The 64502-nt window shown below is 41.1% G+C and overlaps 1 protein-coding gene across 1 annotated transcript; it reads right to left on the reverse strand.

The window, feature by feature from the left end:
* Window positions 1–41609: 41609 nt before the first annotated feature.
* Window positions 41610–54235, reverse strand: vps18 (VPS18 core subunit of CORVET and HOPS complexes). Its single transcript, XM_003224782.4, has 5 exons — window positions 53965–54235; window positions 50422–50563; window positions 48678–48769; window positions 45940–47810; window positions 41610–43659 (listed from the first exon to the last, which is right to left on the reverse strand). The coding sequence occupies exons 1-5, from the start codon at window positions 54053–54055 to the stop codon at window positions 42931–42933; spliced, it is 2925 nt and encodes a 974-aa protein (XP_003224830.1). The 5' UTR covers window positions 54056–54235; the 3' UTR covers window positions 41610–42930.
* Between the last annotated feature and the right edge of the window lie 10267 nt (window positions 54236–64502).

The following is a 64502-nucleotide window of genomic DNA, read 5'->3' on the forward strand; positions in this document are numbered from 1 at the left end:
TTTAGATCAGCTTCTGCCTACCTAGCAGTTCAAAAGCAAAATGTGAATAGATAAATAGGTACCGCTTAAAAGTGGGAGATGTTAAGGCATTCATAAGACAATGTCAGAAAAATGCCAGTGATTCGAACAAGGAAGAAGTTTATCAACAAAGCTCTTTGACAGGGAGATGGAACCACAGCACACCCACACACCCCATGGCCGGAACCAAGCACAAGCCTCCAAGATGATGAAGATGGGGGAAAGCCTATATATACCTCTCTCTGTGTACAATTGTCTGTCTTGCTAATGTATAAACGGCATTTAACGTTTGCCATATATGTGTGTTTTGTGATCCACCCTGATTCCCCTTCGGAGTGAGAAGGGCAGAATATAAATACTGTAAATGTAAATAATTTTATCTCACTTGTGCATACATCATGATCAGCATAATTTCAATTATTTCAAATTATTTTAAATGGTCTCATTTCAGGTGATAAATTATTTAATATGCTTTAGACTTTTAATATTATTGCCATTGTTTGAAACTGTTCTGAAGTGATCTTATTGTACATTGCCTTGAGATCTTTAGATATAGGGCATTATAAATACAGGACCCCAATACCTACAGGACTGGGACAGCCATCTCACCTACCTGCATCTGAGAGCACTAAACAGGCCCTAGATCCCAGGATCCAGTTCCAGCTTTAAGATGGATTATATGACTCCGCACTGCCAGATAAGATAAACAGAAAACCTGGGATCAGATTATGGGATATAGGGCTTGTATGGAAAGGCCCTGGCAAAATATGTCCTCTTTACAAATGTTCTAAGTCATCCAGGTAATTCCATGATAGACTTCCACCAAAGTTACCAAAGGGTCACACTGGAGGACCTAGCAAATTCCTGGGAGGGGGGTACCTCCTGGAGCAGAAATCTTTTTTTAATAGGTTGCAGCCCCCCACAGTAATGTTTAACATCAAAATGCATCTTTTTTTCAAAATCAGAAGTACTCCTCCAACAACTTCCAATTATTATTATTATTATTTTCAAAAGTTGGGGGGGGTGTTCCCTGAGTAAGCTTCAGGGGGGAAATGGTACAATTGCTCACCCCTGCTATAAACAATTGCTCACCCGCTTTCCACCTGGCAAGAACCACAAGAACCTCAGGCAGAGGTCAGCTTTATTTCATGGGAGCAAGGCACCGTATGTGTTTGACCATGTGTGCATCTAGTTCAAGAAGACTATGAGGAGAAAGGAAATCAGCAGAATCGCGTGAAATAAACAGTTGTTTTTTCCTGAGAAGGAAGATTGTCTTGGAGCTCTCAGTTCCTTTATTAAACAAAACTCTGGGTTGCTGTGAGTTTTCTGGGCTGTATGGCCATGTTCCAGAAGCCCACATCTATGGCAGGCATCCACAGAGGTTGTGAGGTATATTAGAAACTAGGCAAGGGAGGTTTGTATATCTGTGGAAGGTCCAGAAACAAAGCTCTGCTCAGGCAATAAGGGAAAGATTCTATATGCACTCAGCTTCATACAACTGTGCTCTAGCACCATCTAGCAAACTCCCAAGGAAACTTGTTAATTCTTGGGTGGGAAATTGCCAATTAATAAAAGATACTCTAGGCTATATTTCTGAGGAAGGAAGTGGCAAAACCATCTCTTCAGTGCTCCTTGCCTGAGAAAACCCTAGGAAATGTATTTTTATTGTGTCAGAAGCAATGTGAGAACATACTGCAATTTGCTTCCAGTGTGAGACCATTGGCCATCTACAGAGACATTGCCCAGGAGACGCCTGGATATGTTACCATCCTTCTGGGAGGCTTCTCTCATGTCCCCACAAACTAGAGCTGACAGACGGGAGCTCCTCGTCTGGCAAGCTTCAGGTCAGCAGTTCAGCCTGCACAAGAGTTTAACCCATTGCACTACCGTGGCTCCTATAGGAAATTCGTAAGGTTATCATTAAGACTATGGGTAACTTGAAAGCACATACACATGAGTTTCCCAATTCTACACATTTCTCATAAGACACATGCAGGGCCTTGGGCATTTGCAGTAGAGGGAAGAGTGCTTAGCTCTTTTTTTGCCTGCTGACTCTCCCCTAGGGATGACTTTGGCTGTTTGTAGCCTGTTTTCTTCTTGGAGCCAGATTTTATGATGAGAAGTAGCATGAAAAAAGCATGAAAAAGGGGCTGAAGATGATTTGCTACAGAAATGGAACTCGCGCTTTTCTTTTCTGCCTTCCAATTTCCCGTCCTAAAAGTACATTTTGGAACATGCGTTTTCTAAGGTGACATGTGATAGACAGTCAGACAGACAAACAGGTAGGTGATAGACAGATGCTCATAGATTTGTTAGCTTGAATCTATTATTACGTATCTGTAAACAATATTGTTACTATAAAATAAACAAAGCTGTAATTCATAAAAGAGTCTGCATTTGAGGGGAGATGTCTTTTCTGAGATACTTCATACTTGAATCAGTTCCTGTCCTTGATGCAATGCTCTGCTCCATTTGAACAGCTATGTAGGATCTTGCCCAATGTCCTCCCAATCTACAAACATGATTCACTCTCATAAAAATAAATAGGTTTTGGACAGTGAGGCAACAGAAACAGACATAATGTGACGCATCCCATATGTTAAGGAAATTGTCTAGCTTGTTGATAATTCAAACAGTAAGCCTACCACATCTGTTGTGCATGTGTGTGTGTGTGTGTGTGTGCGTGCTTTTTTAAAAATGAAATCCTTTTTGGTATAAAAGGTCCAAAATTTGAACTGTTACTTTTTTAAAGTAATTAGCAGACAGTATAGTTTCAAGACTTAAAATGTATACGTAGTAGATATTTTAAGAAATATTAAGAAATAAACTTTGTTTTCCTGTTTTTTTTAAAGTAAATTTAATAGTTCGGGCAGCACACCAAAGAGTTGTGTACTAAAGGGAAGGAATGGAGTTTAGCTGATTTGTTAATGTGTAAGATACGTAACACATAAAAATAGACTCTCTCTCTCTCTCTCTCTCTCTCTCTCTCTCTCTCTCTCTCTCTCTCTCTCTCTCTCTATATATATATATATATATATATATATATGTATAATGTTTATATGTATATGTTATTATAACAGACAACATTTCCCATATTCACTATTAATAAATAGAATAATAGAATCATAGAGTTGAAAGAGACCTTGTGGGCCATCCAGTCCACCCCCCCCCCCCTTTTCAAGAAGCAAGAAAATCACATTCAGAGCACCCCCAACAGATGGCCATCCATCCTCTGTTTCAAAGCCTCCAAAGAAACTCTGCCCACACTCTGGGGCAGAGAATTCCACTGCAGAACAGCTCTCACAGTGAGGAAGTTCTTCTTATTATTCAGATGGAATCTCCTTTCCTGAAGTTTGAAGCCATTGTTCTGCATCCGAGTCTCCAGGACAGCAGAAAACAAGCTTGCTTTCTCCTCACATGACTATTTATACATGACTATCAGGTTGTCTCTCCGCCTTCTCTTCTGCAGGCTAAACATGCCCAGCTCTTTAAACTGCTCCTCATAGGGCTTATTCTCCAGACCCTTGATCATTTTAGTCGCCCTCCTCTGGACATTTGTCAACATCAAAGACACTAAGGCACCACCACTTACAGGCACCACATGGAACGGCTCTGCTCAGGGAGAGGGAGGAGGAGGAGAAGCATCAGTCAGGAGGCTTGTTGTGGTGCCTTTCGTAGGTAGTCAGCCTCTCCCCATCTGACATCCCCATTGCCTTGGCACCATAAGAGAGCTTCATGAGACCAGTCACTCTTCTTGCCACGGTGTAGTAACAGTGAGTCCGTGTACCATATTTTAGTTCTTGGAGACCACTGGTGATCCATGGACCACAAGTTGGGAACCACTGATCTAGAAGCTGCTATTGCAATGTCAGTTCAGGAATGTGTCCTCAAAACAATATGGATCCCATATGAACTAGGACCTTAGAGTAAAACATTACTTAAATTCCTCTTCATCTCAGAAGGAAACCTGGAACTTAACTCTATTTGGTCCCAGGAAGCTGCCATGAGACTCTCAAGAGAATGGGGGTTGCTTATTTTGCAAGGTAATTAGGTGAGTGGAATGATGATTTGAGAGAGAAAACACCTGGCAAAAGAGCAGCAAATAAATGAAAGACAAATCTCTTTTTTCCTGTCTAAATGCAACCAGAAGTGCTCACACTACACAAATAAAGTTCTATGGTTCTACTTTAACAACTATGGTTGCATTATAGGGAATGCTGGGGTTTGTTGTTTGATTCAGCACTCAAGCTCTCTGAGGCTAGATCTACACTGCCATATGATTCATCTCAAATCAGGTAATCTGGATTTTATATGGCAGTGTAGATGGGGCCTGACTGAGAATTCCAATTGGCCCTCCCTAAACAGCAGCTCCCAATTTTCCATAGGAAGTCGCCATTGCAGTTAAAGTAGAATTATAGAGGAATTATTGTGTAGTGTGAAATAGCTCAGAATGGTAACATTCTGTTGATGCAATTCAATAGAAGCTAGGATGGCTCAAGAAGGCCTCTGGAGACCCACCTTTCTCCATAGCTAGACAAGGGAAAGATTTGAGTGAGATGTGTAATAGGAAATTAGTGCTGGAACTAGATCTAAAAAGTGGGTAGAGAATTCACAAACTTTATGAAATGGTGGGTGCCAGAAATTTTCTGGAACATTGATAGTGTGAGCCATTTTATGTTTAGCTGTATATGTGTGTAAATATGTAAGCATTACATCACAGAAATCCCATAAGCTACCAGTGGCTTCTTCCCAAATGTACTAAGTCCTAGCTACGCACTGGAACCCCTGAAACTTTTCCGTCCACATGGCACAAATACAGCAGTTTCATTCTGGCTCCATCATGAAATCCTGTTATATATAAACATTAAAATCACATAATCTGAAACAAAACTATACATTCCAAATTAAGAATTGTAACAAACTTATATAAATGCATAAAACATTCATTCACAAAGTTTTTCCTCTTTCTTTTCCTATTTGCACCATCCTAACTCCCACTTAAGCTAGATCTGTACTCCCACATAATCCAGATTATATGTGTCTACACTGTTCAATGCAGATAATCTGAATTTTATGTGGCAGTGCAGAAGGGGCCTCAGAGGCACACAAAAACATTCCCACTAGGCTATTATTTGGTCTTGAACACCGCTCTCTAATTTCTATTTAGCCTCTACTTGCTAGTTTAAACATTTGAATTAACTATCATGCTCTAATCTTGAACTAAAATAAACAAAGTTTCCTTTATCCGTTTGCCTTATGCAAATGGAATTTAATGATTCTGTGGAAATTTGAACCAACTTCTTCCAGGTTGCAGTCCAGCATTCTAAGCAAATTTTAATTTTTCATGAAATAAACAAACCAGACTTTGGGTAAATAACCAACTGGATAATGTAAAATTGCCTGCTCTTAGCACTGCATGCCATTATATGATGTGATTAATAACTTGATTTTGGAGAAATGTTTATGCTGAAACTACAATTTAAGACAAGCACTTCAGTTGAAAAATAACTTTGTTATTGATTTTCATTAGAAAAAAAATCCAACATTTGATTCTTGTTTTTAACTGCTTCATTCCTGAATCCTGGTTTTAGGCTTCCTGTGTGTATTTAGCTGGTCACTGTGTGAACAGATTCCGGGGTTGAGTTGGCCTTTGAGTTATCTCAGTATCTTTTGTTCATACATTTTAGACCTTGGCCTATTATGCATTCGATTTCCCATTTCTTATTACAAAGACATTTGTACGGGTTGAGTATCCCTTATAAGAAATGCTTGAGACCAGAAGTGTTTGGGATTTTATATTTTTGCAGATTTTGGAATACCTTTATTTGCATATACATACATAATGGGATATCTTTGAAATTCATTTATGTTTCATATCCTGCTTCTTGGCAGGGGGTTGGACTGGATGGCCCATGAGGCCTCTTCCAACTCTACTATTCTATGATTCTATGATTCTATATACACCTTATGCACATATATTTATACAATATATTTAATAATTCTGTGCATGAAGCTGAGTTTGTGTAATAGTTTGTGAACCACTAGAAAGCAGAGATATTACTATATCTACCACCTATGTGAACAATTTGAATATTTTTCATTTCAGAATTCCTGATAAGGGATAATAATAATAACACTTCATTTATATTCCGCCCTTCTCCCCTAGGGGACTCAGAGAGGATTACAGCATATAAACAGACACAGGTAAACATTCAATATCTTGTTACAATGACACACAATGAGACACAAACACACAGGCAAAGGCAAAGGCTTCTCCTTTCATTTCTGGCTCTGGAGGGGGTGCTCATCTCTGGCTCTGGGGGAAGTTCTCTTCTCCGTTTCCAAGACGAGGAGCCTGCGTTGTCCGTAGATACCACCTGGTTGTGTGGCCGGCAAGACTGCTTGGAGCATCTTTTGAACTGTTCCTGATGAAGTGGTACCTATTTATCTACTCACATTTGCATGTTTTCAAACTGCTAGGTTGGCAGGAACTAGGGCTAACAGTGGGAGCTCACCTCATCCCGTGGATTCAAACTGCCAACCTTCAGGTCAGCAGTTTAGCAGCACATCACGGCCCAATGGGACTCTACATGTACTGTATTATGAGGTGCATATTTTCCCCTGCCTAATCCTGAGACAGATATTTGCACTGCATCTCCCTGGTGAGCCAACAAAGGTTTGTCAACAACATATTCTGCCAAACTGAAGTCATTTTTTTTAGTAAAATCACTAGTTTAGTAGATTGTGAGGATGCACTTGATATCAATTATCTGGATTTCAGCAAAGCATTTTATAAGATACACCATAATATTTTGATTAGCCTATTGATTAAATGTGAAATAAATGGGGATACTGTCAAATTGATTCATAGCAAATTAGAAAACTATGTTCAAAGAATTGTCATCAATGGCTGTGTTTCAAACTGGAAGAATCCTCAACTGGGATGCCTTGGGATTCTATCCTAGGGCCGTTTTTATCAATGACTGAGATGACAGAGTGGAGGGAATCCTTACTTACCAAGTTTGCAGATGACACAAAACAGAGAGGTGTGGCAAATACATTTGGAGATAAGATCATAATTCAAAAGGCCCTAGATAAACCAGAAAATGGGGAAGCAATTAATAAAACAAAATTCAATAGTGACATACACAAAATTCCATTTAGCTTGGCGGGTTATTCTGAAAAGGTAACCAAACATTAGGAGAAATTTGACAGTGAGAGTTTTGCAGTCCTATGCATGAGAAACTTCCAAGGTATCCTGTCACTAACAGCCTTGCTAAGATCAGGCCATTGCTTCCTTGATTGTATCAATCTGCCTGTAATGCAGTTTTCCTCTTTTCCTAATACATTCCATTTTACCTAGCATTATCCCCTTCTCTAATGAAATGCTGGTTCATGATATGTCCAAAGCACACTAGCCTCAGGCTAGCCTTTTTAAAGTCATTATTTAATTTCCAAAGGTGACTTGCTAATTTTGTGGAGCATGATGAACCCTGGCTTTCTCACAATGACATAGAGCCTTTCCTGCAATGGGTTGCTGTGAGTTTTCTGAGCTGCATCGCCATGTTCCAGAAGCATTCTCTCCTGACATTTCACCCACATCTATGGCAGGCATCCTCAGAGGTTGTGAGGTCTGTTGGAAACTAGGCAAGTGGGGTGGAATGCTGGAATGCTCAGGGTGGGAGAAAGAACTCTTGTCTGTTTGAGGCAAGTGTGAATGTTGCAATTGGCCACCTTGTTTACAACTGCAACATTCACATTTGCCTCAAACAGACATTGCGAAGTTTATTGGAAACTAGGCAAGTAAGGTTTATATATCTGTGGAATGTCCAGGGTGGGAAAAAGAACTCTTGTCTGTTTGAGGCAAGTGTGAATGTTGCAGTTGGCCACCTTGATTAGCATTGAATGGCCTTGTAGCTTCAAAGTTTGGCTGCTTCCTGTCTGGGGAAATCCTTTGTTGGGAGGTGTTAGCTGGTCCTGATTGTTTCTTGTCTGGAATTCCCGTTTTCTGAGTGTTGTTCTTTATTTACTGTTCTGCACTGCATATGAACGTCATTGGACTGCAGTCATACTAATTAATCATTCATTTAGATGGAGGGAAATCTACAAAGGAGTACATTAGGATATTTTGTGTCTCCTGATACTGATGTACTCCTTCATAGGTTTTTCCCCACCTAATACCAGGACAGCAAGGGACAAATTGGAATGAAATGTGCAAACATGCTCTTTCTCGGATGTCTGCTTAGTCAGTATTTCTTCTTAATTCCCCCACTGACAATTATTCAGACTTATACTAAACTTGGGAATCTCTTAGTTCCATTGCATCAGTACTCTGCGTAATTTGTGTATAAATAAACACGGAAAAAGAGAGCTGTGGATAATTTTTCCTTCCTTTGCCCTTCCAAGATATTTGTTTTTCTCATGTGCTTTAAATTAATCACTGACTGTCCTCTGCTTGGAGGCTTTTTAATTCTTTACATGTTACTCATTGGAATTTTGGATCATATGTGACTAGAATCTAGGAATCAATGTAGTATCATCAGCTAACAACGTCAACAAACACAAATATTCCTAATTCTCCTCCACTTCCTGCTCCTCCTAAACTGATTTAATTTGGTTCTTAGGCCTCTTGGAGTGAGGCTTCAAATTAAATGAAAGATATAGAATTGGGGTTGGAAGGGATCCTGTGGACCATCATGTCCAGCAGGATCTCCAGGCATGGTTCTCAACTTGTAGGTCCCCAGGTGTTTTGGCCTACAACTCCCAGAAATCACAGCCAGTTTACCAGCTGTTAAGATTTCTAGGAGTTGAAGCCCAAAACATCTGGGGACCCACAGGCTGAGAAGCACTGAAGAGCATCCCCAGGAGATAGCTGTCCAGCCTCTTTTTGGAGACATCTAGAAGAGGACCCCACCACCTCTCTATGCAATTGGTTCCATCGCTGAACCGCCCTTACTGACAAAATGTTCCTTCTAATGTTACTGTAATGTATGATCAACAATAATTCTAAAATGCTGTTCATTTAGTACCATTGTGCCAAATATTTTCCATTGTATACCTTGAATTTTTGTGATGTAAATGAAAAAAGGCATTTGTCTCTGTTTTCCACTGCAGGCCAGCTGAGATTTTTTAAAGTTTAAAATGCCAGGAACTGAACTGGAGCCCCGCAAGGCAACCCTGTGCATTAACACTCACTCTTCCTACTTATCCTTCATTTCCTGTCTCTTGACATCTAACTGCTTGGCCATCCAGAAAGCTTCCAATTTTTTAAACAAAAAAATCCCCAAATTGCACTATTGAAGTACACCAGCCACGAGCACAGATTCCGCCTTCAGTTTCAGGGATTTCGGGAATGTCACATCATGTTAAGTGACCCTTTTATTCATTTTGATTTGTCTTTGCTAAATTGTTTGTATTTCTTGGAAGCACAGCAAACAGTTTTCTGGTAATATTTATGTTGCCAGGGTTCGTTTGCAATTAGCGGCTGACTTGCATTTCTGCTAAGTCTTCAAAGCATCCTAGACCTTGAACAAATGCTAGAAATCATTATTTTGGTACTAAAGCTTCCATAATCCCTCCGCCAGCACAGCATGTGGCCATGTGGGCTGGGAATTCTGGGAGTTGTAGTCTAAAAAAAGAACTTTCTTAAGCTTACACCCAGGAAAGGCCTTTTATATTATTATTATTATTATTATTATTATTATTATTATTATTATTATTACCCCACTACCATCTCCCAGTAACGACTCGGGGTGGCTTATAAAGTAGCACACAATGGTGCCACATAACATATAAAATACAATACATCAGCATTTATAAAATCAATGAATATGCCAATTACATAAAACCACAACATGCAGAAATTAACAAGAGCTCAACTCAAATAAAGTGATCAAATAAGTACAAATATGAACAAATATGTATTGTCAATGGTTTTAATAGCCAGAAACACTGGAGTGTTGTGTGGTTTATATAGTAGGCATGGGTAAACTACTTACCTTTGTTGTAATAATAATAATAATAATAATAATAATAATAATAATAATAATAATAATAATATCTGCCTAGAAGGTCAGGGGGCAGAGGACTCTTACAAGTAAAACACGCAGTCAAAGAAGAAGAACATGCCCTGGCAGAATATGTAAAGCAAAGTGAAGAACCTGCTTTGATTGAAGTCAAAAATCAGAAACTCCTCAAAGCACAACAGACAAAACACCAGTACAAGAAAACCACACTACAAACTAGAGCTGACAGCTGGCACAACAAAACATTGCATGGAAAGTTCCTTGACAAAATTGAAGGAAAAGCTGATAAGGAGATGACCTGGCTATGGTTCACAAATGGGACCCTGAAGGAGACAGAAGGCCTGATCCTTGCAGCCCAGGAGCAAGCCACCAGAACAAAGGCAATTAAGACCAAGATCGAAAAAGCAGCTGATGACCCAAAATGCAGACTGTGCAAGGAAACCAATGAAACCATTGATCATATCCTCAGCTGCTGTAAGAAAATTGCACAGACAGACTACAAACAGAGGCACAACTATGTGGCCCAAATGATTCATTGGAACTTATGCCTCAAGCACCACCTCCCAGCATTAAGGAACTGGTGGGATCACAAACCCGCAAAAGTATTGGAAAATGAGCACGCAAAGATACTGTGGGACTTCCGAATCCAGACTGACAAAGTTCTGGAACACAACACACCAGACATCACAGTTGTGGAAAAGAAAAAGGTTTGGATCATTGATGTCGCCATCCCAGGTGACAGTCGCATTGACGAAAAACAGCAGGAAAAACTCAGCCGCTATCAGGACCTCAAGATTGAACTTCAAAGACTCTGGCAGAAGTCAGTGAAGGTGATCTGCACATTGGGTGCCGTGCCAAAAGAGCTCAGCTGGCATTTGGAAACAATAGACATTGACAAAATTACGATCTGCCAACTGCAAAAGGCCACCCTACTGGGATCTGCGCCCATCATCCGAAAATACATCACACAGTCCTAGACACTTGGGAAGTGTTCGACTTGTGATTTTGTGATACGAAATGCAGCATATCTATCTTGTTTGCTGTGTCATAAAATAAAATAATAATAGCAATCCCAGGGGCCATCCAGTACAACCCTTTGAGCGATGAGAGGTATAAGGTTCTGGAAGCAAGGAAGGCACGGAGGAAAGGGTCTACAAGGACAGGGGGCATGGATGATGATGATGATGATGATGATGATGATGATGATGATGATGATGATGATGATGATGATGATGATGGTACAGGGCAATGAAGGATGCCAAACTTTAGGTTGCAAAAGAAGAATAAATTAGAAATGTTGAACTTTAGGCTACTTATTATTATTATTTGTAACTGAAAGTTTGGCATCACTCTATTCATCATATTCTATCTATCACATCATATTCTATGGGTGCACCATTGCTTATTTAAACACTGTAGGATTTCAAAGACAAACCACTCTCAGAAACCCAAGAGGCATCGAGGCTTGGGCTCCAAACAGTCTCTGAAGACACACAGCTCCTAGAAACAAACACCTCAAGCAAAAGAGGAGGCAACCACCTTTTCTCCGTGCAAGGAAGCCAAAGGGGCTGCTTCGTAAAGGTGGATTTCAGAAACAAGTGGAGATATCGCTGTCTGGACTTTTCCGAAGTTGAGGAAGAGCAGTCTTCCAATATTGCAAAACTGGTTAAAAATAAAATGCATTCATTTTTCATTCATCTCTATCCATTCATGCTTAATTATGAGGGGGGGTCAATTTCTCGATTTTTTTTTCTCGTGTCAGGATCAACTTGAGTTGCTTCTGGAGTGAGAGAATTGGCCATCTGCAAGGACGTTGCCCAGGGGACACCCTGATGTTTTTTGATGTTTTTACCATCCTTGTGGGAGGCTTCTTTCATGTCCCTGCAGGGAGCTGGAGCTGATAGAGGGAGCTCATCCGCACTCTCCCCGGGTGGGATTCGAACCTGGCATCTTTCAGGTCAGCAACCCAACCTTCAAGTTAATTTCTCGATAATACTGGGAAACTACTTCATTGTGCTAAAGAGTAAAAAGGTGAGAGATCTGGTGGAAATCACAGAATATACAGTGGTATGAGTTAAACGTTTGCTGTCATTCTGTTAGTTGCAATATTATAAGTTAGATTTATGGGCATGCAAATGTTTCCTTTTCACACTAACAATTGTGGTAACAATGCCATCATACCAATGCCATTGTAAATGCCCACAAAATCCACCTTAGTGCTAGTGAGTAGGTTTTTGAAGGATGGCATGACCAGCCTCCTCCTACCTGTGTGATACTATGAGGAGCAGAAGCCATTACTTTTATCACAACTGGTAGGGGGGGGGGGGGGGCTGGTCATGGCATCCTGCACTGCCCCATTAGACAGCACAGCAGAAATCCATTTTTGGGACAGATGATTGCCTTTTAACATGGGTTTTAGGGGGCACATCTGGAAATGGTTCTAGAATCATAGAATTGGAAGAGATCACATGGGCCATCCATTCCAATTCCTTGCCATACCTTAATAGTTGTATTGTTTAATTCATTTTTCACAGTGTTGTTAGTTCCTCTTTTTTTAAGTGGAAAGGAAGGGGAAATGAAAAATAAGGGCAAATAAATAAATAAATGTTTGAACACAACCCAGGAGACCTTCCTTTTGTTCCCATCATAAGAACCCTTCCTGCCACACTACCATTGGATTCAGATGATGGGAAAGATGAATGTTCTAAGCAGGACTGACCTAGGATGCAATAGTGCATGAAAGCCCGAGGCCTTACCAAGTCAGGCCAGTAATTATTCTAACATGTGGGGAATTGACAGGATCCTTTGGCACAGATATTCAATGGATATCTGGGAATCATGACAAAAATACTAAATGAAAACATAGCCAAATATGAAGACCCTTCCACTGGGACATATGTGGTAAGAAAGGATTCCATTTGGAGCATAGTTGCTATTCAACATTTACTCAGTTGCCCTGGAATGGTGTCCTGTACACATATATCTCAGAATGCATACGTGCTTTAGAGTAGTGATCAGGAAAAGATAGCATCTATCGGCGGATATCTGGTTGGGCTGCAATTAGTTCAGCAAGGATTTCTGGGGCCCTGTAGGGAGCTCTCCCTGTCCTGCTGAAATGAGAAAGGAAGGGTAACCAAGAGTGAAATGTTGTGTGGAAAAACCTGTGTTTTCCATGAGTTCCCAGCAAATTCCTGTGTTCAGATTCCAGTAGGGGCCTACATACCTTGAAGCAGAGGTCCCCAAACTACAGCTCGCGGGCCACATGCGGCCCCTGAAACCATTTATCCGGCCCCTGCAGCAGCAACTCCCTCCTCCTCTGCCAAGGAAGGTTCATGCAGCACGAAGGAGAAGGAGGCGAAGGCTTTCCCTCCTCTCTCGCCCCATGTGTGACTCTGCACCTTTCCCACCGCCACTGCTCCCTCGCCTGGTGCGTGCCTTCCAATGTTTTACTTGTGCTTTTTATCATGGTATTTTAATTATTATTTAATTATTTGTTTGATTAATAATTAATTATTAAGGGGTACTTTGCTTGTGCTTTAGATAGTGTTACCAAAAGGCAGAAGGGGGTTGGTCTAAATGGCGCAAGGGGTCTCTTCCAATCATTATTATTATTATTATTATTATTATTATTATTATTATTATTATTTATTGCTCGGTGGCCAACTATAGTCCAGCTCTCCAATGGTCTGAGGGACAGTGAACTGGCCCCCTGTTTAAAAAGTTTGGGAACCCCTGCCCTAAAGGCATGAGATACCATCTGGAAAGTAAGGCAGGTCAGCCTTGGTTAGTACCTGGACGGGAGATTGCCAAAGAATACCACATGCTAAGCTATACTTCAGAAGAAGGAACTGGCAACACTCTTCCTGAGTATTCCTTGCCTAATATATTTATGAGGTTATTATAATTCAACAAGAAACTTAAAGGCACATAAGGACCATAACACCCACATAGATCCTACTGATCCAAAGTCTCATTGTTTCTGCTCCCAAGCGCATGTGTGACTGGAAAAATAGAAAATAGTCCTTTAATGTTGGTATACTTTGAGAACTAGCTAATTGGCAAGAAGATATGAGTATAAACCTCTACTCAGATTCATGGCGGGTCTAGCTGGTTACCCTATCCAACATGAGTTGTGTTGTTAGAGCTCACAGGTGTCTATATGCAGCTAAATGTGTTCAGTTGTGGCCTTTTTAAATCAGTGCATGAATAATGTTTAAAAATGTTCACATCTTACTTTTTCTCCACACTGATCTTTGTCTATGATGGCAATATATTGTTGCAATAATTCTTATTGGCCCCTTCTACACTGCCCTATATCCCAGGATCTGTTCCCAGATTATCTGCTTATCCCAGATTATCTGGCAGCAGAGACTCATATAATCCAGTTCAAATCAGTTAATGTGGATTATCTGATTTGCTAATCTGGATTATATGGCAGTGTAGAAGGGCCCCAGTAACCCCAGCCAGCAAAGCCAATGATGGCCAATGTTAAGAGTTGCAGTACAATTGGATTCCCAGCACTAATTTTGATGATGATAAAAATATGTCATTTGTGCCTTAAAAGACATTCTCAATCTATGGTGACCCTAAGGCAAACCTATCACAGGTTTTCTGAGGCTGAGAGTGTGTGACATGCCCAGGGTCACCCAGTGGGTTTTCAAAGCCTAGTTTCCAGAGATGCAGTCCAACACTTAAAGCACTACATAACATTGGCTCTTTAGATGAATCCCTTATCTTTATTTTTACAAAAACCCCAAAGATTATCTGCTTTGAACTTGATTATATGAGTCTCCAATGCCAGATATTTGGGGTGTGTGTGTGTGTGTGTGTGTGTGTGTGAAGATAACCTGAGATCAGATCCTGGGATATAGGGTAGTGTAGATCCAGCCTATATGGCTGGAGGATGGGAGCAATAAGTACAACTAAGCCTCAGAGTACATACCTTCCAAAAGTTCACAGATGGAATCTGACACATGTGGCCAAGCAACATCACAAATGTTATGAATAAGAAGGCAGGAGGTCACCACTGACTGGATTACCAGGGCTCTGAACTACGCTGTTGAGTTACTCAAGATTCTTCTTAGCCATAATATAGATGACGATAGGAACTGAGGAAAAAAGAGATAAATTTGCCTAAGGCCACATTTGTAGTTTATAGCAGATAGTCATTTTTAATAAGTGACTTCCTGTTTGTAGTTCTGTGTCTTAGTCATTACAACGCACCATCCTTTAGCCAGTCTTGTTTCATATCCTGCAGAAGATTCATCGATGCACACATGCCCACACCACTTCTTAGCACAGAGTGTTTCATATCCTGCAAGAAGACTCAGGCCCCTTCTACACTGCCATATAAAATCCAGATTATCCGATTTGAATTGGATTATATGGCAGTGGAGACTCATATAGTCCAGTTCAAAGTAGATTATGTGGATTATCTGGTTTGATAATCTGGATTATAGGCAGTGTAGAAGGGGCCTCAGTCCTATCCTTTCAGGTTTTATGGGGAAGTATAAAGGGAAGTTTTCTCAACTACATTAATAGACCAAACCATCTGTATAGTGGGTTTGGTTAGCCAAGACTTATTCATATGTTGTTTGGAAATAAATATCAATGTTCCAGATATCCCAAGTGTGTTTTGTAATGTTTTGCTGACTCCTTGTGTGTCATATCAATCATGAGTGCATGGATTAGAAAAATGGCATACATAATGGTTTTCCTATGTGTGTAATTTGGGGTTTTTTTTAATTTAAAAAATTCCAAACATTAAGTGATATATAGATTAGTATATCTGTCTTAATGAAGCAAATAAACAGGGTGAAACATAAATCTAGTTGTTATTCTTATCTTAGGAAGAAACTTGCTCAAAATATCTTCTTATAAGTGTTGACTTACCAAGTCCCCATTGAATCTATAAATCTACTTTAGCTGGGATGAGCAAATTGATTAGTCTTCTGTCCAGAAAAGATGGAAATGTTTTGACTTGGGAAACCTGGACAACAGCAGTTACAAATGAATGGTGTGGACTGGTTTTATCCTATTTGGATTACTGTAATGTACTCTATGTGGGGAGACTCTTAAAGACAGTCAAGAAGATTCAGTCGGTACAAGATGCAACAGTAGCAACAACTCTCATACGGTAGGACCTCAATAGCTGCTAAACAGGCTGCCTGTTTCTTTCCAGTTCCAAATTAAGAACCCAGTATTAAGCCCCAAATTAATTTGGGCAAATATGGCAGATCCAGGGGCCAGGCTTCTGGCACCCTGGGACTCTTAAGGGCAGGAATGGGTAACTGGGGAGTAACTGGGAGACCACATTAACCCCCCAGAACTTGTAAAGCTACACCCCTCCCCCAAGGAAAAATACGTTGTTTTGCCCACAATGTCCAGGAGGCATTGAGGATTATGTTCACCATGGTTTAGGGGCCCCCTGTTCCATTTTATATACCCCCCTTTTTTTCTTTTTCTTTTTAGTAACAGCAAGTGACTAGAAATGACTTCCTGATCATTTCCTATTTGCGAGGCTCTCTGTGGCCTGAAATGGTCCATGTGGAGCAACAATGGGGCACAAATGCCCTCTGTGCTCATTAGAAGTCATATGGTAGCATGAAAGGCAAAATTTCATTCTGTAAACAAAAGTTATTTTAATAATAATAATAATAATAATAATAATAATAATAATAATAATAATAATAATAACAACAACTTTATTTTTGTATGCCACCTCCATTTCCCCCAACGTGGACTCGGAGCAGTTCACATGGGGACCAGGCCCAATCAATACATTTAACACGATAGAGCTAGGAGCTAAAAAACAGAGATACAGCCCATGGGCCACAGTTTGTTCACCCCTCCCAAGAGGCTACATGCACTGCCAAAAATGCCCCAAATTGGGATGTGGAGAATAAAACCAAAGGTACCTGGAAGTCTATTTTCTGTTTTGAGAAAGTGTATTTTTAAAAGGTTACACAGTGGTCAAGGTATAGTCAGATCTGATGGTACCTTTCTCCCCCTCTACTGGCTTAACCATCGCAAGGGCTGGTCCATTTGTTTGATAAAACTCTGAAAGAACCAAACTATTCTTCCTTCTGATTCTAGACTGTATGAGATGGGGAGGGGCTGGTGGAAGGAAGATGGGCTAGATATGGTCATCTGGCCTCCAATGCCAATTTCACAGACAGTTAACCAGGCTGTCAGCTTCACCCCAGTGTCTAATTGGGCTACTCATCCCTCCGTGTTCAATCAAAACAAAACAGAGAGGCAAGGAGAGAAACAGTTTTGAAAGAAACAAGAGCTCTGTTCTTGGAGCCTCTAAAAGTTTGCCCGCTCAAGGTGCCAAACAAATGCCAGTCGTGATCGTTTACTGCCATGAATATTCAAGCCCAGCTGCTAGCAAGAAGGAGCAGCTGTGCTGGCAAAACCTGGCACGTTTCCTTCAGGGTGCCCTTCTATATTGACCCTGGCATCTGGGTCAGCTTAAGAAGAAAAAGCCCCTCTCTGTGTCCCAGGGTTTTGGAGCCGATAAAATGGATGCCTCGGGCCAACACTTCTTTGCAAACAAAAGGTGTTATAAAAGAAACAGCACAGCAAGAAAAAGAAGATAGATAGATAGATAGATAGATAGATAGATAGATAGATAGATAGATAGATAGATAGTACATTGCAACTAAATTTTGAGGAGTGCACATTTTAGCTAGAGTTTAAATTGTCTCAGTTTAAAGGTGGAATATAGGTTTATGGCAAAGACCATGCAAGATCTCTGAAAAAGGTCTTGGGTTGTGGTGGACTGGAATGACTTGGTAGTTACCTGAACAGGTTGGGGCTTTAGGCTGGACCATTACAATGGGAGGCTGTAAGCTGAGCTTTGGTAGATGCAGTTGTCTTGTTGGGTTGGCTAAGTTATTGCGCTCTTAAGAAAAGGAGCAGATGTCTGAGGCTTTGTCCTTTACATGAACAAAAGCATCTGGGCAAACAGCACCACTCACGGCTCCAGATGGCTTTGGGGCCTTCAGACAGCAACAGGCAAGAAACAGTAAATGTGGATAGTAGCAAACAGATACTGAATACTATACTTGACCCAAACTTAGAACTGGTTCAGAAGTAGGTGATGAGTTCAACCAGTTTACACACAGTGACATTTAAGCGTGAAGCAACTGTGACGAATCATCATCCCAAATACCGGAGCATAACTTCAAAAACAATGGCTTACAAAGTAGGATCTCAGGCCACATAGGCTGAAATCCTACTTTGTGCTTGGTTGCTTCAATATTTGCAGAATCACCAAAATGGAAACCATAAGAAAAGTGGAGGAAAATAGATGATAGATAGATAGATGATAGATAGATAGATAGATAGATAGATAGATAGATAGATAGATAGATAGATAGATAGATAGTCATCCTTGGATGCATTTTGAAAGAGCTTTCAAGCAATCTTTGGAAGATTCAAAAATGCTTTTATCTACTTATGGAAATTTTCAAATGAACAAAAGTCAGTTTCATATGAAGACTTTGCTGAAACATTAAACTGATCTTTTCTTGGATCCTAATTGTTTTTCTTTCCATGTTAATTGTGCCTGTGTTACTAAATTTTCTGTTAGAAAAGCAATGCCCAGGAACACATATATTATGTGAACAGAGGTGTATCTATAGTCAAATGGGGGCATTCAAATTATTCCAGATAACAATGAATTTCTAGGAGGGGTGTGCAATTTGGTTAAACCTCAAGCTGTTTTCAGTAGTCCCCTTAATCCATTTTTCAGGAGCATCCTGAATTCAGGTGGGCAAAATTCTGTTTTTCAATCTGGCAGCCGAAAGATCCGTTTTCACTCCGGGAAGATCTGACCCATTGGCAACAATGGGGGAACTTCCAAGGCTTCCCTTTCTGTCATTTTTAGGGCATTCGTCTTAAGAAACCACCTTTTCTGGGGTCCTTTCCTCTAATATCCTTCAACTAGAGTTGTCTCCCCTCAAATCCTTCAACTAAACCTGGAGAGAAATCAAATTCTCCCCATGGGGATTCAAGGGAGTTTGGCTATCACCTCCCTTCAGTAAACCATCCCAACATTTTAAAAACACCCCCAAATACCCTTTCACAGCCCCCCCCCCCCAAATGCACATCCACCCACACTTGATTTATTTATATCCCGCCCCCTCTCCAAAAGGACCTAGGCAGCTTACAACAACTAAACCAAAGAATGAATGAAAGATATTAAACTAAGAAAGGTAAATGAAATTACCAAAGGAAAAGATTGCAATTGAGTCCAAAAGCAAGTGAAGTGATCCTAAGAGCAGCAAAGGCACTGAGATTGAGCACAGAGCGAGCTAGCTACACAGGAGCGGCTTTCTTCTTCTGATTGGCTCAGGCAGGCAGCAGGACTCACAGCCTCACGTGCGCATCTGCCTCTCCACACTCCACATATAGCCAAAAGAAACAGAAAACAGCCAATTTTGGCAGTCACGTGGTCTGTTTTGGCCGCTACAGCTGGCCGAAAGAGACGAAAGAGCTTGAGCCCATTTTGAAAAAAAGATCAGTGTACAGCCCTAATTGTTAGTTACTAGAATTGACTCTGAAGAGTGCTTTCATACTGTTAGTAGGATTGGAAGTGCTTTGCACTCTTGTTACATTTTTTTGATGCTACATGGCAACAACTTCATTGTTTTGGTCCATTGTTGGATATTCTTCCTCCTGGTTCATTTTCACAGAAGGGCAACTGTGTTCCCAGGAGATCCAGCTAAAACAATTTGGGGAACTTTTTGTAGCTCCATCTGGACTTGATTTGTTTTGTTTTTTTCAGAAGGGTGAAAACACAAAACAATCCTGGTGTTTCTGCCAAAAGCCCACTGGGCTTTTAGTGTACTTGCATGGTGACCCACCGATGCCATGGAAGAACGGGACAAGCCTGTAGCAAAGGCAAAGGTCACAAGTGGAGCCCTGGATTCCCATTATATTTAAACACTCAACAGGCTGATTTCCCAAGTTGTTTATAATGGTAGCTGTGTAAGAAGGCCAAACCACAAGTCTTGATGCATTCACAGATTACTTACATTTCTATCTATCATTGTTTCTTCATTTTTTTCTTCATTCCCCTCTGCAGGCGCTTCCAGACAGCACCAAATCGCAGGTTTTAGTGGGGGGCAAAAAAAAAAATCAAAAAAAAAATCCCAGGACTGTGGTCCCAGGATTTCTGCCTCTGTCATCCACGCTTTATACTTTGTTATGGGATTTAGAGACGCCCAAGATGGCCGCCATGGGACGTCAAGATGCAAAGATACGAATCATTGTATAAGTTCCATACCTGAGTTATAGAGGCTGACTGGCCATCTGTGCTAACAAGTTTGGTAGTGTACTTGTGGCATGGAACAACAGGGTGCTTTTCCTGGGTTTAAAATGTCTATTTCTGATTGCTTTTATTGTGAAAAGATGTACAGCATTGACCACAGGGTGACAACTTTGTCCTGGCCAGTGAAACTTTGTGATTCACACATTGATGAAGTTTCTGCCACACAAAGTTAATGGGGAAGGACCACTTCTGTCCAAGTCAGCACTACACAATCAAACAGGAACAGAACTTTGTCATTATTGTCACTTTTTAGAGCCTGCCTACCTGGCCATCTGTGCAGATGGGTTTCATAGTGTACTTTTGACATGGAACAGCAGGGTGATGTTCCTGGTTTGAAAGTGTCTGTTCCGGTTTCATTGTGTACAGATACATCTAGACTTGGTGAAGCACCCTGTTGTCCCATGCCACTTTGTTTTTCTGCCACAAACTTCATTAAACAGGTGAAGGATGAAGTCCCTCTTGGTGGAACAAAGTTTTTGCCTTCTGTATTCAAACGGCATCTAGCCACCCTCCATTTTCCTGTGGAAGCTCCTGGGATAAAGTTACTGTCTGGACAGGCCCTGAATGAGACCAAACATAGGACTTGTCTTTAATACTCTTAGGCCAAGATCACAAAAAATTACTTACCTAGTCAGCTGTGGTAAGGGTTTCCTTCAGGTGAAGAGCTTTTCTTCCATCGTGTCATCTTCTCAGCGCCAGTTAATGCAGCTTTTTTTTTTCCTTTTCATAATTTTGTCCTGGGGGACATTTGGAAGAACCCTGGCTAGAATGCTGCACCAAGACTGTAAAGCACTTCGATGCTAAAGTTTGCCTATCTGATGGGTTAGATTCAGCATTTAATAAAGAGCTCAACCAGAGCACTATCTGGTTGAAGTGTCTCGGAGAAATTCCAGTTACTGGAGCTGGAGGAAGTGGAAAGATGCTTCACCAAGTCCAGATGTATCTGTTCTTCTGCTTGTATCTTGAAAGTAATGGCAGATATACCCATGCCCAGCTGGCAGGCTAAAAAACATAGGATTCTGTAGCATGAAGTGGGCAAAACTGGCTTTGCAACTAGAGAATCACACAATGCTGTGTGCATTCTACTGCTAGTCTGCTTCCTCCCCATGATTCTCCCATTCCTAGCTATTAACAGATAAAATGGCAGATAAAAACCTGTCAATAGCTTCCAGTCTTGCAGCATTCCCATCGTCTGTCTTAATGTGATAGATCCCTTCTGTCCTGGCAGCAAAGTGATGCCAGGGGTGGGATTCTCCTCCACTTCCCTTCCCTCTGCACTATTTCACAGCTGGTTTTTTTCCTTTCCTTTTATATGTATATTTACCTTTTTTTAAAAAAAAATGCTGGAATTGCACTAAAAACAAAAATTAAGGAAAAACAGTAGTGTGGGAAAGCAAAATTAGCAGGGTATCTAGATACACAATAGCTGGATTGCAAATTGGAGGAATTGTGCAAGCAAAAAGAGGTCCAATATGGAAGGTACTCAACCTGGTATGTATCCACTATCAGTGATAATGTGATATAGCCCTTACACTGCAGCACTGGAAAGACAAATACCCTCTCTCTCTCTCTCTCTCTCTCTCTCTCTCTCTCTCTCTCTCTCTCTCTCTCTCTCTCTCTCTCTCTCTTAGTGGAGGAAAGACCTCATAAGCTTTTCAGCATTCAAAGGATATATATATGTCAACTCCATGTGGGTACTCATTTGGCAATTTAGTTGCCTTTTCTTGATTTCTTGTTGTTATTGAAATTGATGACCCATGGTTTAAAACAATGGTCAGAATTGCATTAATTTGGAAAAAAAAAGTATTGAAGAATGTATGAGCCAGCTGTGCTGATGGATGGTAAATGTCATTGGCTAGGATTGATAAGATTTGCGATCCAATAACATCTTGAAAGCCATATGTTGTAGACTCATAATATAGAACTCCTTTTGTTTCTGTTTTTGTTTCTGTTGTTTCTTCCTCCTCCTCCTTTTTTATCCCACTATTATCCAATAATGGATGCAAAGTGGCTGACGACATATTTCTAAACAGTATGAATAAAAATATACAGACTCTGACAAAAGTATAAAATAGAAGGTTTTTTATTTTAAAAAATTGGTTTGAAAACGAGATGTAAAAGGCAATGTCTGTTTGAGGCAAGTGTGAATGTTGCAGTTGTAAACAAGGTGGCCAATTGAAACATTCACACTTGCCTCAAACTGACAAGAGTTCTTTCTCCCACCCTGAGCATTCCAGCATTCCACTCCACTTGCCTAGTTTCCAACAGACCTCACAACCTCTTAGGATGCCTGCCATAGATGTGGGTGAAATGTCAGGAGATAATGCTTCTGGTACATGGCCATACAGCCTTGAAAACTCATAGCAATCCAGAGTTAGGTTTGTTTGTTTATTATATTGATATCCTGATTTTTAGTCAAGAACACTCCCAGGGTGGTCTAGTTGGGCAATTGTTTCCCACCAAATTTCCTATTGGAAGCTCCAGCTGGTCTTCTGAAGAAGTTTTTGTATATCATGGATTCACACTTACATGACGAATTCAAAAACTGAACTTGGCAGCCACATAGCATGGGTGCTTCCACACTACACTTAAACACGTATTGAAGCAGGTTTAAAAAAAACCTACTTCAGCACACATTTAAGTTCCCCCACCGTCCCGCCCAAAACAGACTTTCCTGGTGGAGTGGATACATACCATCCCAGTAACTACTGGGATGGCATCCAGCCACCCTGAAGCCCCTCAAAATAAGCCCTACATTAAGAAAAACTTACCAGGCACATAGAAATGATGTGCCAGGAGACAGGAAGTAAGGAGCAATTTTCCTCCTCCCCCCCCCCCCCCCCCGATCACCTGGTGTGTCATTTCAACATGCCAGGAGGACTGCAGGACCACCTTAATGGCAGCTAGGTAAGTTTTTTAAAGTTTATAGGGCTTGTTTTGGGATTTTGAGGGTGGGTGTGGTTGCCCTCTTGGATTTTCGGGCTCAACTTATATGGCTATGTGAATTGGGCCCGGGGATCATGTGATGCAGTCCCAGGGCCCAATCCACACAGGGCCCACACCTGGTAAGGTTCGGATCTTACCTAAGATCCAGGTCTTACCAGGTATCTAATTAATTCAGAACTAGTTCGTTTTTACCTGAGACATTGTTTGGACGCCTCAGGTAAAAGTGTGACAGGTCCGACATTTTTGAACCTGTCTGGAAGAGCCTCATAATATCACGTTCACACCCATAAAAGAGAGGGGGTTCAAAACTTGTTTTTAAAAGCTTTTCTATATGTTGCTGTTGTTGCTGCCTTCAAGTCAACTCCTTCTCATTGTGACCCTGTCAAAGGGTACCCATTGCAAGATTTATTCAGAGAAGATTTGCCATTGTCCTCCTCTTCAGCTAAGTATGTCTTCTCTAAGGTCTGGTGGCCAAGTTCAAAACACTGCACACACCCCTCTTTCTTCTAAAATAAACTGAGTGCTCGTATTTGTCCTCCACTTTAGAATGCATTTGCAGAACTGGAAATATGGCTCTGGTGTAGATCATGCCTGCTCACTGAAATTGGCTGATAACATGAAAAAGCACTGATTCAGCATTAGCCTAAGAAGAAAGAGACCCCATGTTCGATAGCCATACAGTTGCCACTACACCTTTGAAAGAGAAGCTCTTCCTTCTTTGGCCATTGTGATTGCAGTTTGACTGGAAACAGAGGCTTTGACCTTGAACTGTTGGCCAACTTGCATTTGGGGCAATGCCACAGAATGACTGCATCCATGAAGGAGGCCAAGAGAGCTTTGCTCCTGAGCACCAGGCTGCTTTGCCTGTGAGACCAGAACGGTGCCTGTGTCCTGATCCTCACAAATGAAATTAGGAAAGTGGGCAGCCTCAGTTGCATCTGTTTTTACACTGCACAAAAATGGCATTACAAAGAGGGGTCATCAGATGGGAAAGATGTAAATACAGTTTCCTACCTGAATTAACTGTACCAATCTGGAGCAACAACAATAACCCATAAAACTTTTTTTTACAAAACAGAAACTGAAAACAGCAACTGATCTCCAGAATCAAACAAATTCCCATATTTTAATATAACTTTGGTCTGTGCTTTTTACAATCACATTGTGAAGCTAAACATAAAAATGTAGTGGTCCCTAAGCAAATCACTTTTTATAGATATAATTTTGCTAATCAGGTTGGAATGAGATAAGAGATAAGGAATGAAAACAGGCCAAATCTTTTTCAATGTTTCATTAGCACATCTGAACTACTGTACTTCCCAAAGTGCAGGGCTACTTCATTCATACACAGAGCTTGGAAAGGTTACTTTCTTAGACTACAGGTCCAAGAATCCATACTGGCTGGAAGAATCATAGAAGCAATTTTTTTTTTAAAAAAATTCAAAGTTCTATCAATGCATGTACAGGAAGTCCCCAAGTTACACACACCCAACTTACAAATTATTCATAGTTACAAATGGGAATGAGACAACAGGAAGTGAGAGTAATCCCCCCCCCAAGATGTGAGACAAACAGTATAGAAATGCAATAAATAAATGAATAAATAAATCTACCCCTAGGAAGGGAAAGAGTTATCATGGGGAAAAGGTGTCTCCACTGAAGCTTTATCACCAATCCTTGTTTCTACAACAAGCTGAATTTTATACAGATGTGTAGAAGGGGCCTCACAGAGAGTCCCAGGGAATAAAAGTGGTCTCCGGACTCTTTGCCATTGCCCATACAAAAACAACCAACTTGTTGTAACTTGGAAAAATTAAGTCATAGAATCATAGAGTTGGAAAGTGCCCTGTGGGCATCAGGTCCAACCCCCTTCTCAGTGCAGGATCTCCAACTGAAGCATCATCAGCTGAGATAACTGCCCAACTTCTTTTTGAAGTTGTCCTGAAAAGGAGATCCGTCCATCTCTCTATGCAACTTGTTCCATTGCCAAACCGCTCTTACCATCAAGAAATTCCTTCTCAAGTTCAATTAAAATCTACCTTCTTGTCGTTTCAAACCATTAGACCTAGTTCTCCCTCTGGGGCAGCAGAAACCGGGGTTCATTTAACTATGGATTGCTCTTGCAGCGAGACCAGCGACCCCTTTGCACCATATTGTTAATGGACTATGGGCCCTTCCACACAGCCATATAACCCAGAATTTCAGGGCAGAATAACCCGCAATATCTGCTTTGAATGGAATATCTGAGTCCACACTGCCATATATCCCAGTTCAAAGCAGATAATGTGGGATTTTATATAGCTGTGTGGAAGGGGCCTATGACTCCTCTAATGGCTACTGCTGTATTCTATGAAATCTCGGGAATTTTAGTTTGAGTGCACCCTGGATCTCTCTGGTTGAAAATTCTAGGGGTTTTTTGTTTTGTTTTTCTGCCTTCAAGTCCTTTGCAACTTATATTGACCTTAATGCTAACCTATTAGAGGGTTCTCTTGTTAAGATCTATTCAGTGATTTTGCCTTTGATTTTCTCTGATCTCTCCCTAAATGGCAAATCCCAGGATTACTTAGCATGGTATGTAAAGAGGAATATTGTATAATGGGTGTATAATATGATGGATTAATGCTATCAAAACAATAACATGGCAATCATACCAAAAGAATATAGCAGTATCAGGTAACTAATGGGGACCCAGGCTCCTTCTACACTGCCATATAATCCAGATTATCAAAGCAAATAATCCACATTATCTGCTTTGAACTGGATTATATGAGTTTAAACTGTCATATAATCCAGTTCAAAGCAGATCTGGATTTTATATGGCAGTGTAGAAGAAGCCCGAGTAGCCAGTGGAGTTCAAAGCAAATTGTGCAATATTATGTATTAGTTTTGTTCCGTTCTATAGCGAACACCAACAGGCAACGTGATAGCATAAACCACAGCCCCTGAATGAAAATCAACTCTGTTCATTCAGCATTTTCCCAATGTGTCCATACTACCAGGTGTGGATTCATCTCTGCCTAAGACACTTTGTGCAGACACAATCTGAGTAGAAAATCAAGTTGCCTTGACTGACCCTCTATAAATAAAATAAACAGTTTGTCTTGCTGAGCTTCTCTAGTAAGTATGTAATGAGCCAAAACCACTTGTACGAAGTTCTCCAGGAAGGATTAGCTGAGGCTGTGCTTTTCTTTTGAAGTGGCAATACCCAGTGCCAGAGGATATGTATGAGGAACTGACAGGTGAAGAATTAGTTTTGTTTTATTTACTTCATTATTTATGTGGTATCATCAAATACATGGCACTGGCATTTCTTTACATGAGTATACTGTACATGTACCACATAAATACAGTATTTATCAGAGTTATATTTCATCCTGTAAGGATCAAAGTCATTACCCACTGAGGCACAGATTTTATTACAAGTACAATATTCATATTTGACATCCTGGTGTCTGATCTAGAATACCTATTGCTGTATATTGGCTCTAAAAGTACAGTAGAGTCTCACTTATCCAACATTCGCTTATCCAACATTCTGGATTATCCAACGCATTTTTGTAGTCAATGTTTTCAATATCGGGGCCGGGCTGTGGCGCAGCTGTTGAGCAGCTGCCTTAAATCACTCTGACCATGAGGTCATGAGTTCGAGGCCAGCCCGTGGCGGGGTGAGCACCCGTCAATTAAAAATAAAAAATAGCCCCTGCTCGTTGCTGACCTAGCAACCCGAAAGATAGTTGCATCTATCAAGTAGGAGATAAGGTACCACTAAAGTGGGGAGGCAAGATTAACTAATTTACGACCTGGAATGAGGAAGTGCCGTCAGTGTGGATGATGAAGCAGCTGCTCCCCCCTGTGGCCAGAATCGAACATCCCCTCAGAAGAACGTTAACTTGCCTCTGCGTGTGTCTCTCAGTCTCTGTTTGATGTGTTTATGGGCATTGAATGTTTGCCCTATGTGTGTTATAATGTGATCCGCCCTGAGTCCCCTTCGGGGTGAGAAGGGCGGAATATAAATACTGTAAATAAATAAATAAATAAATATATCGTGATATTTTGGTGCTAAATTCGTAAATACAGTAAATACTACATGGCATTACCGTGTATTGAACTACTTTTTCTGTCAAATTTGTTGTATAACATGATGTTTTGGTGCTTAATTTGTAATATCACAACCTAACGTTCTGCCGGCCCATTTACGTTGGATAAGCGAGACTCTACTGTAGTTCTTTTCAACCACACTAATAATTTATTTTTAAATTGCAATTCTTTGTTTTCTTTATTTTCAGAAGAAATTATTGGATGATTTTAATTCTAGTGTTTTCTATGCCATTCTTCTGTGCTCATTTTTCCTTCTTTTAGGCATTAAACTAAAATTGTAGAAGTAGCCTATTGAAACTTTTCAGGAAAGTTCTGGCTTTAATTAAAAGTTTCCCATGTACAGGTTTGTTGCAGTGTAGCAATAATAAAATGTCTTTGCCTGCAGACAGAAGGACAAGAAGAAAAGACCAATTTTCGCCTCCCTGGGAAGGATGTTCACAATCTAGGGGCAGACACTAAGGCCCCTTCCATACAGCTGTATAAAATCCACATTGAACTGGAATATTTGGCAGTGTGAACTCAGATAACGCAGTTCAAAGCAGATATTGTGGATTATCTGCCTTGATATTCTGGGTTATATGGCTGAGTGGAAGGGCCCTTTGAAGTCTCTATCACCTTTGAAGGTGACCAGGCTACAAAAAGAGATCTGAGGACCTGCATGGGCTCACACATGGATAACCTGGAAGTAAATGATATAAGGCTTTGTAGATGTTAAGTGGTATTCTGAATTGTGTTTGGAAACAGATAGGAGCCAATAGGATCATTTTAGTAAGAGAGTGGTGTGCTACCTGTAGCCACCTCCACTTAACATTATCTTGCTTGGCCTCTAAAACAGAATCAGCTGAAGACCTTTTGGTGCCTAAAGATCAAATGAAGTCGCAAAAGGCACTCTGCTCTCATTCCAGCCAAGTTATTTGGGTGCATGAATGGGTAAAACCTCATAGGCACTTCTCCTCTTCTCTTGAAATAAATAAATCAAAGCAGCAAAATACATTTAAAAAAACTGTTGCACCCCAAACCTCCCTCTGCCTAATGGAGCAGTCCTGCTCCCTGCAAACTTAAACCCCATCTACACTGCTATATAAAATCCAGATTATCTGATGTGAAGTGGACTATATGACAGTGTAGACTCATAGAATCCACTTCAAAGCAGATAATACGGATTATCTGATTTTATAAACTGGATTATATGGCAGTGTAGAAGGGGCCTTCAGCTCCAACTCAAGTATTGTGGTTATTCCCAGGTAAATGGGAGTGAATTCAAGCTGGGTTTTAGCATTCAGACTAAACAGTTCTTAGCTGTTAAACATATTTGTGGGATAGGATTTAGTACTATGGGCATTTTAATTTTCAGGTTAACATCTGGAGTGGGTTCACCATTCCATGGGAATTGAAACCACCAATCACCACCACATTTGTTTTCTCGTTGAAGCTCAAGAGTCTCTGAATGAGTAGAATTTGAACTCTTTGGAATCCTTCAGTGCTGACTTGTGTTTATGGAAGAATCAAGTTTGGACATCACAACAGTTCTTCAATCATTGACCCCAAAAATGTTTTTAAGTTCAAAGAACTAGCTTATCTTTGCTGTGCCTCTGCAATTCAGCCACAACTTTCAAGCTAGCACAGCTACATTTGACTATACTGAAGTATTTTGCAAGAGGAATAACACTGGGCATCTTTGCTAGCTAGCTGCTGCATGGTGATGCCAGTGGTAATGCTGGGAGAAAAAACAACTGCAGGAAGCTATTAATGATGGCTCAACTGCATCTAAATTTAGCTTCGTTCCTAACTGGCAAAGCTTTGGACCAAGCTTAAATAAACATAAAATCCAATCAAGCATAAGATTTTGATTTCCCTCCCAAATGCCACCTGCCCCCTTTGCCTTGTGCCAGGTCTGTTCTCAGGGTTGGTACAGTAAAGCAATATTAAGGAAGTTTCCTGTGGGGATTGCATTCCACAATTAAATGTTCATGCTCCTCTTTGACTGGTTATCATCCATTTCTCATCCCAACTCAGGACATAATAAGGTTACAAGAAAGCCTGGCATGAGACACTATGGGTTCAAGGAGGTCTGACAAGGCTTTCCAAAAATCCAGAAATTTTAGGGCTGGAAAACCTTTGGCCTCACATATCTGGTTGGATGCTTACAATAACCCCTATTCACCAGAGCCAATATAGACAGTAATCAGGAAAGAAGGGAATGGCAATCTCCCAGCTGCATCTAAAGTGCACTGTGGGAATGTTAGCATCGTGCATCTCTACAATGCACACAGGCTCATGTGATTTAACCTGGGGTCATTTAACACAGCTGGAGTCTGGGTTAACAAAAAACACTAGGAAAAGTCTAAATCTCGCAGCAACATTAAGACCTTTCCCTTTGTTGGGGGAGTGGAGGACAACCATCCTGAATCTCAATATGGGACCCATGATTGTGGCCCCACAGCCATCTCAAGCACCATGGGCTCAGGCAGGCTGGGAAGGTGGGGTGGCAATTCCTTCCTTCCTCCCAACATACCCATTCCCTTCCAAAACATCAGAAAATTCCCATTTACCAGTACTGCCTGCTTTTTACTTCCTGATTTTCTATCATTCAAGGAGCATAGCAGCTTCAGAGGTAGGGAGGAAACTGAGTCCTCTCAATCTGCTTTATTCCCTGAATGATGAAGAATCGGGATGTAAAGAGCAGGTAGTGCAGCAAAGAGGAGGTTTTTCTCTTGTTTTGTAGAGGGGGGTGAATGGGGGTACAGAGAGAGTGGGAGACTGAGACGAAGCCCAGCCTTGCTGAACCGGATTTGGCCTGTCTGAGCGGTTGGGCCAGTGTCCTGCCACAGTGACAACTCAGGACAACCTTGTGTGGTCTCATTGTGACTAGGAATCAGCATTTTTCATGCCGGTTCTGAACCACATTATGTACTTGTGCGCTCAGAAGTGCCCTCAAAGGAGTTACAGGTTTCTTGATTTGGAGCAGGAGCATTATTTTTAGATACACCAAATGCCAATCACAGTACTATAAATGTGTGTATACAATATTAACTCCACATCTGTGGGACTGGTGCCTGAGGTTTCATTAATCCACATCCAACAAAACATATCCTCTCTAGATATTTTCTAGTTCCTATAGCATGGCTGTATGGTGTTTCTAGGCCAGAAGTCCTTCATTTCAGTCAGGTTGCTATTATTCATGGTTTTTTGCCTAGGCAGTTGAAGTCCATGAACACATCCCTACAGATGCAGTGGTCATACTGTAATGTACAATGGCTCTCATTCATTCAGAGCTTGCATGAGAGTAGAAGCGCAACTTTTATTTGCAAATTACAAATTACAGCACTCTGAACAACAGAGGTAGACAGGATAAAATAAATCAATCTTAGCCTCTTTTGTTTTGTAAAACCTATATAATATCTTTAGCTACTAACTATTTATGCATAGTTAATGGCTCAATAGAAAAGACACACACAAAGAGAGAAAATAGCCATAGATTAGACAGTGATGGAAGAAGACCATAAATGTGTAATTCTAAACCATGCAATCCAGCAGCATGCAGTCCAGCAATGAACAAGGACAGTGCCAGAACACAAAGGGCGCTAACTTTAATAAAATGTTATTGATAATTTCTTTCAGAAGTAGAAAAGTCCAAGGATGAGTGGTCAATAAGAGTGAGTAAGGAGGCAATAATATCATAGAATCAAAAAAATGCAAGAGTCCAAAAGGGCCATCCAGTTTAACCCTATTCTACTACAATCAAGGCAATCCTGACAGATGGCTATCCAGCCTCTGCTTAAAAACCTCCAGAGAAGGAGACTCCACCACCCTCCAAGGCAACATACTCCACTCCTCAACAGCTCTTACTGTCAGGAAGTTTTTCTTAGTGTTTAGGTGGAATCTTCTCTCATGCAAATTGAATCCATTGCTCTGTGTTCTCATCTCCAGAGCATAAGAAAACAAACCTGACCCCTCCTCAATGTAACATCCTTTCAGATATTTAAACATGGCTTTCATGTCCCCTCTCAGCTTTCTTTTATCCAAGCTTGACATACCTAGTTCCCTCAGCCGCTTCTCATTGAGCTTGGCCTTCAGACTTTTTACCTGATGGTCCAAAAGAACCAGAAGAGAGCAGCAGGTGAGCAATGATCAAATGCTTAGGCATGAAGAAGATGTAACATACACACCCCACACTTTCACAGAGCTTGGAAGTGCAACTGTGTGATGACTCATGGGCCATGTAGTCCCGTTCCTAGTGCTGTTGTGACAGATGAAGAGGAAAACTTGGGTTTTCCACCATTTCAGCCAGAAAGGGAACTTTCCCAGCCAGAATTGGAGCCCTTGCACCTGCAGGAGGTTTGCCTTCCAGAAATCTGCCAAACAAGCCCTGAGTCAAAATCTCCCCCATTTTCTCGCCGTAATTATTATCAACAACAAAAAGGAGTTCAGCAGGCTAATCGCAGAAGCCTGAGAATTGCAGCAAAGCATTCAGATGATTAAGCCTGCTTCCATGAGAAATTTTAGGGAGTCATACATCTGGACACAGAGATTGACTTTCGGTTCTGGTTCCCCAGAGAAGTGTTCTTTGGCGGGAAAACGAGACCTATTTAGGTTCCTTGCCCTTTAGGAATCTTGCGGAGTCAATTCGTCAGCTACTGGAGTAGTGTGTGTGGACAGCTACTCCCGCTTCCAAGCCTTTGCTCCTATTCCAAGCCTTCGTTCCCAGCCTTGTTTTGCTCCACGAATCCTGCTTGCTTCCCAGGACTCAGCCTTGCCTTGTTTCCCGGACCTTGCCCAGTAATTACCACGGATCTTGCTCTTGCTCCTCGTTCCTTGTTGCCTTGAATCAAGCCTTGTTTTTTCCAAGAATCAAGTTACTTCCTAGCCTCGCTCAAGTTTCATGGACTAAAGGACCTTGTCATCTCCCCTCACTTTGTTTGGCAAAGTGAGTGTTTCGGTTATTGGATTACAATTTTGGACCTTAATATTTCATATTGGACATTGTTTCTTGGGACTAATTTTGACCTTTCCTGAAAGGTCTACTTCTGGACTATTTCCTACACTTGTTTTTATTAACTTTATATATTTCCTCAATAAAGATATTAGATAGATTCTGGCCTCTGTGTATGGTTATTGGTGCTCTGCAGCCTGGGTCGTGACAAACTGTTTCTTTCATGCATCAATGACTTTTTTTGGCATAAGTGTATTTCTCTTGTTCATGATTTGCTTTGGTGAAAGTTGTATGAGACGAAAGTGTCCCCGGTTCCCTCACACAGTAGACCCCAGCAATGTAGAAACAACTTGAAACCTGGGCACAAGCTTATTGTTATGCAGATCAGCGAACATTATCCTTTCTTCCCCTCAGATGCTTTCTTCCATCTGTTGTTAACAAACCTGCGTGTCACAGACAGAACGCCAGCGAGTAAAACAAAACTCAGTTTATTGAGGTTACAGAACTAAAAATGCCCGTAGGAAACAAAGAACAGGGCAAACACTTGACTTCAGTGTGATAAGTAACAAAAAACAGCTCAGTTTGAGCTTAAACGGTTCAAAGGGATAAACCGGGTTAAACAGAAGTATAATCCGGATTAAATCAAAAGTGCTTACTTCAGCCTGGCAAACAATGCAAGCAAAAGAGGATCAACAGGAGTCAGAATGTAAACAACAGACTGGTAGCAGATTCCTCTCTGCTACTCAGAAACAGCAGGAGAATAAACCAGGCTTGTTTATTCCTTCCCGCAGCGAACGAAAAGCGTGGTTGTAGTCAGGATTCAGTTTAAGGTTCAGCGGCCAACGATATCCAGGTCCAGGCACAGCAGTCAGGGTAACGGCAGTCAGCGGGGTCCCAATCCGGTCCAGAGGTCAATAGCCAAGCGTAGTCGTCTAGAAATCCAAAGGTCTCACCGATAGCCAGCAGAAGGGATAATCCGGAATCGAAGTCAGTCAGTCCAGCGTCAATCCAGTGCGAGTAGATATTGCCCGTCAAAAAGACGACGGAGGTCCAAGCTATCGAGATTAAACACAAGTTGCACAGAGAAAAACCCCGCACAGTTCCTCCCGCCGTCGATGCCCAGTGTCCTTGGTAAACTTACGTATCCAGTAACGAATCACACCCGTCTTCAGGAAGTTCCCCAACAAAAGCCCAAGCGTCCGTCCAGATTACCTTGCCCAACGCAATTAGACATTGGTCCCAAACCCCAATTTATCCCAGTTCAAGCTCATCATCGCTGTCAGCTGCCATCCCAATTCCAGGTGCCCCAACGTCATCATCCTCATCAGAGCTTAAGCACCTTTGACTACGCCCCACAGCATCCCCAGCTGTGGATCCCGCTCCATCCCTCCAGCCAGTCCATGGGTCTGATCCTGCAACCCGCCAGTCACCTCCCATGCTTTCATTGCCTGTTTCCCCAACACCCAAATCCTCCCTCACACGAGTCCATTCCATGTCGTCCTCCTCCGAGCTGGCCATCTCTTCCTCCAAACCCTCAGAAAAACCCTCAAATGAGTCCTCATCTGTCGGGTCTGTAAACAAATCCCGGAGCTGCTTTCTTTCACGCTCCTCGAAAGAGTCTGACTCTCGAGGAGTCTTACGCCCCCTTCCTCTATTACCGGAGCCCGAAGGCTCAACCATAACACTGCGTCTGGCAGATTACTCAGCGAGTAGAGCTTCTCTGGTAATTCTCTGGTAATTGGGATGGAAAAGGTGTCGGAAAGGTACACAAGGAAAATGGCGGGTGCACATGTGAGGGGCCAGAAAGTCTAGGTCTTATATCCAAATCAGAGTAGAATTTTTTTTGAAATCAGATACTTAAAAATCTAAATCATTTCTAAAATGTAAATCAAGTTATCACAAACTGTTAAAATAAGATTGTAAGGATTGAGCATTATCTGAAGTGCTTAGGAGTAGTTATTTGATTTGGGTTTTGTTGTGTTGTTGTTTATTTGGATTTTGGAATTTTTAAATACATGGACATAATGAGATATCTTGGAGAGGAGACCCAATTCTAAACATAACATTCATTTATATTTCATATGCACCTTATACACAGAGCCAGAGGAGAATTTAATACAATGTTATTAATAATGTGCATAAAACAAAATTTGCCTACACTGAAACATCAGAAAACAACACTATCTCAGCCATTCATGTAGATGATTTTGGAGTATTTAAAGATCCAGAATTATGGATAAGGGATCTTTAAATTGCATCACAAACAGGTTAGTCAAACTTTTCCTTGTGTGTGTGTGTGTGTGTGCGCACACATGCGCATGTTACTTCAAGTCACCTGTCAACATATGGTGGCCCCATGAATTTCAAAAGGTTTTCTTAGACAAGGAATAAAACTCGCAGTGTTTTTTTTTTTTTTTTTTTGCTTGTTTGAAATAGTAAGCAGAATATTAAAAAGGACTAAGTAGTTTAAGCATTGAGGTTTGGGCACCCAATTCAAAACCTACTGTTTGCGTTCCAGTTGGTGTTCTTCCTGCTCCTCTGTTCAATACATAATACGGTATACCCATTAAAGCACCTACATACTCATGGATGAACAAGTGGGTGCTACAGAAATATTTGTTGTTGGGGTTATTGTGTGTTTTCCAGGCTGTATTGCCATGTTCTTCTGGAACATGGCCATACAGCCCTTAAAACATACAACAACCCTGTGAATCGGGCCATGAAAGCCTTCAACAACACAATATTTATTGTTGTTATTTGCCATCAAGTCAATTTATTGACTGATTGATTTTATATACTGCCTTTCTCTTTTATTGATATCCAAGGCAGCTACCAACTTGAACTTGGGTTGATCTTGTGGATGTGAGCCTTTCAAAAGCCTGGTGGTCATGAACTGCCCTGCTCAGATCTTGCAAAATCAGGGCTGTGGCTTCCTTGATTGAATCAATCCATAAGCAATGTGATCTTCCTCTTTTCCTAATTCATTTATGTTGAGTAATAGTTTAACTGTTGTAAACTAGCATTCCAAAAACAACCTGCGATGTGAGAGCAAACCCAGAATGCAGGGAAAGGAATCATGTGGTATTCCAAAATTTGTTAGATTTCAACTTTTAGCAGCCCTAACCTGCTGCTCATCGGTGAAGAATACTGGGAGTTGCAATCCAACATTTGGAGGCTGCATACATCCTAACCTTAGTGCCATATTTTGCTTTTAACTCTTAAAAGTTGCTTTCTGGGGTCATCTTTAAAAGTGTTAAGAGGCTTTTTGAGAGAAATGCTTCAAGTTTTACTCGACTCTCATATATATCCTGTGATAATCCCAACTACTCAAAAAAGAAAAATTAAAAAGCAGACAGTAACATAAAGCAATTAAATAATTTTAAAATGTTTCAATCAGTAATAATGATAGACAGCCATTTAATTACCTTAACAAGTAACTGAAACAAATTACCATAGAGAGAACTATCCCATGCTACAATCTGTTGCTATTGAGAGCACATACTCCATAGGCAGATGTCATCTCTTCTTGAAGGATTTGACTAAGCAGAAGGATCTACTGGATTATTTTCAAGTAACAGTTGTGGTCTTGGGTTCAATTTTGCTTGATCTAGCAATCTGTGAGTATTGTGTCCTCAGAACATAATCAGTGTAGCATTGTATATAGAGCCAGCATGATGTGGTGATTTTAAGCATTGGACTCAAGATACCACAGTTTGATTCCCTGCTTAGTGATAGAAACCTACCGATTGGTTGAATCGTACACTCTCATCCCCCAAAACCTTAGTGATAGGGCTGCCATAAAATGGAATCTTCAAGACACAACAAAGCAGACTAAATGTATGTTGCTTTTGAAGGTGTCTGGAAACAACAGTACCCCCTCCCCTCCTTCCTTTGTCACTGCACTGGTCATCAGTTTCTGGGTCCAGAATGTTGGTTTCGATTTTTAAAGCCTGAATTATCCTAGCCCCTTATTCTTGAAGTACTTGTTCCTTCTGCATTTCCCACTTACTACTATGAGAATTATCTCCAAAAATGCCTTGCTTAGGATGTCTTCCACATCCTATTCTGTGGTAAAAGAGGCATGAGAGCACGACTTGGGTGAAGACATCCTGGGAAAGTATTTATTTCTCCAGGGAAATTTTCCTCTGAGTCCCTTAGCTATCAGATTTGAACCCTTTTAATTGACTGCTGATATGACAGATTTGAATATTTTAACATTCCATGCTAAATGGATTGTTTTTGTATATAACTGTTTTAATTCATTTGTAATCCCTACTTGTCTGCGTTCACTAGACCATCTGTACAATTATTTGCACAAAACAAACATGCATAGGCAGGATCCCCGACCACATGTTCAAAAATCTAGGAAACACAGTGGAGTCTGGCCCAAGGGCTGGAAACTACGGTGCCACAATCCCTTCCCATTGGCCATACTGAGTTGGGCTGACAAGATAAAACATCTAGAGATCATCCCCCAACCTACAAGTTAATTTTAAGCATACTTTCAGAAGAGCAGGGCTAACATCTGTGAACCAAGGTCAGTTCTCACCTTATTCACAAACTATTGCTTTCACCAACTTTCTATTTCAGTCCCCCTTCCACAAAATGGGAATAAAGGAAGGGAAGGGATTGCCTTTCTTACCAGGTTTCCAATCCCTGTTCAGCCATGGAAAAACACTTTGAGTGATTTTAGAAAAATCAAATTCTGTCAGCCTTGGAGGAAGGTATAGCAAACCTACTCTGAATAAATTCTGCCCAGAAAACCGTGATAAAATTAAAGTAAGTCGGAGGGCTTGCCTACATAAAAATGTCATATTCCTCTTGTAGGCACAAAACTTTCTTGATAATTCACTTGTAATGTAGCTGCTCAGACTTTCATTAAATAAACCTTGCATTTTAGCTAAAGGTTTCACAGAATATCTGGACTCTTAGGCGTACGGCTAGCCCTCCAGGTGGCATTGCTTTCCTATGTTACTGGGGAGAGAAGTAAGTGGTGGATGGAACTGGTTGGTGGGATGGAGCATTCCCGCAAGGAAGTGGCTCTTTTCTGGGTTGTATTTTTAAAACAAACAGGATAAAAGGGTGCATATATGCAGATACTTGCATATCAATACATCTACATTAGCCCACCTCCACTTGAAACAAAATGTTTATTCACATGCATGATGATAAAATTAACAAAAAAAAGTGGAGCATCCATGGTCGTATGTCTGAAAATAATGCAAATAATTGGGAATTTTACTTATTTACTTATATTTATTTGTATTCTGCTTTTATCTCTTTGAGTGAGACACAGAACAAAAATGGGGAAAGCCTCCTAACAGTGAGATGAGTTTGGGAAGACGGAAAGCGTGACTAGTTTTGGCAATCCCACCACAATGTGTATCTTGTGCATGGTATTAACAGGGTGACTGGAGGGACAATGCGGACTGAGTAAAGGTGGTGCCAAACAGAATTCTTTTCAGCAGACAAGCCCAGAGTAGTCACACAACAACAACCATGAGTTTAAGGTCAGTTCAAAAGGCCAGTTCGTAATGGGCTTGTCAAGCACCAAGTGTTTTCTGTTTCCTAGAGCCAGTACTCCTGCCCTGCTCAGTGGAAGAGGATAAGAATACTCTATACTAGGGAAACTGTTGGACTTATGTCTTACTTATACAGTTGCTGGGGGTAACTGTTTCGCCGCTGTATGGACTAGATATCCCTCAGTTAGATGCAGTGTAACTCTTCTTACATTCATGGTAAGATGGGAGGAAATAATAATTCCCCCAGAGCAAAGTCCGGTCAGAATAAAATGTTGTGACTGTACATACCTTCCTTATGATCCTGCCACTCACTATCTGACTCCAAACAAATCCTAGGCAGGAAGCCAACAAGCTACCCGCCAACAACCTGTATGAGATACTCAGATGAGATGGTAGGCTATCTGGGAGCAAGCATGGGAGGGGACGAACTGCCTTCCTGCTCAGCTCAAATTTGCACTAGATTCAATAAAGGGCACCTGCAGGCCGGGAGACACTATTCTCATTACGTCAGCGCATAAAGGCCTCAATTCACCTCTATATTATGGAAGAACAATGTAGCCACAAGGAAACCAGCAGCAGGCCTCTCCTATCAGTCGCAGCCCTTTCAGAATTATTTCCTTCTTTTCTTCTCAGCTTCCCAATTTCAGGGGGATTTGTTTTGCTCTCTCTCCCCCACCTGCTCTTCCCATATTAAACATTGATGTTGGAGTGGAATCTGATAGGGGTGGCATTTCTTTACCAGCAAAAGAGTGGAGGGAGGACTAATGCTGGGTTTGGGAAGGGGGGTTAGAGAAGTGGAAATGGTTGGCTGGTTAGCATGCTTCTGACAGAGCAACAGAGAGGAGGCGAGAGGAGAACATCTGGCAGGCAGCGGCATGGCTGGGAGTGAGGTCAAGAACAGGCTTTGGGCTCCAGCAGGTCATTCTATATGTATTTTTCACCTGAACACGGCATGCAATGAAGATGGGTGTAACTTTATACAATTTTTCTCCTAAGCTTCCCAGCATAGTGAGCTCTGCTAAGCACTTGCAACATCTTTGGACACAAATGTTATTAGGACCAGCACTAACCTCTTTACTGGACACAAGTTTTACTATCATCAGGCAGAATTTGCATGATATATTCCTTTTTTAAAAAAACAAACAGCTCCCAGAATCCCCAACCAACTTGGCTCTAGCCATACTGGATGAAAGATGCAGAGAACGATATTCCAATTTCCCAGATCAGCCCCACTGATGTTGCATTTTGAACTATAACTACTGGCCAAACCGGCTAAGGCATTCTGGAACGTTTTGTTCCCTTCTCTAAAAAAAGTGACTCCCCCAACCTCTTTGAGAGGCCCAGAAATCCAGGGCCAGACTTCATTCAATGCCTTTCTAGAAGGTAAATGAAGATGGGCAAGACCCTATATACGCTTATAAACTACATTGGCACCTTTGCTCAGACATCATGGTACCTAATGGGGTTCTGTAACTTGAAGATGAAGTGGCTCAAGCAACAGGAAAAGCAGTATGAAAACATCCAGCTTAGTAATTAACATAATCACAAAAATCAGAAAACTTAACAAAGCCACCAAGTTCCTTTTGCTTTAGTCCATCACTTTCTCCTTCTAAGGCCTGATGCTAGTAGCTAGCCTAATATTCAAATGAATACACATCTAGTTAAGATTTGTATTAAATCAGAATTCTCTACAATCTCAAAGCAGCCACTTTTTAAATATGTAAGGGATGGGATATACTAGACTGAGGAATTATTTAGCCAAAGCTGCCTTTTGGGGTTTAACAGATCTTATCTGCTCACAGCTATGGAACAATCCTGGGATTTTATATATGAATGCCAGTTATAAAATCATTTATCTGCATATAACTGAAGTTTCTGAAATGAACTGGTTTATCCTGAGGGTGTATCCACATTGTATAGTTTGGATCCATCCTATGGTTGTTTGGGATTTATAGACTGGTAAGCAAATTGGAATTCTCTGCTAGAAAACACCAGTGTATTTCTCTGAACCACAGCATGAGAAGCAAACAAATCCCAGGATTCTGTAGAATGAAGCTATGGCACTTAAAGTGTTATCAAACTGCTACAAATAGGCAGTATTTATCCAGAATTTTAGTCTTAGGGAAACAAGTGACATCTAGTGGCTGATCTTGCATGTTTACTCCAATCTCAAGTTTAGCCTTTTCTAAACTATTATTTATGTGTGTCTTCCTGGGAACATTTTGACTTGGTACATTAGTACAGAATTTCCTGAAGTCTTCTTTTATATACTGCCAGTTATTATTTTCTGAAGTTTAACAGGAATTCTATCATTACACATTAAGAGCAATGGCCAATCCCCCTTCATCACAAATCCTCCAAGAATATAGTATTTTTTTAAAAAAGAACACACACATAATTACTAGCCCAATAATCCATAAATATTTCTGAAATGCAGGTTTTTTTTCTAAACATATTTATAACACTAAATCTGTGTGGTGAGGAACTGGCTTAAATTGGAGAACCTGGTCCACAATTTTCAAAATGGTGAAGCATGATGGGAGCTGTAATTCAACATCTGGAAAGGTTGGTTAAACTGCAGTTGGCCTGCTCCCAGTTTCTACTACTAGAACCTAAATCAGGGTTTCCTTCCTGATAGCAATGCTGCTGTCCTCAATATACTGCACAAAAAATCTCAATTCCACCTTGAGGTAACTGTCATACAACATGTTGCAGACTAAAGAGTTTTGTCTCTATTTAAAACACTTAGTTACATTTTGCACAGGCAATGGATGACTGAATAAAAGTACTCTGTCTGATTTCTCACTCAATAATCCCAAATCTACTAAAAACTAGCCACCTATTCTTAATCTCAACCACATAAAACGTGACAGCAGAAGGCTTGTTAGTGGTACAATTGTCCAACATATGCCGTAACACGGGATTGGAACATCTGTCATCCTTCAGGCATTATAGGGATGCTTTTTATGAGCACTGGACATGCTGGCTATGGATAAGAGGAGTTGGTATCCAATATCCAGAGGGCTACACATTCCCCATTCACACTCCAACAACAAACAAGACTGGTCGCTAAGGCAGGGGGAGAGAATAAAAATCAGAAGTTGGTTCCCAGACTTCTATTTTGGCTAGCTCTGGGTGCTTGATTCAAATAGAGTAAAATGTTTTGTGGAAATCAAGACATTTGTTCTTCTGCTGCTATTTCTGCTCTGCATCTGAGAGGTAAAGGTCAGTTACTGAAATAATCAAAATTACAATATTTCCATATGTTGAGTGTTGAGATACCATTTCTGATGATGAATTCTAAAAGCTAGTAGAATCACAGAATTGGAAAAAACCAATATGCAATTAGTTTCATAAAGATCAAGTAGACAGAACATATTGTAAATAACAAAAATAACTTTCTGGCCTTGCATTGCATATTTTAGTACAAATATTAAGACACAAATAGTATTCAATTCAGCAAGTATTGCAGAATGTCATGCCACAGTCCACTTGGAAGAAACCATATGGGCCATCTAGTTCAACCCCCTGCCATGCAGGAAAAGCACAATCAAAACACAGATGGCCATCCAGCCAGTATAGTTGTAACACGAAGTTCAGACAATCTTATAAATATGGGCTGGATTTTGTTGTGTCCAATTCCTGTTTTAAGATGGCATATAAATATTAGTGTCTGAGCAATAAGCTATGCAAACAATATTTTAAATTAAAATGGAAAAGATACTGAGTCACTATACAAAATAAATTTGCATGTATTTGCTTTCAACTAAATTGCAGCAAAACTGGAAACTTTAAAACAAAAGTCAACAGAAACTCTGAAGTCAACCAGCTATTTCAGGGATTTCTGATATGCAATTAAAAAGGGAAATCTGTACAAATCAACACTATAATCAAAGAAGGAGATTTACTATGGAAACTTTCAGGTATAGATATAATTTACAACATTATTAATGGCAGTACAGAACAAAAGCTATTAGATAACACGGGTTCAGTGATTAAGTCCTTTTGAAACATTTGAAACTTCAAGTTCCTTAGTTGGCATTCCATATTACCTGCTCTCTACTAAAGTGTACATACACAACTACATACCCTTTTAAGAAAGAGACAGAAATCAGCTTTAGGCCTTGAGGCCAAACTCAATTGTTGCTCAGATCTTAATTTCCAATGAACATTTCAGGATCACCAAAACTGGATCCCGAGTTTCCCAATTCAACTGTAGAATTGGCTATTAAACCTATTGTTTTAAGGTCACCAGCCAACAGATAGATCCAGAAAAGTGATTTTATTAATGTCACAATTGGTACTCCTCCAACTTGGCCAGTGTTAAAGTTTAAAGTTTGTTAAAGTTTACCTCAGATTTGCACAAATGTTTCCAGTGACCAATGCCATCGCTTATTCCATTTACTTTGAATAACATGAAGAAACCCTAAAGCAAATTTTAACTTCTGCTTCAAATAAGATTTCAAGAGACTGGGGAGCAGGGAAAAGTACAGTATCATTCCAAGAGACAAGGAGACATGGTGTTTACATGAAATCGCTTTGTTTGCATATAGAACACAATACTTAACACAATATTAACAGAAAGATGCATGTTCAGAAATGGGGTTTGTGCACATTTACTCATTTTCAGCTTTTGTGCACACTGAATCGTTTTCAAGAGACTGTGCACTTTTATTTGCTTATAACAAAGAGAAGCTTCACATTTTAATCTCTCTTGTGTGTGTTAATATATGTAATGGGGCATTTCCACCATTGTCTAGTTCTTCACGGAAACAGGGGAATTGCCCAACTGTGACACTAGCCATCATTTTTAGTTCTCATTCAACAAGAAAAAATCCATTCGGCACTTATACGGAGGATGCATCTCCACAAATCCAGCAGCTGAAGTGCTTTGCATAATTAGCATTCCACAGAGCTGACTCACAGAGAATGAGACTTGCGTAATACTGCTGCAAACCTCTGTAGAATCCAAGTTTCAAATACTTGGAAGTCAGCTGCCTACTCTGCGAGACCATTTGACACTCCTGTTCAGTCAGAAACCTGTTGACCCTACAACCAGCTCTGCATCTCTTCCTCATACCTCTGCGGATCAATGAAAGGTTTGTCAATTGACCGGATCATTAGTTCTCCACAGTATACACATTCAGCAGCCACAATATCATCGATATCAGCTTTCATCTGTTCTCGACTCGGCTGGCCCTTTCCTTGACCAATTGCATCTGTATCCTTAGGACGATGGTGGGATTTGGATGGTTGGCTTGTGGCTGAAAGCTTCTTTTGAAGGTCCTCCAGCTTAACCTGCTTATAGGCAGGCAAATTTGGATAAACTACCTGGAGAAGGCAATCATAATGGAACATGTGACCACAAAGAAAGAGATAAAAGGGACGGTTTAGAAGTGGAAAGTCACAAGCTGCACATTTCTCCTGGGGTTCCACAGAGCCGTATTTGTTCCGCATCTCCTGAATGTCCTCCCTGATCCTCTTAGCGCTCTGGGTTGCTTCCTCCATCTCTGTCTTCAACTCCTCTATGTGCTTGTTGTAGGCCTCAAGAGAGTTGCAGATGGCTTCCTTGAAGTGATCAATAGTGACAAAGTCTGGGAAGAAAGGCAGGACATCTTCAATCTTCAGCAGCTCACAGCTAGAAAGGCAGGCCATAGCCTTCTTGACATCCTTCTCTTCCTGGACCACATGTCGTGCAATCTTCAGCCAGAGCTTCTTTCTCAGCTCTTCATCCTCATCAGGGAGGTCTGCGCAGGACTTTGCCATATCAACATCAACCTAGGATAGGGACATCAAGAAGTTAAAAACAAGAAAGGATACTGTTACCATTTGTCCCCATTCTTATCATAAAATACATAATAAGAACACATTAGAAAGGGGAATTTAAAATGTCAAAATGGAAGGATAAGAACCAGATGTCCTTCATCTATTTCATCTGATGTTAGATGGTATTATTAGTAATCAGATTATTTTGAAATTTTGCCAGTTCAGAGGTACAAGACTGAAATAAGTTGCATTTCCATATGGATCTTGTTTTTGACTTTAACCTACTAAGTTGTACTAAGTGGCTTGATTAAGGGTGCATCTGCACTGTAGAATTAATGCAGTTTGACACCAATTTAACTGCCATGACTATGGAATTATGAGCTGTAGCCTGAGAAGGCGTTTAGACTTCTTTGCCAAATAGGGCTGGAGCCTCACCAAGCTACAACTCCCATAATTCCATAACACTGAGCCAGTAGTGTCGAACCATATTCATTCTACAGTGTAGATGCATCTTAAGTAAGCCCATACTTTTGAATTTGTTTCTCACTCCTTCCCCCATCCTGCCATAACTTGTTATGGATTCTGTTCTGTGATTTCCAAGGGAATGGGAAGGGGTTTCCCTAGAAGTTTATTTTGTCACTATTTGTTCTATTTTAGCAAATCTCAAAATTCCTTTCAAACATCATGGTATTTTCCTCTTCATAGAATCATAGAATAGTAGAGTTGGAAGAGACCTCATGGGCCATCCAGTCCAACCCCCTGCCAAGAAGCAGGAAATCGCATTCATAGCACCCCTGACAGATGGCCATCCAGCCTCTGTTTAAAAGCCTCCAAAGAAGGAGCCTCCAGCACAGTCCGGGGGAGAGAGTTCCACTGCCGAACAACCCTCACTGTGAGTAAGTTCTTCCTAATGTTCAGGTGGAATCTCCTTTCCTGTAGTTTGAAGCCATTGTTCCGTGTCCTAGTCTGCAGGGCAGCAGAAAACAAGCTTGCTCCCTCCTCCCTATGACTTCCCCTCACATATTTGTACATGGCTATCATGTCTCCTCTCAGCCTTCTCTTCTGCAGGCTAAACATGCCCAGTTCTTTAAGCCTCTCCTCATAGGGCTTGTTCTCCAGACCTTTGATCATTTTAGTTGCCCTCCTCTGGACGCTTTCCAGCTTGTCAACATCTCCCTTCAACTGTGGTGCCCAGAATTGGACACAGTATTCCAGGTGTGGTCTGACCAAGGCAGAATAGAGGGGGAGCAGGACTTCCCTGGATCTAGACGCTATTCCCCTATTGATGCAGGCCAGAATCCCGTTGGCTTTCTTAGCAGCCGCATCACATTGCTGGCTCATGTTTAACTTGTTGTCCACAAGGACTCCAAGATCTTTTTCACATGGAGTCCTTGTGGACAACAAGTTAAACATGAGCCAGCAATGTTTAACTTGTCTTCTTTCTGTATGGCGCCATTATGACTACATTAAAATTAGCACACATCTCTGAATGTTGTCGCTACAGAAATATTTAGATACATCTCTGGCAGACACATACAGTAGAGTTTCACTTATCCAAGCCTCGCTTATCCAAGCTTCTGGATAATCCAAGCCATTTTTGTAGTCAATGTTTTCAATAGATCATGATATTTTGGTGCTAAATTCGTAAATACAGTAATTACAACATAACATTACAGCATATTGAACTACTTTTTTGTCAAATTTGTTGTATAACATGATGTTTTGGCGCATAATTTGTAAAATCAAAAACTAATTTGATGTTTAATAGGCTTTTCCTTGATCCCTCCTTATTATCCAAGATATTCTCTTATCCAAGCTTCTGCCGGCCCGTTTAGCTTGGATAAGTGAGACTCTACTGTATTAGGAACTGTTCACAAGCCCTCTGTTGCTAGATACTGCGACAACAGTAGAATGGTTATTGCCTTATGGGCTTCCTAGAGGAAAGGCTGGGTAAAACAGACAAAAATGATGATCTCACTTGTTAAAATGAGTGATGACCAGGGCAATTTTAATACTACAGAATTCTGGGCTAAGAGTCACTTGATTTCAGATCTTGGATTACAGCTCCCTGAATTCCACTCATATGCTGGATGGAGGTTTCTAGGGAGCTAAAGCCACCATTTCCAAAATTAACTTTCCAAGCTCTTCTTGCTTTTCAGGCTTTGGTGGTAACAACAGTGTTCTTTTATTCAGTTTCAAACTACCTTCAATGTTTAAGCAGGCCCATCCTTTCTGAGATCTAAATGTCATTGAAAGCTAAAGATCTCATCGTTCATATGGTAACACACATACCTGCAAAGCTAGATCCACAGCTTCTTCATACATCTCCATAACTTTGTACACATGGACACAGGCACGGTGGTGGCCATGTTCTGCACAGAGACGAAGTGCGTATTTCAAGTCGTAGTGGATGTTGTCTGCATACGTTCCAGCTTGTTCCAGGTATGATAACAGTGAGTCAGGGCGACACAAAGCATAGAGTGACAACAGGTAATTGTGAATGGCTTGCTGAGTTTCCTTCAGTTCGCTCACACAGAATTCCATGTAGCGAATGGCTTCATTGACCTGCTGTGTACTCCCACTCTGACTATAGTTGACCAGGGCAGGGATGAGGTTCTTCGCATCCAGTTTCTTGCCCATTTCAATCCAAGCATCTACAACCTTCTTGGGGATGTGGTGGATCAAAACAGGAGAAAACTTGTAGAACAGATTCTCATCCTTGATTTTGGAGAGGACTTCGAGTGCTTCGTTGTAATTCTCATGCTGACAATAATGGGCTATCACCCGCTCATAGTCCTGCATTATGACAGCAAAGTACACCATATGTTCTGTGTCCCCGTGGCTTGCCAACAGCTCGTGAATGGTTGCTCGGTTGTTAAACAGGCATTCTTTGTTTTTGGGGCTGCCCAGGAAGCTGCGGAACTTGTCGCGAGTTTTCTCATAGAGGTCCCTTTTGGAGGCATCTCCTTCTAGTATGCCCAGGCGATTTAGGTACAGCTCCGTTAGCCAAGTTGTCAGCAAGGTAGTCTGAGTTTTTTCTGACTGCTTGAGGTTAGCTAGTTTTTTAATTAGGAATTCCATCAAGGCCTCTTCCTGCTGAGCTTCGATAAACTTAAGGGCAATCTCCTCAAAGTAATTCTGGGTCAACGCATAACATTTTGCACTGTCAAGGTATCTCCTGTTCTGGAAACAGTATTCTGCCTCCTTTGCCAACACAGTATCTAGGCACTCAGGGCGATCCTTGCAATACTCTTTTGCCAGGTCAAACTTATTCACGTTCATATACATCTTCCATACATCGCGAGACTCTCGCTGGACATTGTACCGAAACACCACTTTTTCGGTGTGAATCCAGATCTGCCCAAATGAGGGATCTTTGATCATACGCTTCAGAGAGCCAAACTTTTCCAAGAACATGTCCTGGAAGACAACCTGTCCATTCAAAGTGCAGACAGCCTTCACGTGGTCAGGAAACAGCAGCAGAAAGTGGAACTGAGTGAGAACTATGGAGATAGGCTTATTGGCTACTGCATCCACATCAGAAGGATATTCCCAGACCTGCTCATCACTCAGAATAGAGTCAAGACGTCCATAGTCCAGTGACCCATACAGGACACCATTTCCCATCATCCAAGCAAAAGCACTAGGAGAGGAACGGAGCTTTGGAGTGTAGAAGGCTATTTCACTGTAGCCAAGACTAGCTGGAAACTCTCGGAAGCCAGGCAAGTGATCTGCGGGCATGCTAAATATGGCACCAAAGGCCTGCTGCTCTGATCCTTCTGGGATCTTGCCAACAAACTGGAAAAGCCTTTTGCGAGTGGTGGCAATGATGAAGCATTTCCCATCAATGCCCCGTTCGATCTCAAGGCAGCAGACAGGGGCAGGTCCCGCTTCCTCCTCCAGGTTATAAATGAGGCGGAAATACTGGTCAGGATTAGTGCCAAAGAGACTGCCTTCACTGACGGAAATTTCAGCCTCGTAAATATGACCTTGCGATGTCCCAACCAAAATGGGGCCTGTGTTCATCTCCGTGCCAAAGAACTTGTTCCAGCCGACACTTTCAATCAAATGACCTTTCCAGCGGGACAGGATGCGCACCTTCTGAGCACTTCGGCTCAAATAGAGGCACTCGCTGGTATTCAGGGCAATGATAAGGTGTGAACCTACATGGGAGAATGAATACAGTGAATGAGATGAAGATTATGAATAATTATGAATAATCCTCTTCGCCCCAAACACATCCTCTGATGCTTGAGGAAGGTTCAGAAAAGGCAAGATAATAGGGTTGTTGTATGTTTTCCGGGCTTGATCCCAGCCATGAAAGCCTTCGACAACACAGGCAAGATAATATTTGCGAGAAGGGCTCCCCCTAGTGGATCAGACTTTCTATGCCAGAATTCTGCCTGAGTCATGGTGAATCAGTCGACTATGAGAAGCCCACAAGAAACCTTAAGGGTAATAGTGCTATCTATCCTACTTGTGTTTTCTAACAGCTGGTGTATAAGGGCATGCTGTGTCTAGTATTTGGAGGAATGTAGTTCACCAGCCATAGGCAGCTCCACCATCCATCAGTCTATCTCAGTTGATTATTTTACTACACAATTGTTACTCAGTTCAAATGAACATAAAATGCACCTGCTTTATATTTTTATCGTTAACACTGAGTGCCCTCAGGCACTTCATATAAGAAATTTACACTTTCAGAGGCAAATGGATGTGTTTTTGGAATTTTCACATTGATTTACACATTCTAATAAGCAATACTATTTGGAATATGGTGCCTTTTGGTCTCAGTACATAATATATTAACTGTAAAAGAAAATGTGCAACTTTTAAAACCTTTGCTAGCATACCTATTTTTAAGTTACTTAACAGTTTCTATGCATTAGGAGATATGAATTTACAAATCTGTCTTCCCCAGTCTTAGGGTACAGATACACTGTAAATTAATACAGTCTGACACCACTTTTGCTGCTAGGCCTTTATTAAAGATGTCAAGTAGCACTTTGCACCTACTCTTCTCATCTTACCTGTGTGGTCTAAAAAGAGCTTATGAACTTTGGCTTCATCTTTCCGTCCAAGCTCTACCTGGTTGGGCTCATCTGCCTTGGCCAAGTCAAGTCTACATAAAAGGGGAAAGAAAACAAATTGTTGAAAGGCAGAAGAAACAAAATGGATGAATATATATTTTACCACTGAGGAATAAATCACAATGAAGACCCATATATAATCATAGAATAATAGAGTTGGAAGAGACGACATGGGCCATCTAGTCCAACCCCCTGCCATGCACGAAAAGCACAATCAAAGTGCCCGACAGGTGGCCACCCAGCCTCTGCTTAAAAGCCTCCAAGTAAGGAGCTTCCACCACACTCCGAGACAGAGAATTCCACTATCGAACAGCTCTTACAGTCAAGATGTTCTTCCTAATATCCAGGTGGAATCTCCTTTCCTATAATTCGAACTCACTGTTCTGAGTACTAGTTTCCAAGACAGCAGAAAACAACTCAACTCCCTCCTCCTTATGGCATCCTTCCACATATTTCTACATGGTTATCATTGTCTCCCCTCAACCTTCTCTTCTGCAGGCTAAACATACCCAGCTCTTTAAGACACTCCTCATAGGACATGGTCTCCAGACCTTTGATCATTTTAGTTTCCCCCTCTGGACACATTTCAGTTTGTCAATATCTCTTTTACATTGGGGTGCCAGGATTGGATACAATAAAGGTCTGTAAATAGCTCAGCAAAGAAGATACAGATATCCAACAATCATGAGGCTATGAATTGTCATGTTCTATGTAATTATCTTCCAACCAGAAGATACATTTTAGTTCCTCAGATTCCTATTTGTTGTAGAATATACACACACACAAACTACACCTATAAGGCAAGCACTCTATGACACAGCTACTTGAACAGTTATGAAAATTGTTGCCACAGTTCAGTCAACTGCCATTTATGTTGGGGTTTTTTATTGGACAAGAAAGAGGTGGGACTAAAAAAATAGCCAACAAATTTGATTTTATCTATTAAATAATTGATAGCTAATCAAAACAAAAGTTCCACCTCATATTGATCATGTGTTTCTTTGTTATGCATATTTGCACATTGCCTATTTATATTTGCTGTGTTAACATAATATACTTATGCCTAGTCATCTTATATATAATGCATTTATGTTCCTATTTTTTTCGTATCAGGAGCGACTTAAGAACCTGCAAGTCACTTCTGGTGTGAAAGAATTGGCCATCTGCAAGGATGTTGCCCAGGGGACACCCAGATGTTTTACCATCCTGTGGGAGGCTACTCTCATGTCCCTGCATGGGAAGCTGTAGCTGACAGACAGGAGCATACCATGCTCCTTGGATTGGAACCACCAACCTTTCAGTCAGCAGTCCTGCTGGCACATGACCTTAACCCATTGTGCCACCGGGGGGGGGGGGGGGGCTCTTTGTTCCTAAAGTAACAAAGTGACTTAATCTGTATTATTACATTTTTCAAGATTTTTTTTTTTAAAAAAATCCCAGTGTGTATGTGCATCCCTCCACTCACAGAACAAGGAAAATCCTCTTTTATTCCCATGGCTTTAAAATTATTCTCACAGAGGTTCTGGAGACATCTCTTTGGTTTCTTATCAGGTTGACCATTTCCCTTTTTCAAAACACACTTTATCATCACAAATGGGAAACAAGACTCGAATGCTAAAGCGCAGTCGCTTGATACTTGCTCACATTCAAAAGTCTCAGTAATACAAAACTCTGCATCATTTACCTAAAAAGTATGTCTTTCCCAAGACTCATACACAGTTGGTTAGAGGAGACAACCAGACTGTTAATCTTCTCAGGAGGGGTGAAATCAATCCTCTGTTTGTTAAAAATTGGTGTCTCTTTTTCCAGGCGAGCGTTCACGTAACCTTAAGAAGACAAAAAGTGACCATTAAATTACTTCAAACATAAAACATCCTGGCGATGAGGGTTACAGAGACTAAGCGAAGCACCCGTTGGTATGGCTGAATTGGACTTTTCTCCACCTTCCCTCCCAGCTTCAAGGGCTACTTTGCTAGAAGAGGAGTACCTGTGCTGATAGCCAGGGAAGCAGCTGGGATATCTGCTTTCTTTGGGGTCTTGTGACAGCAACAGGACCCAGAATCCCCTACTTCCCCTCTTCTCTTCCGCCATCAAATTCCTAACAATGGTTCTCCTTAAAGACAAGCTCCCTGAGGAAAATTCAGCAAATGCTGGATGTGTGACTATTCCCTCTTTCCCCCTGTCCCTGAATATATGCGAAAACAGATATTCAAAAAATAATCAGGAGGGAAATTCTGGTATCTGAAGCATTTTAGATCCCAAGAATTTGTGATAAGGGAGGCTTAACCTGATATAAGAATCTTAGTGTGAAATATTAATCTGAAATAAATCTACTAGCAATACTGAACAACTCCTGCCTTAAGTGAGAAGAGAATTATTTTATCTCATTCAGGCAACATTTATCACATATAAAATAACAAAGACTTATAAATGTTGAAATAAATTCAATGGGATTGATGTTTTCCCCAAAGAATAAGTAGATTCTGCTACTTTTTGTCTATGGTTTTTTTAAAAAGCAGCAGGAAGCTATAGCATGTGATAAGAGGGAAAGGGGCCATATGAAAATACAGTTGGCCCCGCTTATCCACAGATTCTGCATCCACGGCTTTAAAACATTAAGTAAAAAAATCCCAAGAGAAAACGTTTGATTTTGGCATTTTAAAAAGGGGCACCATTTTATTACACCATTGTATATATCAATGGAACTTGAGCACCCACAGATTTTGGTATGTTTAATTGTTTTTTAAATATGAATGAATAAATGGAATTTTATTTATTGCCTGCCTTATCTCCCCAAAAGGACTCAGCGCAGCTCACAAGAAAATAAACAATGACAAACATTCAATGCCGACAGCACTATATAAACAAATCAAAAACAACTCAATAAATTATAAAACAACTTAAATAAACAAGTCAATACATAACACAGTCCACATAATTATAAACACATTCAGTTCTTAGCTTTAATATTGTGTATAGTTTTTATCTGTACTATCTACCTTGTGTCCCATTATTGGGAGAAATGCAGGGTAGTAAAATAATAATAATAATAATAATAATAATAATAATAATAATAATAATAATAGCGCTATAAGTCATTCTACACTGAAGCATGGAACAGTGCTATGTCCTTGCTATATTAAGACAAACAATTTTAAAAAATAAATCAATACGATATGTGTATACATATACATTCGGATGTAATTTAACTAAGTTCAAACAAATTTTCAGGAATACCTCCATTAACAAAGCCTCTGACAAAGAGCTCATTTTTTATGCAAAGCAACCCCCCCCCCCCCCCCATCTTTCCTCTACTTGGATTCTGTTTGTTTTCTGCAATATTGGTATTGGGAGAACTCTGAAAGATATGCTTTCAATAATTAGTAATGCAATAAAGCTCAAACTGAGAATGAATGGGATTCTACTCTACATTGTAGTAGAACACGCATGGGCAAACTTCGAGCCTCCCTCTGGGTGTTTTGTTAGGAATTGTGGGATTTGAAGTTCAAAACAACCGGAGGGCGAAGTTTGCCCATGCCTGTGTAATAGAATGAATGCCTTGTCAAAGGCTTTCATGGCCAGAATCACTGGGTTGCTGTGAGTTTTCCGGGCTGTATGGCCATATTACAGAAGCATTCTCTCCTGACATTTCACTCACATCTATGGCAGGCATCCCCAGAGGTTGTGAGGTCTGTTGGGAACTAGGTAAGTGGGGTGGAATCTGTGGAATGTCTAGGGTGGGGGAAAGAACTTTTGTCTGTTTGAGGCAAGTGAGTGTTGGAATCTGCTGCCTGGATTAGCAATTAATGGCCTTTCACTTCAAAGCCTGGCTCCTTCCTGCCTGGGGGAATCCATAGCAGAGCTCTTGATGAACCAATCTGGACACAGCATATTAATTGAGAACACAGAAATGATGGACCACTCTAACAGCCACCATGTCAAACGACACAGAGAAACCATTGAAATCCACAAGCATGTGGACAATTTCAACATAATGGAGGAAACCATGAAAATAAACAAAATCTGGCTACCAGTATTAAAAAAACTCTAAAATGAGGACAGCAAACTCAGAAAACTGGGAAAATTCCAGGCATGAGACAATCAGGGCCAGCTAACACCTCCTAGCAAAGGATTCCCCCAGAGAGGAAGCAGTCAGGCTTTGAAGCTGAAAGGCCATTAATAATAATAATGTAATAATATACTTTGTTTATAAGGAGCCCCGGTGGCGAAGTGTGTTAAAGCACTGAGCTGCTGAACTTGCAGACTGAAAGGTCCCAGGTTCAAATTCCGGGAGCGGAGTGAGCGGCCACTGTTAGCTCCAGCTTCTGCCAACCTAGCAGTTCGAAAACATGCCAATGTGAGTAGATCAATAGGTACTGCTCCGGCGGGAAGGTAACGGCGCTCCATGCAGTCATGCCAGCCACATGACCTTGGAGGTGTCTACGTAAAACGCCGGCTCTTCGGCTTAGAGATGAGCACCAACCCCCAGAGTCGGTCATGACTGGGCTTAACGTCAGGGGAAAACCTTTACCTTGACCTATACTTTGTTGATATTCCACTCAAGCTCCCCAGGGGGACTCAGAGATAAATTAGATAAATAGATAGATTAGATCAATGTTAATCAAGGTGGCAAATAAATAGATTAGATAAATGCTAATCAAGGCAGCAAATTGCAACATTCTCACTTGCCTCCAGCAGACAAGAATTCTTTCTTCCACCCTGAACATTCCACAGATATATAAACCCCACGTGACTAGTTTCCAACTGACTTCACAACCTCTCGAGGATGCGTGCCATAGATGCGGGCGAAGCGTCAGGAGGGAATGTGTCTGGAAATGGCCATACAGCCCGGAAAACTCACAGCAACCCAGAATGAATGCAGTTTGACGCTGTTTTGGAATGCTATAGGATTTCTATAGCATTCCAAAGCAGCGTCAAACTGCATTCATTCTGGCGTTTGCTGAGACACTGGCACTACTTATGAGAGAAAACTAAAGGCCTTGTAAAAAGCACAACTCCCAGGATCCTATAGCACTGAGTCATAGCAGTTAGCGCGGTGCCAAACTACATTTATTTTTCAGTGCAGATGGACCCCTTGTGGCCCCAAAGGAGCAAGTGTTGGGGCTCGTTGGCCAAAAGGCTGCACAGGCGAGGAGGGAAGCTTCCTGCCCGAGGAAAGGCCTCCCCTCCCAATCGAGGCCCAGAGGCCTTTTCCCCTCCCTTTTACCGGAGTGCGGGATCCCGAGGCTGGCGCGGCTCTGCGGCGACGAGGCCGAGTGAGAAAGCGAGTCCACATACTGGTCCAATATGGAAGCCATGGCTGGGGCTTCTCCTGGTCGTGCTCCTGCTGCCCCTCCAGCCGCCAGGCCTGCCCTGCCGACTTTGCCAAGCCTCCCTCGGGTTCCCCTTCCCTCCACAAATTACTTCTCGCCTCCTCCTCAAGGCCGGCCTCAACGCGCAGTCAACTCCCACCAAGAAAGAAGCGCTTCCGGCTTCCGGCTTCCGGCTCGATATCTGGACCATAGAGATAGTCCAAAGAGAGATAGGCAAAGTATATAGATACTTACAGATGTCTAGCGCTCTCTAAAATACGCTGCTCTACTGTTTTCGAGGGGGGGGGGGACACCCAATTTTAGTTAGAAACTTTTAATCATCATCATGATTCAATGTATTGTCGGCGGCTTTCATGCCCGGACCTCTGGGTTGCTATGAGTTTTCCGAGCTGCATGGCCATGTTCCAGAAGCATTCTCTCCTGACGTTTCGCACACATCTATGACAGGCATTCTCAGAGGTTGCGAGGTCTGTTGAAAACTAGACAAGTGGGATTCATATATCTTTGGAAGGTCCAGGGTGGGAGAAAGAAATCTTGTCTGTTGGAGGCAAGTGTGAATGTTGCAACTAATCGCCTTGATTAGCATTGAAAAGCCTTGAAGCTTCAAGGCCTGTCTGATTCCTGCCTGGGGAAATCCTTTGTTGGAAACCATGAAAATGAACAAAATCTGGCTACCAGTATTTTAAAAAACTTAAAAATCAGGACAGTAAATAAAGAACTCCTGCCAACCTAGCAGCTCGAAAACATGCCAATGTGAGTAGATCAATAGGTCTGGCGGGAAGGTAGCGGCGCTCCATGCAGTCATGCCGGCCACATGACCTTGGAGGTGTCTACGGACAACGCCGGCTCTTCGGCTTAGAAATGGAGATGAGCACCAACTCCCAGAGTCAGACATGACTGGACTTAACGTCAGGGGAAACCTTTACCTTAAATAAAGAACACTTTGAAAACAGGGTATTTCCAGGCATGAAACAATCAGGGCCAGCTAACACCTCCCAACAACGGATTCCCTCAGGCAGGAATCAGCCATTACACTGTGTAACAACATTTGAAAAACTTTCTGTTCCTGGTTTGAAAGTAGTATTTCCTATTTAATTGTGCTGTACTTACTTTGAAATTAGTTGTTATACTCCAGAAACTTCGTTTTTGTGGCTGCCACAAGCTGTATTGAATTGGTTGAGACTCTCTGAGATTTTCATTGAAAAACTATAGCAAAATGTGCTGCAAGATGTCCCACAAAAACAAGGTTTTGCAGTTTAATAAACTTTTCCATGTTTTTATGATAGATAGAGCCAATTAGTAAATGACATTTATATCCTAGGAACAAAAATCATATTACTGTACATTGTGTTAGATGTGTGCCTTTAAAAAAAACCCATGCACTTAAATTAGCTGCTTGAGAAAGTCAGCATTTTGAAGTCAGTCTGCCCCATTTTCCTTGGGGAAGGGGTTTGAGTGCCAAGCGGGAGGAAACAGCAGATGTTTTCATGTCAGAGCTTGGTAATCATGTCTATCTAAATCCTTCAGTCACCATAAAGGTTCTGAGAGATAGGGACCCCAAAAGATGCCTTTCCAAGCTCAACTCAAGATCAGTGGTTCTCTTTGTCTATCATACCTGAACTTATAGTTGCATCTTATGCTTTATGCTCTTTCCCATCATTGTAGTCCAGCCCTGGGTTTAGAGGTCTAGTTGAGCCTTGGAATCCAAACCAAGGAAATGTGCAATGAACTGTAGTCTGAAACTTGTTGCAGATTTACTGTAACCTGTCTTGCACTAGAAGACCACCAAGGCTTCTCTGCCAAAGAGTGCTGGTGCTTCACCAAATGACAAATCCCAGACTTGTATAGAATTGAGCCACAGCAGTTAAAGTGGTGTCAGCGTTAATTCTACAGTATAGATGCATCATGTCACAAAAGTCTTCTTTGTGGATTCTTCGTTACAGCTTTTGTCCACTAGATGGCGACATGGGCCCATGAAGAGTAACAAATACAACTACAAATACAAAATATCAGGGAGCTACAGTAGAGTCTCACTTATCCAACATTCTGGATTATCCAACGCATTTTTGTAGTCAATGTTTTCAAAACATCATGATCTTTTGATGCTAAATTCATAAATACAGTATTTACTACATAGCATTACTGCGTATTGAACTACTTTTTCTGTCAAATTTGTTGTATAACATGATGTTTTGGTGCTTAATTTGTAAAATCATAACTTAATTTGATGCTTAATAGGCTTTTCCTTAATCCCTCCTTATTATCCAACATATTCACTTATCCAATGTTCTGCCGGCCCGTTTATGTTGGATAAGTGAGACTCTACTGTATTTGCAAAATAAATTTGATTCACATTAGAAGCAAAGTACACCAGCTTTATACATGTATTTATTTGGTAGAGCATTTAAACTCCTCCAAAGGATCGTTACCTGTGGTGTTGGAAGAAAATTCTGAGAGTGCCTTGGACCTCAAGAAGATCCAACTAGTCCATACTCCAGGAAATAATGCTCGACTGCTCACTGGAGGGAAGGATATTAGAGGCAAAGATGCAGTACCTTGGCCATATAATGAGAAGACAGGAAAGCTTGGAGAAGAGAATGATTCTGGGGAAAATGGAAGGGCCAGATGGATGGATGGTATCTTTGAAGTGACTGGCTTGACCTTGAAGGAGCTGGGGGTGGTGATGGCCAACAAGGGAGCTCTGGTCCATGAGGTCACGAAGATTCAGAAGTGACTGAACAAATAAACAACAACAAGAGCATTTTAAAATACTTTAAATATCTTGCTTAAGATCCAGAAACAATTTAAATCATGAAAATCTGGAATATCCAATATTTTCATAGTTGTTTTAGAATGTTCTAGCTAATTGGCAAACTTTTTCTTTTATACAGCAGTTTAAACAGTTCTTCAAAGTGCCGTATTGACGTTGTACAATAGATCAAGTGTGGGAATTTTTCTTGCCACGGTCAACTTCTAACAAGTTGATTATTATTTTTTTTTACATTTGAAATTAGGGAGTTGGCCTTTCTCTCCACCACAGACTGAGATGAGCTGTCAGAGTCAATATCTGATGAGTCAGCATTCAGAAGCTCTTTCATAAATGAGGTGAAAATTAAGTATGCCATTGGCAAAGGAGGTGCAAAGTCTAATTTCCAGAATTGTCTGACTCAGTGTCATGGGATCCTAAGAGTTGAAGCTTGGCAAGGCACCAGCACTCTTTGGCAGAGAAGACGGACTTTATAAAACTATAACTTCGAGGATTCCATATCTTAAAGTTAAAATAATGTAATAGAATCATAGAATAATAGAGTTGGAAGAGACCTCCGTCCATTCAGTCCATCCATTCAGTCCAACCTCCTGCCAAGAAGCAGGAAAATTGCATTCAAAGCACCCCCAACAGATGGCCTGCATAAATAGGGGAATAGCGTCTAGATCCAGGGAAGTCATGCTCCCCCTCTATTCTGCCTTGGTCAGACCACACCTGGAATATTGTGTCCAATTCTGGGCACCTCCATGCCCAGCTCTTTAAGCTCATAGGGCTTGTTCTCCAGACCCTTGATCATTTTAGTTGCCCTCCTCTGGACACCTTCCAGCTTGTCAACATCTCCCTTCAATTGAGATGTTGACAAGCTGGAAGGTGTCCAGAGGAGGGCAAATAAAATGATCAAGGGTCTGGAGAACAAGCCCTATGAGCTTAAAGAGTTGGGCATGTTTAGCCTGCAGAAGAGAAGGCTGAGAGCAGACATGATGAAAGCCATGTATAAATATGTGAGGGGAAGTCATAGGGAGGAGGAAGCAAGCTTGTTTTCTGCTTCCCTGGCGACTAGAATGCGGAACAGTGGCTTCAAACTACAGGAAAGGAGATTCCACCTGAACATCAGGAAGAACTTCCTCACTGTTTAGCAGTGGAACTCTCTGCCCCGGAGTGTGGTGGAGGCTCCTTCTTTGGAGGCTTTTAAGATATCAAACTGCATTAATCATACAATCTAGTATCACCAAATCCACTTACTCTACACTAACACTCTTACCTAATTCACCCTATCCAGACCCCCTCAGATATGTTAAATAGAAAGTCACATAATCTTATGTTTGTTGTGGAATTATGTGACTTATAGTCCAATGATAGTATCATAGTGTAGTACTTCGGTTAAATCACCAAAGATACTGGTCTTCCCACATACAAGTTTTTATTATTCTCTTAGGACCTCATCCCGTAAGTCAGGCATGTAGCCAGAATTTTGATTCGGGGGGGTGCTGGGATTTTGGTTTGGGGGGGGGGGGCTGAGTCTGGGTGGGAGAGGGTCTATCCTAGCAAACCTTTTGTATGGTTATCCCAATACCCCCATGCATATGGGATATATTGAGCATGGTGATCAGATCATGATATGAATAAACATAACAGTTTAAATAATAAATGTAAGGCCTTCTCGAGGACCACTCTGAGAATTTCAGGGGGGGGTGGGTGAAGCACCTCAAACCCCCCCCCCCTTCGGCTACATGCCTGCGGAGTGAGTGGTGGAAAGCGGGGTGGGGGAATCATCTTTTTACCATAGTGTTTTGTCCCATTCTGCTTATAAGGAAAAAGGATAATATATTTACCCCCACAACACGCAATGTATTTTTCTGAATTTCTGCTGTAATCCTCTGCATTCTGAAATATCACAAGGACGAGTGTTCTCCCTGTCCATTCCACATTCCACCAGGAAACTACAGGCCAATAACGTGTGTGCCCACTATGTTTAAACTACTGACTGGCATCATAGCTGACAAAGTTCAAGATTATCTTGAAGAAAAAAACATCTTGTCAGATGAACAGAAAGGCAACAAGCGGAAAAGCAGGGGCACAAAAGACCAGTTATTGATTGACAAAATGATTCTGGAGAATTGTAAGAGCCGAAAAGCTAATCTTCACATGACGTGTATTGACTACAAAAAGGCCTTTGACTCACTCCCACACAGCTGGATCGTCAAGTGCCTGGACGCCATCGGGATTAGTAAAAACGTTGCACCTTCATTGAAAACATGATGGAGCACTGGAAGACTGAACTGTTTGTTGGAAATGAAAGCTATGGACTTGTTAACATCAAAAGAGTAATTTTCCAAGGAGACTCATTGTCCCCTCTGCTTTTCATTATTGCCGTGATCCCTCTGTCAACAATCTTACAAAAATCAAATCTCGGCTATCAAACATCTAAGAAATCTCACAAAATTTCACATCTGATGTACATGGATGACCTGAAGCTGTATGGGAAAACGGAAACTGAAATCCAGTCTCTGACCAACACTGTCCGAATTTTTAGCACTGATATTGGCATGGAGTTTGGTTTGGACAAATGTTCGACAGTGGCATTGAAGAAAGGAAAAATCATTGAAAGTGAGGGCATAAATATGCCTAATGGCCAAACAATAAAGTGTCACCAGCCAGAGGCCTATAAATATCTGGGCATACTACAGCTGGACAACATCAAGCATGAACATGTAAAAACTGTGGTCAGCAAAGAATACACACAAAGGGTCAGAAAAATTCTCAAAAGCAAGCTCAATGGAGGCAACACCATCAAGGCCATAAACACCTGGGCCATACCTGTCAAAAGATATACTGCTGGCATTATAAATATATATCTGTGGAAAGTCTAGGGTGAGAGAGGTCAGTGTGAATGTGTGTAGTTAATCACTTTAATTAGCATTGAAAAGCTTATCTGCTGTCTTCTTCCTGCCTCTGGGGCATCCTTTGTTTAGAGTCGTTAACTGCCCTAGGTTGATTCATGTCTGGAAATCCTCTGTTTTTAGAGTATTGCTTTTTATTTACTGTTCTGATTCTTGAGTTTTTTAATACTGGTAGCCAGATTTTGTTCATTTTCATGGTTTCTTCCTTTCTGTTGAAGTTGTCCACATGCTTGTGGATTTCAATGGCTTCTCTGTGTAGTCTGACATGATAGTTGTTAGAATGGTCCAGCATTTTTGTGTTCTCAAATAGTATTCTGTGACCAGGCTGGTTCATCAAATGCTCTGCTATGGCTGATTTCTCTGGTTGAATTAGTCTGCAGTGCCTTTCATGTTCTTTGACTCTTGTTTGGGCGCTGCGTTTGGTGGTCCCTATGTAGACTTGTCCACAGCTGCATGGTATCCGGTAGACTCCTGCAGAAGAGAGAGGATCCCTCTTGTCCTTCGCTGACCGTAGCATTTGTTGGATTTTCTTCGTGGGTCTGTAGATAGTTTGTAGGTTGTGCTTCTTCATCAGCTTCCCTATGCGGTCAGTAGTTCCCTTGATGTATGGTAAGAACACCTTTCCTCTGGGTGGATCTTTGTCTTGACTCTCATGGCTTGTTCTTGGCCTTGCAGCTCTTCTGATGTCTGTGGTGGAGTATCCATTGGCCTGTAGAGCCCAGTTTAGGTGGTTGAGTTCACCTTGGAGGAGGTGAGGTTCGCAGATTCTTTGTGCACGGTCTGTCAGGGCTTTGATTGTGCTCCTTTTTTGACTTGGGTGATGGTTGGAGTTTTTATGAAGGTATCTATCTGTGTGTGTAGGTTTTCTGTAAACTGTGTGGCCCAATTGTTGATTGGGTTTGCGGATGACCAGAACATCTAGAAATGGCAGTTTTCCTTCCTTTTCTTTTTCCATGGTGAATTGGATGTTTGGGTGGATGCTGTTAAGATGGTCCAGGAACTTGCTGAGTTCTTCCTCTCCATGGCTCCAAATCGTGAAGGTGTCATCTACGTATCTGACTACGTATTCAACTATGTTGAATTGGTTGAGACTCTATGAAAAATTAATTGAAAAACTATATCAAAATGTGCTGCAGGATGTCCCCCGAAAACAAAGTTTTTGCAGTTTAATAAATGTTTTCCATGTTTTTATGATAAAACCAATCAGGAAATTACATTTATAACCCAGGAACAAAAATTGTGTGACATAGTGTAATTGGACTTAATTGACTCATGCTCTGCCCTCTTGAAATAATCATGGTTTCTCCTAATTAGCTTACTGCTAAGAGTTGCTGTTAGATACAACATAATAAATTTCATATTATCCTAAGTTTCTGGGAAGATAACAATATTAAAACTAAATAAATTTTATTTTTGCTAAAACCTTTTAAGTCCAACCATTCCCATGAGTTTGTCTGGTGAGAATATGAAAAAGAGCCTTCTTGTTGGCTGCTCCTAGCTTTGGGACTCTCTGCAACAGAAAGCTTAGTTGGTTACCTCTATGATCTACTCTCATTGACAGGCAAAAACATTTTTATTTATATAAGACTGCAGCACATAACCTCATGGAGCAATAACATTGATTAAATATTGGGTGTGCTGTGATTTTAACTTTGTTGTTGTTGTTGTTGTTGTTGTTGTGTGACTTCAAGTTATTTCTGACTTATGGAAACCCTAAGGCAAACCTTTAATGAGGTTTTCCTTGGCAAAATTTGTTCAGAATGGGTTTACCATTGCTTTATTCTGAGGCTGAGAGAGTGTAACTTGCCCAAGGTCAATGTCAAGTGAGTTTCGAACCTTGATTTCCAGAGCCTTAATTCAGTACTCAAACCACTGCAGCCCCTTCCACACAGCTGAATAATATTCCACATTATCTGCTTTGAACTGGAATATATAAACTCAGATATTACAGTTCAAAGCAGATATTATGGGATTTTCTGCCTTGATATTCTGGGTTTTATAAGGGTCCTGGCTCTCTTTAAAGTTTTACTGTGATCCACATGTTTTAAGTGTTTTAAATTCTGGTTGTTAATTTCTTTTGGGTTTTGTTTCTATATTCTTTCATTTTTCCATAGCTGTATTATATCTATCTGTAATCTACCTTGAGTCCCGTCTCGGGAGGAAGGAGGGAGTTAGGATATAAATTAAATAAATTCACAGTTCAACTGGAGTAAGTCCTTAATGAATTTTATGAGTGTAGACATACATAGGATCACACTGTGGGTTTTGATTGAGGACCTTATCACATTAGAAAATACATGGTAATAACCAAAGTGGGAATCAAAAGTGAGTCAATCTATCAACACTTCTGCAGGGCCATATATTCTCTGTCCTGTACAAAAAGAGAGGATGCAGATAAAAGCAATGTTACATGGAAATAAAGTGTGTATAAATATGAGTACCAAGGGAAACTAAGTGTAGACAAGATATTGTAAAGTTGAAACAATAAAAAATATTGTTAAAAATACTTTTTTGCAGGGCCATATATTCCCTGTCCTGCTCCACTGCACTAGAATTTCAGTTGTGGACTTTTCCTGAGCGAAGGTGTACTTTGGTTAGACAAGGGGGCAAGGAATACTATTGTTTGAAAGCTCTTTGTATTCAAGAGAAACTGCACCTACAGGTTTCAGATGCTAGAAGCCAGAAAATTTATGAGAAAGAAACCAGTGTGTACAGGGGGTGTTATTTTGTTATCGCTAATAAAGTAATTGTTCAGATAAAGAGAATTCCCACAGAGGTGAAGAAGTCATTCCATTCAACTACTGTCAGAACATTATTACATAGGAGTGTACTAGAAAAAAAATGATTTTTCAAGAGAGATATAAATAAACAATTATATTAACTACAGCCAGGAGTGCCAACTCAAGGAGTATTGACTTCCCTTTTTATGTGTACAAGACCACATCATTTTCACCCCATTAAGCCATCCTCAAATTACGGGGTACATCAAGTTAGATCAGCTGGAGGAATGTCAGCTTGTACGTAGCCTTTCCCATCTTCTTTGGTGCTGAAAAAGTATTTACCAGAAAGATTTTCTTCTATTCCTAGAGTTTCTTGAAGAAGCACTATTTATGGGGAGGGGTTGCAAGCTTGTCCCAAGAGCCCCCAAAACCCAGACTGGAAGTGAATTTGGTCCATTTCCAGACCCTGTGCAGCAGGAGTTGAAGGCCAGATACTGGCTCCCAGAGAAAATAACGCTGCTGATCCGTTGCCCCTAATGGTATGTGGCTTCTAGGGAGGGTGAGCATTAACACCAGACATTCTTGCTATTTTTCCAGAGTGAAAACTGGAGGAGTTTCCTATACCATTAATGGTTATGTACAAAAGGGAATCTCAGCAATTATTACCTGTTACCGAGTTACATGACAAGCAGCTCCTGCTGAAATTTCCTCTTCTAAGCAACTGTTAAAAGTAAAGGAGCACTTTTCAGTTTTCACTCTGGCAGCCCTGGGGATTCCCAATAAAAGGGCAATCCTAATCATCTTTGTTCGGGTCAGGCATTCTGGGGCTCTGACCCTTCTCTAAAACACTTCCCACAATGTCCCTGAGTTGGCATCACTCCTAGGTATTTTGGGAAGCTGAAAGAGAAGCTAAACTCAGAAACTCCATGATGCTTGGAACTCTACAATGACAATTGGGGAGGGGAAAGGCCAGTAGGTTGTACTGAAAAGTACCTGAAGCCCTAAGTAGGGTGGAGCCATACTGAGGGAAAGGTCTGTTGAGACATGAAAAATCTTATAAGTTCTTGGCATGTTCTAGTTCAGTTAAATACTGACTTTCTAGGGCTTAGGGATGCCAGACCCCTGCAAAAGTGGAAAATTGTGTTCAAAAAACACTTTTCTTAAATCTACTTCTCTAGCTCCTCCAGTGCGATTCTATAGCCAACTTCCACAAGAGGTTGGACATAAGACTGCATGGGAGACCTACAAATGCCTTCAAGTGTTCTCTCTAGACTCTCTAGGTCAGCGTTTTTTCAACCTGAGGGTCGGAACCCCTGGGCGGTGTCGCAAGGGGGTGTCAAAAGGGTCGCCAAAGACCATCAGAAAAACACATATTTCTGATGGTCTTAGGAACCCGTTTGACAGAGAAAGCTGAATATCTCTTCATCTGTCCTTCTCTTCCTTTTTTGGAAACAGACAGTGAATCCTCCCACCAAAAGCCTGATTTGCTCCATTCTATTGTTGGTGGGGTTCAAGAGGCTCTTTGATGGTAGGTGAACTATAAATCCTAGTAACTACAACTCCCAAATGTCAAGGTCTATTTTCCCCAAACTCCACCAGTGTTCACATTTGGGCATATTGAGTATTCGTGCCAAGTTTGGTCGAAATCCGTCATTGTTTGAGTCCATATTCCTCTTGGGATGTAGGTGAACTACAAATCCCAAACTCAAGGTCAATGCCCACCAAACCCTTCCAGTACTTTCTGTTGGTCAAGGGAGTTCTGTGTGCCAAGTCTGGTTCAGTTCCATCATTGGTGGAGGTCAGAATGTTCTTTGGTTGTAGGTTAACTATAAATTCCAGCAACTACAACTCCCAAAGTACAAAATCAATCTCCTCCCCCCCCCCCCCTCCAAACCCTGCCAGTATTCAAATTTTGGCATATCGGGTATTTTTGCCAAATTTGACCCAGTGAATGAAAATACATCCTGTATATCAGATATTTACATTACAATTCATAACAGTAGCAAAATTACAGTTATGAAGTAGCAACAAAAATCGTTTTATGG

Source organism: Anolis carolinensis, chromosome 1 (assembly GCF_035594765.1).
Source record: "Anolis carolinensis isolate JA03-04 chromosome 1, rAnoCar3.1.pri, whole genome shotgun sequence".
Classification (NCBI taxonomy): Eukaryota; Metazoa; Chordata; class Lepidosauria; order Squamata; family Dactyloidae; genus Anolis; species Anolis carolinensis.

Excerpts from the sequence above, each read along its gene's own strand:
- vps18 (XM_003224782.4), bottom strand. The coding sequence starts at position 54,055 with ATGGCTTCCATATTGGACCAGTATGTGGACTCGCTTTCTCACTCGGCC. Across the intron at positions 48,770-50,421 it reads GGGAAAGACATACTTTTTAG|ACTTGACTTGGCCAAGGCAG; the intron begins GTAAATGATGCA and ends CCTTTTATGTAG. Across the intron at positions 43,660-45,939 it reads CTGTGGATCTAGCTTTGCAG|GTTGATGTTGATATGGCAAA; the intron begins GTATGTGTGTTA and ends TCCCTATCCTAG.